Genomic DNA, 72,089 nt, shown 5'->3' on the forward strand with positions numbered 1-72,089 from the left:
ACATTTGAAAAGATGCTCAACATCACTAATCATCACCTCATACCTGTCAGAATGACTATCAGCAATAAATCAATAAACAAGTGTTGGTTAGGATGTGGAGAAAAGGGAACCCTCATGCACTGTTGGTGGGAGTGCAGATTGGTGCAACCACTGTCGAAAGCAGAACGGAGTTACCTAAAAAAGTTAAAAATGGAATTGCCTTATGACCCAGTGATCTCATTTCTGGGTATATATCTGAAGAAACCTGAAAACTAATTTGAAAGAATAAATGCACCCTTATGTTCATTGCAGCATTATGTATAATAGCCAAGGGAAGCAGCCCAAGTGCCCATCAGCAGATAAGTGTATAAAAATGTGGTGGCACATTTACATAGTAGAATACTACTCAGCCGTAAAAAAAAAAAAAAAAAAAAAAAAAAAAAAAGGAAATCTTACCATTTGGGACAGCATGGATGGACCTAGATAGCATTATGCTAAGTGAAATAAGCCAGTCAGGGAAGGACAAATACCATATGAGTTCACTTATCTGTGGAATATAATGAGCAAAATAAACTAACAAAATAGAAGCACTCATAAATACAGAGAACAGACTGACAGCTGTCAGAAGGGAAGGAGTGGGGAGGCTAGTGATAAAGTTGAATGTATTCAGCAAAAAAAAAAAAAAAAGCAAACAATCCCCCCGCCCCCAGAAAAACAGACAACAGTATAGTGATTATCAGAGGGAAAAGGGTGTGAGGAGGTAGGAGAGGGTAAAGGGGGGATAAATGGTGATGGAAGGAAACTTAACTTGGGTGGTAAACACACAATACAATCTATCTATATAAAAGCCTAAGTAACCGTTAAGATGGAACTACTGGAACGACCAGTTGCTATGATGTGCACTGACCACCAGGGGGTCAGATGCTAACACAGGAGCTGTTTTGAGCCCGCAGACCCCGATCGCCAATGGGGCCTGCTGGCCAACCTCCTGGTTCCTTCCTGCAGCCGGTAGGCCCTGATCACCTGATCAGGGCTAGGCCCCAGGCTGGGACGGGGGAACTGGGGGTGGGTGGTAGCAGACGTGGGTGGCGAGGGAAGGGGGAGGGGAGGCAGAGAGGTGGGAAACTGTGCCATGGTGGTGCATGGGCAGTGAGGGAAAGAGGAGGCAGGGAGGCAGGGAGACAGGGAACCCGATGGGCCCTGATTGCCGACCAGGCCTAGGGACCCCACCTGTGCAGGAGTTTCATGCACTGGGCCTCTAGTATACAGATAATGTGTTATAGAATTGTACCCCCTGAAATTTACATGATTTTATTAACCAATGTCACTCTAATAAATTCAATTAAAAAGATATTTTTTTTAAAGATGAGTTCTACTGAATAAGAGCTATGGATAATTATATCTGTTATTGTTTCTATTTGTTGTGACTTTCTGCGTGTTAGGGGTTGGGATACACACTTTATATACATTTTCTTTTAGTCTTACAACAAGTCTGTTTGTTAAGCATTTCCCTTTTATATATGAAAGTACTGAGAAACAGAGAGGCTTCATAATTAGTTCAAGATCACAAATTATTTTAACCTACCACAGTAAACAGATGCAAATTTAAATATGTTTTAATTTTACTTAATTTGTTTTATTTTTTGTTTTTACTTACTTTTTTACAAGTGGAAATCTATCTCTAAATAATCAATTCTTTGTTAAATTAGAGGGTTGAAATACTATAAACAGACTTACTTTCAACCAGAAGTTTATGCATTCACTTGTAGGCTCATTTTAATGGATAATTAAAAGACACAGTTTTATAATTATAGAAATCTAATTAGTGTTATTCTTTTTCTTAAATTAGTATGTCACCCAAACTTACGGTCCTTCAGTGGAAATGGAACCAGAGAATGTAATGCAAATTTCACAAGTAAGTGATTCTATTTCATTATATTGTAGGGAAGAAAAAGCTTTCCCTCTACCCTCTAAAGTTAAAACTTGGGGGACTGTGAATTAAACTGACAAAAGGACAATTAACAGGAGAAAAATGTTTATTTATGTGCATACTGGAACTAACAAAAGAAGTGGCTAGCTCAAAATGCTTGAAGTTAAAGCCTCATATACCTAATTTAGGAGAGGAAAAGCGGGGGAAGAGATGACTCCCATGGGCAAAGCTCCTTTCTTTAGGAAAGGTAAGTGTTTTTTTTAAGAAGTACAAACTGCAGAAAGTATGTGACAGTGTCTGTTAGTGCTGGTGAAATTAGTCTTTCTCTCTTCTTCATGACCATAGAACTTCCCAGAGAGTGGGCTTACTGTGGGTTTCCTCTCAGTCTTTTTCCTGAGAATAAATCACCCCAAAGACAAAATTTATGGCCCCCTCGTTTCTCAGAATTTTCTGCTTTCAGTCAGGTCAGAGTAACTCAGAGGAACATCTGCTGAATCTCAAATGTCTTTAGCTTAAAGTAATTCTTATACCAAAATGAAATATTTTTGTCTGGAGTATTCAGATACCGTTCAATATTTTGAAGATGGTTTTTTTTTTTACTTCAATCTTTCCCTCCCATTCGGCCTTCTGTAAATCTGCTCAGGTTCACTCCTTAGACTATGCTTACTGCTGACTTGCTTACCTTACTGTTGCTAAAACTTTTCTCAAATACCACTGTCTCCAATAGCCAACTTGCCCCTACTTCAAGTATGTAATCCCCTTGGCAACAAACCTACCACTGTCTATCTCTTCCCATTGTCCAAATTTTTAATTTATTTATTTGACTTTATATCCTTATGAGATTCATGCACTCGGGGTGGCTAGGGGGGTCTCTCAGCCCGGCCTGTGCCTTCTTGCATCCAGGAGCCCCCAGGGGATGTCCAACTGACAGCTTAGGGCTGCTTCCCATAAGATGTGGGCCTAAGCTGGCTGTTGGACATCATTAGTGCTGCTGTGGAGGTGGGAGAGGCTCCTGCCACTATACACGCCAGCCCTGAGCCTGGCTCAGGGATTCTGGCTGAGCGGTGCTCCCCTGGAGGGAGTGCACTGACCACCAGGGGGCAGCTTCTGCATTGAGCGTCTGCCCCCTTGTGGTCAGTGCATGTCATAGCGATGGGTAGTTCTGCCATTTGGTCGATTTGCATATTAGCCTTTTATTATATAGGATTAGATGTATACAAAATACTTATTTTACTGACAAGATGACAAGAAATTTGAGAAAAATTTTCTGCTCTCAAGAATCTCATGATCAATGTGTGGGATTGTAAGGATAGTTATATGGCACAGCACCTGCAGTTTGAACCAATACAATCTTTTCTAACAAAGGTCTACAGTAGCTTCCTGCAAGAGGCATTATTTATATGATTTAATGGAAAGTAATCTAAATAATGTATTAAATCTAGCTCACAAATACAGTAAAGGTTAGAATGTAATAGTTGCATGAAAATTTAAGATGAAATGAATTTTTCAGGATATTGTGCATAGGAATTTAAGGAACAAGTTCATTGTCTTTTATCATTAGAGATGATTTGGTGAAAAATGTGAGACACATTGGCCTACACTAGTTTTGTTGATAAGATTGCCCTTTACTTCCCAAGGACATTATACTAGTACTTAAAATGCTTATTTTTTTTCCATTAGATGGCACATCTATACTATAGTGATTACTGTTTTTGTACTTATTATTTATTTTAATATGCAATTAAGATGTTTTACGTCATTCTTTAAAAATTACAATGTCAAAAGATTTAATTGTAAGGTCTTTGGCGATCACTGCATCTCATGAAGAAGGGAGTTGCGAGGAGCTATCTGTTCATTCTCCAGGCTTCAGCTAGCAGGATCTTTCGAAAATGCAGATCAGTGGCCGGGGCGTTCCTGTTGTTAAAACTCTATAATCACTTTCCGTAGTCCTTAGAATAAAGCCGAAGCACATTAACATATTCTACAATGTCCTCTGAGTCCTCACTTCCTATACTAGCAGTCTACTTTCTCACAACACAGAGCTCTCCTTTGTACTAGTCTCCAGCAAAACAAACCTCTATGAAGTAATGAGGCAGCATACTCTCTCAACTTTGAATCATTCATGCTGATCAAGCCCATCTCTCTCTTTTTAAAATAAATCTTTATTGTTCAAAGTATTACATATGTCCCTTTTTTTTCTCCCATTGCCCTCTGCCCTCTCTCCCCCACTCCCAAACCTTCACCACCCATTGTCTGTGTCCTTGGGGTATGCCTATACCCATATAAGTTCATTGGTTGATCTCTTCCCCCCCTCCACCCTCCCCTGCCTTCCCTCTGAGGTTTGACAATCTGATGTTTCTATGTCTCTGGGTCTATTTTTGTTCATCAGTTTATGTTGGTCATTAGATTCCACATATGAGTGAGATCATGTGATACTTATCTTTCTCTGACTGACTTATTTTGCTTAGCATAATGCTCTCCAGGTTCATCCCTGCTGTTGCAAATGGTAAGAGTTCTTTCTTTTTCACAGCTGCATAATATTCCATTGTGAAGATGTATCATAGTCTTTTAACCCTCTCATCTGCTGATGGGCACTTAGGCTGTTTTCAAATCTTAGCTATTGTAAATTGTGCTACTATCAGAAAGTACATCTCTTTTGAATATTTATTTCTCCATTTCATCTTCTTACCTGCTGAAACCTTCACACACACACACACACACACAGTTTAGATTATACATGCTAATATAATATGATAAAAATCATGATAAAATCATGGTTGACTTTAGTTGCACTTCTTATATAATAGGGAAATTAAATGTAAAATCAAATGTTGGATATTTATAATTTTTATTACATAAATTGCCTATTAATCATTGTTGCTCCCTTTTTAAAAAACATTAGGGTGCTTATTTTTTTCTTATTATATGTGCTTATTGTAAAATAAAAGTTAACATTTTCTCACCTGTCCAGGTGGCTCAAGTTGGTTGGAGCATTGTCCCGTAAACCAAAAGGTTGCAGGTTCAATTTAGGTCAGGGGACATACCTAGGTTGTTGGTTCAATCCTTGGTTAGGGCACATATGGGAGACAACAGCTCTCTCTCTCTCTCTCTCTCTCTCTCTCTCTCCCTCTCTCGGTGAGGATAAAAGTTAACATTTTCTCATAAGTTACAACTAACTTTTAAGTAAAATATATACCCCAAACTATAAATGTTTGCACAGTCTAAATACAAAGAATTATACTAAAATATATTTCCAGTCCTTATGTTAAGTTTGGATAATTAACAAATGTATTATCATTAACTATCAATGGCTATAAGAGTGATAGAATACAATATACAGGCTCCAATCCTAATAGGGACTGTGCAGGAGGCAGCCAATTGATGATGTCTCTCTTCGATGTTTATGTCTTTCTATCCCATTCCCTTCCTCTCTTTCTAAAATAAGTAAAAACATATTTTAAAAACAATATAAAATTTAATATTTAAAAACAATATTAGCCGAAGCCGGTTTGGCTCAGTGGATAGAGCGTCGGCCTGCGGACTGAAAGGTCCCAGGTTCGATTCCGGTCAAGGGCATGTACCTTGGTTGCGGGCACATCCCCAGTAGGAGATGTGCAGGAGGCAGCTGATCGATGTTTCTCTCTCATCGATGTTTCTAACTCTCTATCTCTCTCCCTTCCTCTCTGTAAAAAATCAATAAAATATATTAAAAAAAAAACAAAAAAAAACAATATTAAAGTTTAATGTGCAAGTTTATGGTTGCCCTTATGACTTCTTTTTTTTTTATTTTTAGTCTTCACATCACATCTCTTTAATAGGTCAACAAAGTACTTCCTTATTATGTTAATTCTGATATTCCTCTCCATACATGTACTTTTCTAGGCTTTTCTGGACCATTTGGAGGCCTTCTCTTGATGGGGGGTGGGGGATCCCAGCATTATGGCACTCAAGAATTATTTATTGACGCCTGGCTGGTGTGTCTCAGTGGTTGAGCGTCGAACCCATGAACCAAGAGGTCACTGGTTTAATTCCTGTTCAGGGCACATGCCTGGGTTGCAGGCTAGATCCCCAGTAGTTAATTTTCAATAGTTTAACCTATTTTCTTTGTACTGTTCTGGCAGAAGCATGGACTTCTCTATTGCTGTGGTATGTGACTTTCAGGCAAGAAAAAAAAAAAGAGTGAAGTGAATAATTGATGCTTTACTGCAGAAGCTAAATGCTACCATCACAAAGGGCATATCATGGCCAATGTCTGAATAAGAGTGAGACCTTAAAGTTATTTATTTCTGTCAATAATTTATGATACTGAATATCAGCAAAATTAAAATTTTTCTCTAGCTTTGGTCTTCGGTGTCTTGTTGGATATTTTTCCCGGCCATTGCAGTTAAAGCCTAGCTTATTAATACACTATTTCAATACACTTTGTTGTTATTACTTATAAAATAAAATGCCTTGGGAAAAGGGTTGTAAAGAATCAAGATGCTTTGCTGATTCAAAACATAAACTTAGTATTAATGTTTTCCTGAAATAATATGATTTCTCATATGGTCTCCCAAAGAGCTCCCATAGTCTTTAATGGTAATAACTAACTTTTCTATACAGTATCTTATATTTTCATGGTTATCTCACTTAATATAAGAATAACAGGTAAGTTTTTATAAAAACTTGTGGATATTTTAAAAATAATATGCAATATTTAAGATATAAACATTTAAATAGAATACAACCAATACTTATGTACCTATGATTTAACTTAAAATAGAAAATGTTAGTTCAGTTGAAACCTTTTGTACTCATTTCTGAGTATAGATTTATTTTAATACCTATTCCACCTTTTCCCTTTTTACAGAGATAAGTCTGGCGGCCATTGAGGCACATAGATAGTGGGGTCATGTTGAACAATTTGTTTTACAAAGTCGCTAATACAGTGTGTTATGAAATACATTCTTCTGCAGTTAAAAAGGACTCTGAAAATGACTTTCTTTTTCCACAGTAGTTTTCTTGTGATGCCATTCAAGCTCTCTGTTTTACTTTAAATTTCCCTATGCCCACCACTTATTAGTTATATAACTTTGAGTAAGTCATTCAACCTTTAGTTTCCAAGTTTATATTTAACTTCGCTTAACTTTAACCTTTAGTATCTTTATTTACAAAATGAGGAACATGGAGTTAATCATTTCATGGATTTTGTATGTTTCTTACAGAAAAAAACATTTTATGTATTCATGTACATAAAAATTCAGAGAATTACTTGATGTAGTAATAACTCAACAAATAATAACTGAATATTTCTTGCATGTATCTCTTCTAAAGATTATTAATCAGTAGAGAAGGAATTTCTTTCTTGAAAGTGGGACAAATAGTTAACTTTAAGAAAACAGTTTATAAAATTAGTGCAAAAACTGTTTTTTTATATTCACACCTTGTTCTCATTCCTACTTTTCCTATGTTTTCATTTCAGGAAATCCTAGACTAAACTTATGCCCTAATGACTGGGTGCAGGAGAAAGGGAAATGCTATAACTTTTTTAAAACTTTTAATTCATGGACTGATAGCCAACAATTCTGCTTAAGAATGAAATCACAACTCTTGATGATCCAAGACAAGGCTGAACTGGTAAGAGCTAATTCACTATGAGTGAAAAACTATACTATGGGAGAGAAAAAAATAAATAAAATGAAAACTGGGAGAAATAGGTACATTTCATAATCCAGGAATTATAGATGAATAGTTATAGCCATTTATTGAATTCCTATCATATGGCAGGAACTATGGTAGACACATTACAAATGTTATATAACTTAGTGCTTACAATAACCTATGACATAGGTGATGATATTTTCCTCATTTTCATAAGAATCTGCAGAACTTGACAGTTTTTATAAACTTGTCTTATTTCACTTCCTAAGTAAATGACAAAGCTAGGATATCCATGCCATCTTTTTTGGAGAGAAAGGTAGGAGCTCTTTGAGGTACTCATCAAAAGCACTACAAATATTTGGCAATATCCTAATATATTGGGTAGGAAATATAGGGCTCTTGTTTCATTTGTGTGAAGCTTCACCATAAGCTTCAGTCTTCTACAAGATTGCACATTGGTAGACAGAGCAATCCATGTACAGTTCTTGCTTCTTTAAACAGACTTATTCATTCCTCGTTTTTGCTTCATATCTTCTTTTCACCCTTTCATCAGTTGCTGTTTATATCACCATCCTCATGAGTTCCATTAAGCAGTGCATGCTTTCATATAAAGTCATGTATTTTGAATTTCTTCCTACATTGATTTCCTTGCCTACATATGTAGAAAACATCTTTAACTTTCCTAAGATTTTCCTGATTAGGGAGATAAATATCAAAACCTTTAACAGATGGAAAAAAGTAGAAGAGACTGTTTTAATAGGTGTAACTCACTTAATTTTCTCTGTATCCCTTTTCACAGGATTTCATACAAAATAGTATACAAGATGGAATCTACTTTTGGATTGGATTGAACATTACATATCCACAAAAGACATGGACCTGGCTGGATGGCACCCCATTAAATCCACAGTTGTGAGTGTTTGACATTTGAATACCATTGGGATATATAAAAGCTCAGCAGCCAATCCCTACTGGGGGCTTTCAGAAACTCTAGATAGACAACTGGTTCTTATACTAGTAGGTTGCAGAATTTGATATTTGTTAATGTGTGTGTAGGAAGTTTTCCTTAGAGAAATGAAGGCTTCTAAGCTAATTTATTTTCATATTTGCATTTTCTTTTAGTTTACCTATAACACTAGAGGTATAAATAAAAATTGTAGTCAACATAAAATTGTCTAAATTTAATTCTTATGAAATGTTTCTCAAAAGTTATAGAATAATCCTCATTTTTACTAAAAGGATTCTAATAATTAAAAATTCTAAGGAATAAGATAATAGAATTCAATAATCAAATGGCATTTGGAAACCAGTCTTTCTTATTCACATTTTTATTCCACATAGTATTTCTATTTACAAGTGACCATTTTGGGTTAAAAAGCTATTTGGAGCAATTTCTTCATTAGATAAGTCTTTGTTTACTGTGCATTTCTTGTCTGAATATTACAATGTCTTAGACCTCCAGCTTGGAGAATAGTACATTCTTTCTAAGAAGAGAGAAAACACACAAAATACACACAATTGTGCTTTCAGCAGAGTGAGAACAATGTGCCTTTTCCTCTACAGATGTGAAGTCAAGAGCAAGGATGAAGACAATGCCTGTGCTGTGATAACAAAGAAGGGTGTTTTTTCTGAAACATGTCAAACTCATAGTTACCATATTTGTCAAAACGTGATTTCTTCAGGCGATGACCTCTAAATTAATCATAGGTATGCTTCCCATTAAAAAATGTCCACAGATATTCTTTATTTATGCAATTTTGTAAAAACAGTTTGTTTCTACAAAAAAATTTTGGTGATATTGATGATACTGGTGTCAATTTGTGTCATTATAAATACAGGCAATCAGCCTCAACTGAGTTCTTGGTTCTACCTGGTCACTCAAACTGTATTTCCATAGTCATCTTCCATTCATGATAGTGGCTGTTTCAGACAGAAATTATTCTTTTATCTCCTCAGTGATTCTCTCCCTGCACCTCTTAGTCACCATTAACAGAGGAGTTTATTTTTTTGCTCATTTTTTTTTAAGAGAAGACATTAGATAATATATTCCTGAACTTTCTACCATTGAGTCTACATATTTGTCTGCATCTTAATACTTTTTCCTCTTCTCCTGTCTCCATTAAAACAGTATTCCTCTTTCTGTCTAAATAAAATCTACAAGTCTACAGTCAAAATTACATCCCTTTTAATTTTTTCAAGAAAATCCCTTTGTTGATTACCTCCTCTCTAATCTCTTGCTCTTGTTTCCTTTTCTATCAGCAACTACAAGAAAACTTGCCCTCAGCCACATGTGGTTTCTAGTTTCTGCCCATGTATTTTACCACCTCTTATAAGTCAAACTTCCTAAAAATGTTGATTTTCCTTTTTCCTCTTCCTACCTTCCACTTCAAGTTCTGAAATTTGGCTTCTGCTTTTTCTACTGTTTCACCAAAGTGCTCTCACCATGTCACCAATGACTTTCTTCTGGTTAAATATAATGAGAACTTTTTAACTTTCATTTTAACTATCAAGTTTGCTCATTGTTGACCTGTGTTTTCATTCAGAAATATTCACTAACCTCAGGATCTATGACATAAGACCCTCTTGAACTTCTATCTACTTTTCCAGCTATTCTTCCTCAGTCTTTTCTGTCGTGTCTTTTCCTCTTCTGTTCCTCAGAGTTTGTGTGGATCCTCTATCACACACAATTCTTGTCTGAACTCATCCACTCCATAATTTTAATTTCCCTCAATTTATTGATAACTCCCAAGCCCTCATTTCTAGCCTAGATCTTATTACAGTGGATTACCTATCAGGTATCTCTATTTGAACATCTCAAGGCCCCTCAATCTCCACTAACTTAATGACAGGAACATTCCCACACCAGTCTAAGCCAGAGTCCTTGGAGTCAACCATGACTTCTTCCATTTTTTTTCACCCTCAATATTCAAACACTAATTTAAGTCCTTTCAATTTTACTACAGATGTATTTCTGAAATTCACCCTCATGTCTCCATATTACCCTAGATTACTGCAATAATCTTTTTGTTTGTTTCCAGTTTAGTCTGCCAGTATCCATTCTGCATATTATGACGTAGTGACTCTCTAATCCTCATATCAGGTTACATTAGTCATTACCTAATTCCGCTCAGTGGCTTTTCACTGCTTAAACCCTTCTTTGGCTTCTACCAGACCCTGCGTGTCTTGGCTCCTCTTCATTCCTCCCCCACTTCCATGTATGTAATGACGCAGACACACTAAACTGTTCAGTTCCTTAAATGTGTCATGCTTTCTTAGGCCTCTAATTTTATTGTTTGACACAGTTTAACAAACTTTGTTTTTTTCCCTTTATTACTCACCTTTTTAACTTTTTATTTTTCAGGTGCCGATTAAATGTCATTTAGAGGAATATACTTCCTTGACCATTCTCCACTCCGACTACATTATATGGAGCTGGTACATATTTTCATAGCTCCCTGTACTTATCTAATCTAATCATCTAGTACCTTCTTTTTTTGGCCATTGTTTACTAAATTGTTTCTTAATGACCTGTAAGCTATGTAAGGTCAATAATCCTTATCATTGTTTGGAATAATGATGTATAATGAATGATAAATAAGCACCTTTTATGCTATTGAGTATGTATTTGTAATATGCTCTATGAGTTCCAGAGCCCAACTTTTAGTAGTTATGCAGCTCTTTCTGTAGTGTAGATAAGCATAACCTACACATAGAGAAGTAAACCACTCTATTTTTATTTTTAAAAATATATTTTATTGATTTTTTACAGAGAGGAAGGGAGAGGGATAAAGAGTTAGAAACATCACTGAGAGAAGCATTGATCAGCTGCCTCCTGCACCTCCCCCCCTCCCCCCACTGGGGATGTGCCCGCAACCAAGGTACATGCCCTTGACTGGAATTGAACCTGGGATCCTTCAGTCTGCAGGCTGATGCTCTATCCACTGAGCAAAATCGATTAGGGTACCAGTCTATTTAAAAAATAAAAATAAAGGTCAGTGTTAGGTTTATATGCTTTAATAAATACAGTTTTCCTGGTTTGCTGTTTGTTTTTAACCTAGAACCTACATTGAAACTTGGAGCAGAGACATAGCTACATTAATGTTTGCTAATTAAATATAAGTTTACCAATGGGAAACCTACTTTAAAGCCTTAGATCCACTAAGAGTAAAACTTAAATGATATAGCAACATTTAAAAAAATATATTTATTTTAAATACATTTGTGTGAACAGAAGTAATTATAGTATATAGGAAATGAAATAGAAAACCTTCAACTCACTTTAAAAAATTAAATACAAGGAACACAGAACTATGTTTATTTAGTATATGTACTACTTTACTAAGGTGGACATTTGAGAAATGTGGAAAAATGATTGAAGAAAAGTTACAATTGAAAGAGAAGAAAAAATAATAGAAGAGTAAGAGATGTGAGGACCTCAAATATTTAAAACCAAGTTTTCAATGTTCTTTGAAACTATTTTGACTTAAGCATTTAAATAATTAAATATTAAAACATTTAAAAACAGTTTAAAAATTAGTTTGGCTTCATTTATTTCTTTTTTATTTTTATTTGAGGATTATTCATGGAAAATATTTTTCTTTGAATTTTTAAAATTGAGTTTTCACGTAAAGACATGTTTACAAGCAAATACCTGATATTAGAATTCTAAAAGCTACTGTGAATTTAATTAGCCATGACTAATAAAAATCAAAGCTCGTCTTATTATTTCCATTATATATCTACTAGAAGCCCGGTGCATGAAAATTTGTGCACTGGAGTGAGGAGGTCCCTCAACCCGGCCTGATCCCTCTCAGAGTCCAGGAGCCTTCAGGGGATGTCCTCCTCTGTGAGAGGCAACCAGGATGATCAGAGAAAGGCGCTGCCCCCATCACCCTGCTGCTGCTGCCACTGCTGGCTACCTCAGTGGCCAGCCCTCGGCTCTTGCTTCTTAGCACTGGCCCTGTTCCCAGCCCACTGGTGGGTGGGGGACAATCTGGGGCCAGGGCGGCTGTGGGAGGGGCTATGGGAGGTTGAGGCACAGCAGGTTGCACACCGTCCAGCCTCTGCTGAGTTTTGGCGCCTGGACCGGGCCCATGCTGCTGCCTCTGTGGCTGCCTCTGCAGAAAGGGCAGCACTGGGACCGGGCCACACTGCAGCCTGTCCCGCGCCACCTTTACAGAAGGGGCATGGCGCCACCTTCTCGCCGCCTCTGCAAAAGGGGCTGTGGTGCTGGACTGGCAGTGCTGGACCAGCCCACCTCTCCCATGCGGCGCCGGCCCTAGGCCCTCACAGCGGCTGTGGCTTTGTCTGGATGGACATCTGGAAGACGTCTGCTTTAATTAGCATATTACCCTTTTATTAGTATAGATATGTCTATATTTTTTGAATCAGCAGATTAACTGAATCATAACAACCAAAGTCATTCTTAGATGTCACAGTTCTCCAAATTAATATTTTTAATTATATAGTAATCCTAGTTGTTGAGAAGGAAGCATATTAAATAATGTAAATTAGAAGATTCTTAGTGGAAAAAGCTTCAGGAATAAATGAGACAATTATAATTTACGACACTTCAAAAGTTTTTATCTTTAAAGTTTAGAATTCTTTTGGAATGAATGTGTGTTTATGGGTTTATGTGCTTGTTTGCAAGTGGGGGAAATTATGGTTTCAGTAGGTAAGGGCTTCAATGAGACCACTTCCAACTTCCCACTTAGACTCCTATTATAGCTGAGTGTCATATCTGCCTCTTTCCCCAAGAAAGGAAAAACAGCTTAGATTCCTTTACTCCTGAAGTCTTTTATGTCATTTTCTGCTCCTGTTGGTCTTGGTCCTTTTACCTTCTTTGAAAAGTTTTATACTATGTTAACTATTTTTCAGCTTATCTGACACATTACCTCTAACAACCAAAAAAAAAAAAATGATCTAATGATAGGTAGGTTAAAAGTGTGAAAATAAGTAAATGACAAGTTATATGGGCACACTTACCACTCCCAACATGTTTCTCTCTGACAGTATGGTAAGGTGCATCTTATTTAAAGACACCCTTTCAACGTTGGTTGTTGATTTCCTAAGTAGCCAGTTCGGCAGAGTGGATGAACATGTTTGAACATCCCTGGCAAAGGAGCTTGAACTCTCCATACTACTTTTCTTCTTTACTGTTCTGTGAGCTCCCTTTCTGCCATTATTATTATTTTCCTACTGAATTTCTTTGTTAATTCCCAGAAAATAGTTTGATTATTTCCCCAAAGACAAGCAAATTGTGTTTAATAGTTAAAATGTACATTGAATGATATGTCAACTCAAGGGTGTAAGACTAAGGTGCATGTTGGGTATTGCTTTGACAAAACCAAAAACAGAACTTCAAAAAGATAAAAGAATCAATCAATAAGCCCTTAATAGTAAATTGTTCATAAAGATTACATTACTATTCTGGGACTATATGTCCATAGATATCTTACATCAATTGATTTAGCATTCCCATTTCCAAGTAAGCATCTCTTAAGTAAAATAAAGTATCTATATTTAATCTCACAAAATAACAAGATTATGTTCCTGATATCTTTTTTCCTCACTTATACCCAATTATTTTGAACACTTTGGCTTTCCTACTAATTACTATAAAATTAACATGATACTTTCATACTTTATTTATACTTAGTATATATGCATACACATGTATACATTTACACTTAAAACTAAGTGCACATCCTATATAATAAAAGGGTAGTATGAAAATCAACTGAATGGTGGAATGACCGGTCACTATGATGGGCACTGACCACCAGGGGGCAGATGTTCAACTCAGGAGCTGTCTCCTGGTGGTCAGTGCACTTCCACAGAAGGAGTGCCACTCAGCTACAAGCCGGGATGACAGCTGGTGAGCGCAGTGGCCCACTTCCACAGCCCGCCTTTGTGGCAGGGCTAAGGATGTCCGACTGCACCTTAAGCTTGCTTCCCCTGGAGTCCCCCAGGCAGTCATTTGGACATCCCCCCAGGGCTCCCAGACTGTGAGAGGGCATAAGGCCAAGCTAAGGGACCCCCCCCCCCCCGCGCAAAAGTGCACAATCGTCATGCACCGGGCCTCTACTATATACACTACTTAAAAGTATAACAAAAATTTTATTCAAGTATAAAAAGCTTTAAATCTTAAAGTTGTCTTTCCAGAATTTTAGAGATATGCACTTCTAGGCATAATTACCTATTACTATCCCACAAGAGAGATATGAGTATATTTGTGATTTTATTGAAAAAACACACACACACACACACACACCAAAACATCAATTGGTTTTAAACTAACAACTTTATTTTAGTATTAATTAATAAACTCAAGACAGACACTTTAAAATCTATGTTATTCATAATAATAAAAGCATAATATGCTAATTGTCTAAGCCAGACAGCAAAACGACCTTCCAGATGACCTTCTGGATGAAGCGGGGGCTATGAGGGCCAAGACCCTTGTACAAAATTCATGCAAGGGGCTTAATGTTAAATATTGAATAGCATTAGTTACAATAAAAGTAGAGTCATAACAAAAGATTCTTAACATTGTTGCTCTATTATAAAGAGGGCTAATACAATGTAATCTAATAAAAGAGAAACATGCAAATTGACCGCACCTCTGCTATGCCCAAGCCATGCCCACCAGCCAATCAGAGCGACTATATTCAAATTAACCCAACCAAGATGGTGGCCAGCAGCCACAGAGCTAGAGCAAGCAGGAGGCTTGGTTGCCCCGGCGATGGAGGAAGCCAAGCTTCCCGCCTGCCCTGGCTGGCTGTAGCCTCCACTCAAGGAAACAAAGTTTCAATTATAGAAGATAAATAAATCCCAGATACCTGCTTCCAGCCAGCCTCCACTGGGAGCTTGGGTGGCTGGGGGCCGTGGCCAGCCTGCAAACAGCCATCAGCCCCTCACCCAGGATGGCCAGGCACCCAAGCAGGACCCCCACCCTGATCCGGGACACCCTTCGGGGCAAATAAGCCGGCCCCCACCCACGCACCAGGCCTCTATCCTATATAATAAAAGGGTAATATGCAAATTGACCCTAACAGCAGAACAACTGGGGATGATTGATCACTATGACACACACTGACCACCAAGGGGCAGACGCTCAATGCAGGAGCTGCCCCCTGGTGGTCAGTGCACTCCCACAGGGGGAGCTCTGCTCAGCCACAAGACAGGCTGCTGGCTACCAGTACAGCGGTGGTGGTGGGAGCCTCTCCCGCCTCCTCAGCAGCACTAAGGATGTCTGACTGCAGCTTAGGCCTGGTCCCTGCTGGCAAGTGGACATCTCCCGAGGGCTCCCGGGCTGCCAGAGGGATGTCTGACTGTCAGCTTAGGCCCAATCCCAGCAGGTGGACATCCCCTGAGGGGTCCCAGACTGCAAGAGGGCACAGGCCGGGCTGAGGGACCCCTCAGAGTGCACAAATTTTTGTGCACCTGGCCTCTAGTGAAGATATAATTGAAAGAGCAAAGAAGTATTAATATATTTTCCTATTTGAGCTTAGAAAATATTCAGTATGAGAAGTTTTGCAGATCTTATATTTCAGAGTATTGCTACATCTCTATCTTCTGAAATGCCTATTTCTTCTTCTAGACAACCTTCTGGACAACCTTCTATATCATTTCTTGGTCCATCAGAGAGGTTTTATATTGCCATGAGAGTTATTCTAAATTTTATATTTGAAGGCAATATTATCCTGGGTATAAGTCTTCAATAACTTTAGAGCAATAACCTATGGAATCAAGAATAAACTTCCCTTAGCATGGAGTATAATTTCCCCTAAATATAACCCTCCCACCTTCTCTCAAGCCCAAATCTTGTTCTCTGCCCTCTCATACCTCTCGTTCCCATGCTTTCAGACTATTATAATTTCTCAATTATGCAATACTTGGTACCCTCACAAACATTCTTCCAGAGAACTTTCTCCTTGGAAAACTACCACTTTCTTTAATTGTCAGCTTAAAAATATTTTCTCTGTAAGAATTTTGCTAGGATCCTCTTTCTCAAGTTTTGGACATTTTCTCCATGTGTTGTCACTGAACCTTTCATATATCTTATATGCATTTATTTTTGAACGTCTTACTCTCTTTGGTAATGACATGTTGAAGGTTCATCTATTCAGTGTCTAATTTTCTAAACTAATTGTAGATGTAATACCAAGTTCCTTGTCATCCTTTTCTTACATTCTAGTTTTCAATAAAAATAATTTTATTTATTCCTGATACAGGAGAATGATGTAGTAATAATACTATACAGTCTGATAAAGACCTTAAGAATATAGTCAAAATAAAGACCTTAAAAACAAAGTCATGAGTTTTCTAAAGACTCATGAAATGGTTGATTTCAATTAGAAAGGAAATTTCCTCCCCTGTCAGGGCACATGCCTGGTTGTGGGCTCGATCTCCACTAGGGGGCGAGCAGGAGGCAGTCAGCAAATCAATGAAGTTTCTCTCTCATAGATGTTTCTATCTTTTTATCACTCTCCTTTCCTCTCTTTAAAAAATCAATATAAGGAATGAGGGAAAAGGGGAAGTACAGAGAGGAAAAGAAAGTGAAAATGAGGGTGAAGAGGGAGGGGAAAAAGACGAAAAACTTATTATGGTCTATAAAAAAAGATAAGAAACTTTACTAAGTTAGTTCCCAAATTATTACTAGTCCCATCTTCAATATGTGTTCTGTTACAATAATTCAAACTTTTATCAATGAATATACATTAAGCATCCATAGGATGCAGATCACAGATTTCACAAGAACTTTTAGAAAAGGATTGTTTTACAAAGGGAAATTGGTAATGTTGAGTAAATATAAAGACAATATCCTCTAAGAAGTATGCAGTATGATGCAGAACCTAATTTGTTTTCTCAAATAGAGAAAAAATTGAGCAGCAAAATTCAAACCCAGTCCCCCACCCATCTACCCACTGAATGCTTATTATCTATTTTCCCATTATGCAATAAGTTATTGGCATTCATAAATAGAACACACCTAGTTCAAGACTGTTTACTCAGAAGCTTGAAGGCCCCTCACATGATGTTCTGAATGTGAAACCTTATTATTGCTTTATTTTTTTGCTGTGAGGTTGGTGTGTGAAAGAGATTTTTTAATATAATAAATCAACAAATTTAAACACTGCTATTGTGTTTGGATTACACTGAATTCATGAGTGAATCTCATAAAGTAATGCAAATATTGCAAAATTAAAAGAAAACCAACCAATGGTTATTGATTATAAAAGCAGGGAGACTGCAAAAATATCATCGTTTTTTTATAAAACAAGTAATTTTAAATGACATTAGTCTGAATTCATATGATTACATCTTATAATGTCATTTAAATTGTTCATTCATATTTTAATGTATTACATATAAGAAATTTTATTCTATAAAATTTGGGAACTTTTATAGATGCTGAGGTGTATACTTCTTGAATGCCAAGAATCTAGTAAATTTATAACAAATTAATTTAGAGATTTAGAGTGAAACATTAATAAAAATGTCTAAACATTAATTTCATGTACTTTTATGTTAATATAACATATTTCTTATAAGGAGAATAAAAGCTATATTTTATGCAAAAGATCTTAGGTCTATGATGTCTTAACTTCTTGGAATACATGAGTCCTGTTTGCTGCAAATCCATTTTCTAACCAAATGGGTACTGGAACCACTAATCCCAGTTTTGTGTAGATAGGCACATTCTCCATCACTGATTTCTTCAAACCTGAAAAAAAATACCAAAGAATAAAAAGGATATAGAATGAAGGAATACTTATTGGAAGACTTAGAGAAAATAATTTCCTCTGATGTGTACTTTTACTCTAACCCCAACACCATATTATTTGAATATAAAGCAAACTGAATGCATATGCCTTGCCTGGCCTAAAATGTTTCCTGTATGATGAAATTCAGGGCTTACTGTGAAACTTGTGGCCCAGTGCACGAAATTCATGCACATTAAAAGGGAATTAATTAGAGGAAATATTTTAATATTGCTATTTGCCCTTTCTCTATAATAGAAGTGTGAGAAATGAAAGAAAATTAGTAAAATGTATATGAAAATAATATATAAATTTATTAATAAATAAACAGTAACAAAAGGATATAACAACAGAGGCATGATATAAAAACAACAAAAACATGATATGAAAACAACAAAAACATGATATGAAAACAACAAAAACATGATATAAAAACAACAGTGATGCAAACAATGACTGATAAAGTGATTAAACTTATTCTAATATCTCCCTGCACACCACATTAAGAATGAAACACTTTCAGAGTGCTTGACTAATTTCCCTTGTGATGAAGTATTTAGAACTTTAACGTCACATGCTCTTCGAACTCAAGAGAAAGCAACCTATAACTGACCATGTGTGAAAACTGGTTCAGGTAGGAATATTCCTACTCTACCTAGAATTTGTCCTGTGATTTATTAATAGTCATCACAAATGCTGGCATCACAGGAAACTGTCGTCGAATCAATTTAAATGGGAGCCCAGTGTCAGATGGGGACAAATCAGTTCTTGGAATCAGAACAACCTCTCCCTCTGCAGATCCTGTTAATACTTCAGCTTCAATAATGTTAGGTTGTAATCTTTTGATAATAAATCTGGTACCATTACAAAGACCCCATTAACTAATAAGATTTCTCAATAGCATGATGATTGCACCCACTTTCAATTTTAATTTATGACACGGCATTCTCAAAGGAGTAATACTATTAAGAAATTCGATGGCAAAATTTTCCTTTTCAGCATCTTCTGTTGAATAAATTGCCCATTTTTTTTTACAAAGAATTGCATGTTTAGATATATTTTTAATATTATCTATAGATATACTATTTCCAAAGGTAGCTTCAATAATAGATCCATTACAAATCATTTCACAGGGGATTTCAATAATATCCATTCCTAAATGAAAACTGCTATCAAGTTTGCCATCTCAAAGTTTTACTAACCATTCACTATAAGCAGAATCCTCTGATCTCATATTTGTTGTAAAAGGCAACTTTCTGAAACATCCCCAAACATTACAGTACTTTAAACTCATGTGTACTATGGCTGATCACATAGCATGCAGTACAATACTGAGACATTGTCAAAAATCCCCTCCAAGAAGAACTTTCCCACCAAATACAACATTCAAATTCATAATTTCTCTTAATAATCTGTCTATGATGTTTATAGCATGACTAGATGCCATGATGCATTCATCAATAATGAGAAGTTGGGCCTTTTGAATAGTTTTAGCAACTTCACTGTTTATATCAAGTCTAGAAATTGAAGTTTCATTTAATGGAATGGGTAATTTATATTGGGAATGAAAGGTGCTTCCACCGAGAAGTAAATTTGCAGCAATTCCTGTAGATGCTGTGGGTAAAACAGTACCACCATGACCTCTAATATAATGTATTGAAACTTTATAAAGATATGTCTCCACGTTCCAAGGGCTGTTTCCTGCCTCAAACCTCGCCTTCCCGGGAAACAGCTCTGGGAGGGCGCAGTCCTTGGCAATGTGACCCAGGACTCGTCCAAGCTCCGAAAGCTGGTTCCTGCCTCAAACCTTGCCCTCATGGGAAACAGCTCAGGAAGGGCACAGCCCTTGGCCAGACGACCCAGGACTCAGTGCATCCACGGTCCAAGGGTAGGTTCCTGCCTCAAACCTTACCCTCATGGGAAACAGCTCAGGAAGGGCACAGCCATTTCCCAGGCGACCCCTGCAGGACTGACTTCCTTCCGGTTGGTCGAGCTTTGGACGTGATGTGTTACACCCAGGGTTTTTATATAAATAGATACATTTTAAATGTGTGTTGCAAGATATTCTTTTTATTCAATATTGTTGAACATCAATTTTATAAATCTAAAATGGAAATAAATATACTCACTTCCCAGCGTTATTGTGAGGGTCAAATGATATGATTATGAAGCATTGTGTTTACAATATTATAGATGTTAAGTAACTTGTATAATACTTTATGTTACCACATTTTCTCTAGGTTCATTTTATAACCCAGATTTCTCCATGGTGGGAAAGGCTCAGAATCCCAGTGTTAGGTGTGTAAATTATATACTCAGGACATACCAATCACTGTAGGTGGTTCCATCTATCCACTTCCAGGTCTGTCCTCGTTTTCGGCTCAGTCCAATCCAATATTGAGACTGTTCAGAATATCGCTTCAGGAAAACCTTTGATAAAGAATATTTACAGAGTAAACAGAAAATGCCTTTTTCTGTTGGATTTTCTTTCACCTAATTCATTATACTCTTTATCGAAATACAGATTTCCAGATTTGGAATAATCTTGGAGGTGACATTGTCCCTATTTGATTCATGGGTTAGTTTTGGGTTGTGTTACTTCTATAACAACTTCTATAATAAATTGCATTGGGTAGATTTCTCTCTTTTCTAAAATAATTTTATATAAGAGAAAAATTATCTGTTTTGTGAAGGCTTGGTCAAATTTTGCAGTAAATCATCCTAGCCTTGGTGCCTTTTATGATGGGAGAATTTTGGTTAGTCATAAAATATATTGAATATTTATTGGTTTGTTCAGGTTTTATATAGGTTCATAATTTACTTTAATACATTATATTTTCTGACAATATTAGCACTAACCAAACTTTTTTTGTTTTATTTGGGTTTGGGTTTGGTCAATAGTTGCTTTTCATATCTTTTCCTCTCACTTTATCTCCTTCGTGTCTGTGTGTATGCGCATGCACACACATGTGTCTACATGCTTAGCTATGTCTGTGTAAGTAGCACCAACTGGACTCTGTTATTTTATTAAAATCAATCTGGTATATTTGTCTTTTAAGAGATAAATTAAAAACTTTTACATTTTATCACAATTGATGTTATATTTGAATTTATCAATTCTGTGTTTTCTGACCATTTTTCTACTCTTTTTTTTAACCTTTTCTGAATTCTTTTGGATCGATGATTTTTCTTTCATTACAAAATGAGATATTTATTTTAATTTTTATGCAATAACACTAGGAGGAAAATTCTATTTGGATTGATACTATTTCTATGTCTTTATTTGAATACTTTAGTTTACTTGAACTGTTTTTTTACTCTTTCATGCTTACTATTTAATTTTTCATACATATCATACATATCCCAATTTTAGGTTGTCTAAACAATCCTATCTAATAATAGACAAACATGGTAATTTACCATACCTCTGACACGCTTCCGATTGGCTAATCAGGGCAATATGCAAATTAACTGCCAACCAAGATGGCGGCAGGCAGCCAGGCAGCTGAAGTGAACAGGAGGCTTGCTTGCTCCAGTGATGGAGGAAGCGAAGGTTCCCCGCCTGCTGCAGACCGGCTCTGAGCTGCACTCTAAGAAACAATGTTGCAATTATAGAAGCTAAACAAAACCCAGATATCTGCTTTCAGCAGCGGAGGCCTCAGAGCTGGAGCTGTAACAGTGTTTCAATTACAGAAGGTAAATAAATCCCAGATACCTTTCAGCAGCAGAGGCCTTAGAGCTGGAGCCGGCTCTCAGCTCCAGTTACAGCCATAGAAGGTAAATAAATCCCAGAATAAAAAAAAGAAAAGAAAAAAAGGAGAGGTTGGGAGCTTCAGTCGCCCGCCAGCCTGAAAACGGCCCTCAGCCCCTCACCCAGGCTGGCCAGGCACCCATGCAGGACCCCCACCCTGATCCTGGACACCCTTCAGGGCAAACCAGCCGGCTCTCACCTGTGCACCAGGCCTCTATCCTATATAGTAAAATGGTAATATGCAAACTGACCCTAACAGCAGAATGACTGGGAATGACTGGTCACAATGACACACACTGACCACCAGGGGGCAGACGCTCAATGCAGGAGCTGCCCTCTGGTGGTCAGTGAGCTCCCACATAGGGGAGCTCTGCTCAGCCACAAGCCAGGCTGACGGCTGCTAGTACAGCGGTGGTGGTGGGAGCCTCTCCTGCCTCCTCAGCAGTGCTAAGGATGTCCGACTGCAGCTTAGGCCTGCTCCCTGCTGGCAAGTTGACATCCCCCAAGGCTGCCGGGCTGTCAGAGGGATGTCTGACTGCCAGCTTAGGCCCAATCCCCAGGGGAGCAGGCCTTAGCCAGCAAGTGGTCATCCCCCAAGGGGTCCCAGACTGCGAGAGGGCACAGGCCAGGCTGAGGGACTGCCCCCCCCCCCCCCGTGTGCACAAATTTTTGTGCACCGGGCCTCTAGTCTATGCATATAAAAGCCTAAGTGACCGTTATGGCGGAATGACCGGAATGACCGAAACAACTGGTCTCTATGATCTACACTGAGCATGCAGGCAGGTGAGCAGTTAGGGGCAAGCAGACAGGCGAGGGATTAGGGGCGAGCGGTCTTGGATTGAGAGACTGCCAGTTTAGGCGGGCCTAAACCGGCAGTCGGACATCCCCTGAGGGGTCCTGGATTGGGAGAGGGCGCAGGCCAGTCTGAGGGAACCCTCCCCCTGTGCACAAATTTTGTGCCTGGGCCTCTAGTTATTTAAATCATTGTTTAGACATTATTTGTTTCTTTAAAGTTTTAACATTTATTAGCATAAAATTATTTGTAATATTATATGCTTTTAAATCTCAGTTGTTTGTATTAGCATGGGTATATCTTTTCTCCTTTTCTGTGATCAGTCCTGTCTATTCAGAGAAATAGTTTTGCCTTTGTGTATCCTCACTGATTATTTTCTTGTGCTCTTTTTCTGTATTTTCTCTTATGCTTTTTAGTTAAACTATTTATTTCCTTTGTTCTATTTTTATACCGGCCTGATACTTTCCCATATTTCCTGCTTTATTTTCATAATTTTCTATTTTAATGAATGAAATGTATAATTTCATTTTTATTTCTCAGCTGCCTTCATATCTTCATTTTAAAATCTTCACCAAAGTGTTCTTCAAAATTGATTTCATATTGGGTCAATCCCTCATGTGTCTATTCTTCATAGAGTAGGTGTTCAACAAATGTTAAATATATCCCCATGCTCTGTAAGATCTTAACTTTTCTGTCTCTTACCACCTGACATTCTACATCTCTATTATTTCTGGTTTAGGGGCAGTTTGTATTGCATGCTTTTACGTTTCTTCATTTACCCATTCTGTGCCCTAATGTTCCCAGATATTAATTATATTACTCATTTTATAATTCTTTCCAGTATTTTTGACAAATGGTTTGTTATGACTCTTCACTTACTATTTTTAAATATAGTTCCACAAAAGGCAACTTTCATTTGGTATAAAATAGATAGGTGAACAAAAACAAACAGGTGAACAAAAACAAGTAGGTGAACAAAATAGGTAGGTGAGCCTGCTGTGAGCTGCTTCTTATGGCCTGAGTTGATGTGGAAAATAGGGCTTCCCCTATGCTGGGTAAGAAGGTCTGTTCTGGAACATTCCCACTTCCAGTAGCACTCTTCAGACCAGCTCTAATCTTGGAAAGATAATTATAGTTCAAAAGTATTGCCTTACCAGTTCTTTTGTGGTGCTGAACACAGCAAGAGTTGCTGCATGAGAGACACAGAAGTTTTGGCTTGCTGCCCAGGTGGTTGTATTTTCAGAAAAATAGAAGCACTTTCCTAGGTAACCAATCCAGTCATCCAGGCATGATTTGTGTTCAGTGGAAGATTCGTGTCTTTCTACAAAAAAAAAAAATTATTTTAAAACATATTAAGTAGTTAGGGGGTAAAAAGTCCTGAATTTAAAACAATTATCCATGTGAATGAAATCCACCAGGATCACTTTGATTCTTCAATCTGAAACACTTCATTATTCATGCTTTACATTGTTCCCTAAGAGAGAACAACTCCTAATTTTATATATTTATTTTATTGCTAGGTTGAAAGAAATTCTTGGTGAATGCTACTCAGGTAGTACTTATGGCTCATATTTAAGGCTTGGTGCTCTTATCAAGTGACATACTATTCCTAGGCAATCAGACTCATTCCCATACATTACATGTACTTATATATTTATACACACATACATAAATATGTGTGTATATATATATGCACACAGCATATGTACATATATACATCTAGGTACATATATAATTATGCATATACATATAGTTATATATCTTAATGCCTTCTTCATAGAATGAGGTTAATTAATAATCTACATTCTATATAAACATATTTAGACGTGCATATGTGCACATGTATGTATACATGTATATAGAATATGTTTCAGTGTATTAGTTTATAAATGTATACATTAAATGCACATGAATAATACAAACATTCATGTATAAATGATATGCACATTTATATATATACACCTATATTATAATATACTTATGCATATATTTTCAAACATCTCAAAATATTCTGAGTTATTTATAGGAGATATGTCCATAGTTCACTGTCATAAAGGAGAGATCTGTCTTGCTGCTTTTATAGTTTAAAAGTAACTTATATTTTGTGTAAAAATGTGCTTATTAGGAGAGCAACAATTTTTCTCCTGACCAATTCTTTATACCCATATGCTTGGTTGTGAATTATGAATAGGACTTAGAAATCTGACCCATTATTTTAAACTTCATAACCAGAGAGAAAGATTACATTTTGTATCTTGAACTCAGTTTTCATCCTTATAGACATAGAGCTCAACTAGAAACAGCTTAGGAAAAAAATTAGTCACATTTATATATTTGGGCAAAGTAGTCCACAACTAATCTTCCACAAACTTCTTACTATGAGTCTACAGTGAGATAAGGATCCTGTGACACATTATTAACTAAATCACTAAATATACTGCTTAGTCTTTTGACATTTCTTCAACCCGCGGGCCAGATCCGCCCGTTTAAAATGAATAAAACTAAAAAAAAAAAAAAAAAAAAGACCGTACCCTTTTATGTAATGATGTTTACTTTGAATTTATATTAGTTCACACAAACACTCCATCCATGCTTTTGTTCCGGCCCTCCGGTCCAGTTTAAGAACCGATTGTGGCCCTCGAGTCAAAAAGTTTGCCCACCCCTGATTTGATATTTTTTCAAAATGATACTTTCTTAATGAAGGAAGCTGTGTGGTGACTTACATTTTATCACAAGCTCCATACACTATAAAGACTAAATAATACTTGTTTCAAAGGAAATTTCATATGCATTAAGTTAATTTTATCCTCACAATATTTAATATAGCCATTATTCTCATGTTATAGAAGAAAAAACATATGCTTATTCTGTATACATAAAGATGTCTGAAATGACCTTTAATTCTGAACTTAAGTATGAAAGGTACACATATGATGAAATTTTTATAGGAGAGTTAACATGAACATGTTTGGGACATGGAAAACTCACCTGTTAAAATTGTGGTCAATGTAATTATTAGAATAATCAGAGAGAAGGTGATGATGGTGATGATTTTAGAGGTACTAAGTCTCATATTATTCCTTTTTAGGTGTTCTTGTGACTTTACAGTAAGGTTGGAAGAGGTATCATAACCTATAGAAAAATAATCAGTTCTTCATTACTAATAAGTGAGTGTAGAATGTTTTGGAATTAGATCAATATACATAAACTAATCATATTACTATATACTATCAATTATCAATAGGAAATTGAAATATAACATACCATTTACAGTGGCATAAAATATTAAGTACTCATAGATAAATATGACAAAAGACACATAAACTGTACACTGAAGATTATAAAACATTGCTGAAAAAATTGCAAGCATAAATAAATTGAGGGAGATACTATTTCCATAAATTGAGGGAGATACAGTATTGTTAAGATGTCAATTCTACTCAAATTAATTCATAGATTCATCACAACCCCAAACAAAATTCTGAACATTCTATTTTCTTTTGTAAAAATTTATAAAGTTTATATAAAAATGGAAAAGACTAGAATGGCTAGAACTGAAAACTAAGTTGAAGGATAAACATTACCTGATTTAAAGACTTATTATAAAGCTACAGGTGTCAATACAGCATGGCATTGTTGTAAAAATAGACAAATGGCTAGGATAGACCCAGATTTTTGTCGGACACAAAAAAGGATAGTCATTTTAATAAATGTTTCCTGAATAATTGGATATCCATATACAAAATGAATATATCACATTTCATATACAAAAATTAATTCCAAATGGGCCATAGGAGTGAATGTAATACCTAAAACTATAAAATTGTAAAACAAAGATTTCCTGAATCAAATCCAAAAAGCACAATCTATAAAAAGTAACAAGTTGGACTTCCTAAAAACTAAGAATATCTGCTTTTCAGAAGACAGTGTTAACAAAAAATAAAAAGATGAAACAGAGATTTGGAGAAAATATTTGTGAAGCAAATGTCTGATACAGAACTTGTGTCAAGAATATATAAAGAACTCTTAATACTTAATAAGGAAACACACAATATATTGTAAAAAAAAATCTGAGCAAGAGTTCAACAGACACTTCACGAACTAAGACATATAGATGGCAAATTGAACATAAAAAGATGTTCATCATCACTAGTCATTAAAAAAGGCAAACTAAGCCAAATGTTGAAATCACTACAAATCTTTTAAAATGACTAAAAAAGTGGCTGACCACACTGAGTATTGGGGAAAATATGAAAGAACTGGAAATCCCATCCAGTGTTGGTAGAAATGTAAAATGGTAGAACATTTTGGGAAGCAGTATAGAAGTGTCTTTAAAAAAACAAATATGCACCTATTCTATGATTCATCCATTCTACTCATAGGTGTTTCCCCCAAAAATGGAAGCTTATGTCCATACAAATACTGGTACACAAATTTCTATAACAGCTTATTTGTAATAACCCCAAACTGGAAACAATCCAAATGTTCCTTAATGGGTGAATGCATAAATAGGTTAAGGTACAGCTATATGAGTGAAAACTAGTCAGAAAAATAACAAGAGGAATGAACTATTGAGATCTACAAAGCATGGATCAATATTAAAATAATTATGCTGGATAGTAAAAGCAGAACCGAAATGAGTACACACTGTGTGATTCCATCTATGTAAAACTTCAGAAAATGGAAGTCTGTTATAGTGACACAAAACTGATTTGTGGCTGTCATGGAGGGCAGGCTGAAAGTGGCAGTAAAAAAAGATTAGATTACAGTGGTGTATGGAGAAACTTTTAGTGTTGATGGATGTGTTCATTATCTTGACCGTATTTGTGGATTCATGGATGTGTCATATATGTCAACATTTATAAATTGTACACTTTAAATATGTGTATTTTCATGTATGTCACTTTATCTAAATAAAGCTGTTAAATAGTACAACAATCAGTTATCTTTTATTCACACAGTGTGTACTGTTTACCTGGGGTAACTGAAAAGAATTTGATCGAGGTAGAAGAGATGAAGAGCATAGAGACAGTAATTTCTCAGGTGGATAAGGATTCAGAGTGGAAGGCAGGGACTGGCAAAATATAAATGTGCTTCCATCACAAGCCACATCTAGAGCCTGTCACAGATGTGCTTCTTACCTGAAGACTGGGACTCTCCTATACTTGTCAGGTTTAGGTCATTATTCATGTCTCCTCTGAGTAAAAAAAAAAAATACAGACTGGTCACAGTAAACACACTGGATTCAAGATCCCTGCTCACTCCCTGGGTTTAGCTTCGATAATATAAAGGAAGACAATTAAAAATAGAATACAATGTTAAGACAATCTAAAATGAAAATGCAACATTAATATAAAATATTATATTAATATTTTAATATTAAAATAATAAAATATTATTTTTTATTAATATAAAGATATTGGAGGTAATAGAAAAATTAAGAAGAGAGGGAGTAATAGAAAAATAGTAAGAGAGGTAATAGAAAAATTAAAAATTAAGGGAGTCTCAGAACTCGAGGGCGCACCACCACCACCACCACCACCACCACCACCACAAGAAAAAAAAAATATGTCAGAGGTTCCTCGGAAATCACATAATTTCTTCCCTCTTGGCATGTTGCCATTCAAAGTTCATTCTACCTCATTGCAGTTTGAGAAGTCACTGGAGGTAGTTTGGACTCTGAAATGATTCTTCTGACAGTTGGATTCAGTGCAAAGAAAGTGAGAGTCCGTGGTTTATGAAGCCACCAGTTTGATTTTTCACAGCAGCATCCTGACCTACCAAAATGTTTAGTTAATTTTGACCACTAGGGATTCCCAGCCACGGAATCAATTCTAAAAAAACTGAGCATGAAATGGCAAGTTAGACTTCAGTGAAAGAAATATGAATTTGTTTTAATGATAATAATAGGAAAAATTATACCTAATATTTAATGTGTTTTTACTCTATGGTAGGCCTATTCCTGAGCTCTTAAATTTTATGATTTAATTTAAACTCAATAACATTACCAAACAGGAGCTTAAATGTTTCATTAATTTACAGATGAGGCAATTTCCTTAAAGTAACAGAGATGTTAAAAACTTTCTTAAAGGAACGCAGCCAATATGTGGCAGAGCTTAGATACTAACAGGCTCTGTTCATTAAACCACTATTATACTCTACAGCTTCTCTCTATTCGGGACTTTGCCACGAATGTTCTTATATGCTGAACGTCTACTTCCAGATGTAGAAAGCAGACCTCAAGTTAAACAACAACAAAAAATGTTCTATTTGCATTATGCTAAGATGATTGTAATCATTTAATATCATTTGACAGAGGTGAGGATGAAATACAAGGATGGCAGCCTATATTTCAAAGTCATCTCCTTGAGAGACAAACAGAGAGTAATGGGTTGGTATTTTTCAAAAAGCTGGGCTATAAGGAATAGAGTTCTCTCTAATTTTGTGATCATGGTATCTCCCCTGCCAGGTAAGTATAAGTTCTCTCTAATTTTGTATTTTGAAGTTTTTAATGTATGAATATTATTTCACATCTCCAAAATAATTATTTTAGGAGGCAAGCAGGTGTGTGTGTGTGTGTGTATGTGTGTGTATGTGATGAGAGAAAGAGAGAAAGAGAGAGAGAGAGAGAGAGAGAGAGAGAGAGAGAGAGAGAGAGGAGAGATTGGGGAAACCTGTGGATAGATTCTTTCCATCAAGCCTTTATCTCTAGTACAAACTAATCCAAAAGTCTAAATGCCATTTTAAAACCATAAACTTTGTTACCAGGTAGCCATGGCCACATTAACGCTAATTACAAACCATACCCCAAACCCTGGCTCACTCACTTGTCTGTGCTGCATTGGCTGAGAGCGGTTTGCTAGAAGCTGGCAACCACACGGCTGTCTTAGGCTGCCGGTCTGGCCGTACTTGTTATTCTGAGATCCAGGCTGAAGAGGCAGCTTTTCCAGCTCTTCTCAAGGAGATAGCAGACGTCTAAGACAGTAAACCCAACTGCTCAGTTATATAAGCGTCTGAGCTGAAATTTATTCAATGTCCCTGCTGACTCAGTCAGGGGTGTACACTTCACTTCCAGTAAGAGGAACTTCACTCTCTTGCAAGGACTTCCATAATTACAGTACTTTTCCTATTTCTCCTGTGTGTTATCACTTTTATTTTTTTCTTGACTTCTAGTTCTTTTCTATGCCCACTTCACGCTATTCCTGCCATGTCTTTCAAAAGGAAATGCTAGAGTAGAACAACCTACCTTTGGAGAAATAAAATTATATAACAACTAGAGGCCCAGTGCACAAAATTTGTGTACTGGGGGGAGGGCCTCAGCCCAGCCTGCCCCCTCTCACACTCTGGGAGCCCTCAGGAGATGTCCTACTGACTGCTTAGGCCTGCTCCTGCTGGGCACACCCTTGCCTTCACTCAGGGGCTGCTGGGGCCCAGTGGCAGCGGCAGCTTGGGCACAACCCCGTGCCTCCACTCTGGGGCTGCTGGGGTCGGGCCTCCCCACTGTGTGTAGTTCTTTCAGGCTCCGGGCCACGCCTGCATGTTGTTCTCTTAGGCTTGGGGCAGCACCCTGCCCCTCCTCCTGAACTGGTCGTGACCATTACGGCGTCCTGGCCTAATTTGCATATTACTTATTTTTATAGATATATATCTAATAAAAGAGAAACATGCACATTGACCACACCTTCACTATGCCCAAGCCACACCCACCAGCCAATCAGAGTGACTATATGCAAATTAACCCAGCAAAGATGGCGGCTGGCAGCCACAGAGCTGGAGCAAGCAGGAGGCTTGGTTGCCCTGCCGATGGAGGAAGCCAAGCTTCTCACCTGCTGGGGCCGGCTGTGGCCTCCACTCAAGGCAACAAAGTTTCAATTATAGAAGATAAAAAAATCCCAGATACCTGCTTCCAGACAGCCTCCACTGGGAGCTTGGGTGGCTGAAGGCCATGGCCAGCCTGAAAAAAGCCATCAGCCCCTCACCCAGGATGGCCACACCCTCATGGGGGGAGGGTCCCTGCTGGGGGGCTTGGCCAGCCTGCAAACAGCCATCAGCCCCTCACCCAGACTGGCCAGGCACCCCAGCAGGACCCCCTACCCTGAAGGGGGTGTGGCCAGCCTGCAAATAGCCATCAGCACCTCACCCAGGCTGTCCAGGCACTCCAGCGGGGACCCCCACCCTGAAGAGGGTGTTGCCAGCCTGAAAACGGCCCTCATACCCTCACCCAGGCTGGTCAGGCACCTCAGCGAAACCCCCACCCTGATCCAGGACACCCTTCAGGGCAAATCAGCCGGCCCCTGCCCATGCACCAGGCCTCTATCCTATATAATAAAAGGGTAATATGCAAATTGTCCCTAACAGCAAAATGACTGGGAATGACTGGTCACTATGACACACACTGACCACCAGGGGGCAGACGCTCAATGCAGGAGCTGCCCCCTGGTGGTCAGTGCACTCCCACAGCAGGAGCTCTGCTCAGCCACAAGACAGGCTGCTGGCTGCCAGTTCAGTGGTGGTGGAGGGAGCCTCTTCCACCTCCTCAGCAGCGCTAAGGATATCCGACTGCAGCTTAGGCCTGCTCCCTGATGGCAAGTGGACATCCCCCGAGGGCTCCCAGGCTGCCAGAGGGATGTCTGACTGCCAGCTTAGGCCCAATCCCCCGGGGATCGGGCCTAAGCCAGCAGGTGGTCATTTCCCAAGAGGTCCCAGACTACAAGAGAGCACAGGCCGGGCTGAGGGACCTCCCGAGTGCACAAATTTTTGTGCACCGGCCCTCTAGTATATATATACAAAGTTGCTACATATAAGTAAACAGAGCCATGATATTAGAGGTGGAAGGCCCTTTTTCAACCATTGTATTTTATAAATGAGGAAAATAAATTGAGCATAAATGAGTTAATTATTTAATGTTGCTCAGCGACTAGTACAAAGTTCTGATTCTTCATTTGCTGATTTATTTTTTCTCCACCCATGTCTAACTTTATAGATAAATTTGAGTTTTGAAAGCCTGTTCTGTTCTCAACTGTTATAAGACATTCAAATCAGAAACTGGGATCTCATATTCAACTTGTTCCAAGTTTTTACCCTTAAATAAGATTTATCAGAATTATACATAAATAGCTCTTCAATGGGTATCCTTTTATCCCATTGTAATTTTACTGAATATTATAATCCCTTACTATTTTTTAACCAGGCATTTATGCTAGCTTCTTAGCAATTACTTTACCTCCATTCCAATCTCTACCATCTCTTTCAATCCAACTTTCACATTACTGTCAGAATTGTTTCCTTCTAGAATACAAATCTATTTATAAGCATCATTGCCTAATTTTTAAAAATTCTATTACCTCCAAATCAAAATTAAGCTTCTTAGAATGACCCTTGGCAATTCAAATGTAAAAATACATTATCCTGTTTATCTCTCTTCTTCCTTTTCCACACTGTATTTTGCATTTTTTTTTAAATGTTCACATTCTTTCGCTTTTCTATGCCCTATTCAATGGTCGGCAAACTCATTAGTCAACAGAGCTAAATATCAACAGTACAAAGATTGAAATTTCTTTTGAGAGCCAATTTTTTTAAACTTAAACTATATAGGTAGGTCCATTGTTATTAACTTAATTAGGGTACTCCTAAGGCTTAGGAAGAGCCACACTCAAGGGGCCAAAGAGCCGCATGTGGCTCGAGAGCCGCAGTTTACTGACTATATGCTATTATTTCTACTTAAATTACTGGTGGCTGGCGGAGGTCAACAGCTATACCTAGATGCCTTATCAGGGTCATATTCTTTCTTTACCTTTTTTTGCGACGACCAGTTTTCATACAGATCTAAAGGACCACTTCTTCCTGAAACTGGCTTCAGTATCACTGTCACTGAAGTGGGCCCTCATGTAGTGCTGCATTTCCTTTTCTATCTCATTTTCTTGAAGGAGAAAGTACTTCTACCACCTGTTCATGGGTCACAATTTCTCACCTTCTTTGAAACAACTACTCTTCTAATCCAGACTGAGGCAAAGACCACAACCCCTTCCTTTTGGAATAATTATGCCTCTATCTCTTTTTAATTAACAGAAAAGTGAGTGTCTAGTTTACATAGAGGATAATGGTGAATCATTTGAAAGAGTTAAGATGGTCCAGGCAATGGTAGGCCTTGAAGAAGAGAGAAGGTTTTGGGAACAGGGTTTTTCTTTCATCTTCCTCTTTTCCAAAAGAAAAAAAGTTTGAGGTCAAGAATGTGGTATTTAATCCAAAACCTAAAAAAAAAAAATTGTCAAAGTTTTGAAATACATTGAGCATGAAATTATTTTTTCTCCAAATCCCACATTATACTCTTTCAGCTATTTTTTTTCTTTCTTTCTCAGTGGACATAGACTAATGTAATTCTTTGCTGCATAGTAATTTATTTTTGTTACATGTGGCATTTTATTTTTAAAAAATCTTTATTGTTGAGAGTATTACAGATGTCCCTCTTTTTTCTCCCCATTGCCCCCCTCCACCTGGTTCCTGCCTGCCCCAGGCCTTCACCACCCTATTGTTTGTGTCCATAGGTAATGCATATATGCACATAAAATCTTTGGTTAATCTCTTCCTGCCCCTCCCAATCCCCTTCCCTCTAAGATTTGTCAATCTGTTACATGTTTCCATGCCTCTGATTCTATTTTATTCATCAATTTATTTTGTTCATTAGATTTCTTGTTCATTTATTTTGATTTTTAGATTCAATTGCTATAGATATGTATTTATTGACATTTTATTGTTCATAATTTTCTTCTTCTCCTCCTCTTCCTCCCTCTCCTCCTCCTCCTCCTCTTCTTCTTCTTCTTCTTCTTCTTCTTCTTCTTCTTCTTCTTCTTCCTCTTCTTTTTTTAAACTTTTTTTTATTGCTTAAAATATTACAATGAGTAGTACATTTGTCTCCTTTTTTCCCCCCTTGACTTTCTCCCAGCCTTCCTTAACCCCCAAACATTTCTTATATTACTGGTTTGGTGGTGGTGAACTCCTTTAGCTTTTTCTTGTCTGCGAAGCTCTTTATCTGTCCCTCAATTCTAAATGAGAGCTTTGCTGGGTAGACTAATCTTGGTGTAGATCCTTGCTATTCATCACTTTGAATATTTCTTGCCACTTCCTTCTGGCCTGCAAAGTTTCTGTTGAGAGTCGAATAGGTGCTCCCTTGTAGGTAACTAACTGCTCTTCTCTTGCTGCTTTTAAGATTCTCTCTTTGTCTTTAACCCTTGGCATTTTAATTATGATGTGTCTTGTTTTTCACTTGTGACCAATTCCATCATAATCTCTGAATGGATATTAAGTCATAGTAAATTCTATGTGCAACCACTGGTAAGGGATATACGTTCTTCAGTTTGTTACTACATCTTCTTTGCTCACATGACCTCCTGACCTTTGTGAAAGCTTGAATTTGTCAATTCTGTTTAATCACATTCTAAACTCAAACTCAAATGACAGTTTGGATTTCTGTGTTCCACAATTTAAAACTCATTCGTTTTAATTTTACCTGTACTCAGAAAACTGTTAACCTTTTAAATGTGGGATCCAAAGTTGGAAATAATCAATGAATAACCTGGAAATGATATAACCTCTCTTATTATAGTTCTCTTTGTGCTAGGAGCTGGGGAGAAGTGTTTTTTTCTTTTTATTTGTTTTTGTGGATGAATGCATTTTACAGTAAAAACATAAGCCTGCTAACAAAATAAATGTAACCTAGTAATATCTTGTTTCCAGAATGTAACAATTCCATGGAAGGCTCAGGAGAATGCTCACATTTTTGTGATATTCTTTATTCATTTTATGTTTTCCTCCTTCCATGAAGTTCTTCCAGAACACCCAGTCTGTACTATATGGTCACTACATCCTTAGCCTTCTCCATTCCCATTTTGAAAATTGGGTTTTATTTCATGTTGATGTCAGGAAAGCAAATAATTGTGAAGATAACTAGTTTTACCCCATGTTAGTATTTCAGAATATTGATTGGCTTGGCAGGGTACAGTCCTCTGATATTAATTCTACAGTGTAACTTATATTCAACCATTCTCTGAATTAAAGACTGGGTAGTATTATGAAAATGTATAGATGTGAGGGGAGAACTTGTCTGACTGAGGATTCGTCTGAGAACGTGTTCCTATTGAGTGACAGGCACCTGTGAAAGGAGAAGCAGCCGCGCTTGGTGTTTCCCCTCCTGTCCTAGTAAGAAGAGGGATTTTCAAGAGTGGCCATGGCATTTGTTAATCTTCGTTACAAGAAGTGACACCACACATTCCTGTCTTCATTACTGAACTGTCTTCCCGTAAAGATCCCACCCATGCCACCCCCTAATCCCCACTCATTATGAGTCAACCCTCTGGTTTAATAGAAATAAACCGTATCCTTCTGCAATTCCCATATTTCTTCTATTATATCCTGTTCCAGGATTAGATAAAAGGGCATCATTTTATTTCTTGAATAAAACCAGAAGTGGATATTCTTTTGTCCAGTGCACACTGGGTATAATGACTATGCGGTGCAAGGACACACGGTACACTGTGCCCTTATGTGGTTATAATTTGTAAAACTTGGTGGGAGATTCCTCACTTTATCGCACATAAGACGGATACAGAGTTCTGTTTCTCAACTGTGTGCTATGGTCTGAATGTACACGTGCCCCCAAACTTATGTGAAAATCCTAATACCCAATGTGATAATACCAGGAGGTGGGATTTGGGGGAGGCGACTCAGTCATGAGGGTGGAGCCCTCATAAATGGAATTAGTGTCTTATAGAAGAGACTGCACAGAGCTCCCTCACTCCTTCCACCATGTTAAGGACAAAAGCAGAATTCTGCGACCTGGAAGAGGGCCTCTGCTGACCATGCTGGCAGCCTGATCTCAGACTTCCTCTGGAACTGTGTGAAATGAGTTTCTGTCTTTTATAAGGCACTCAGCATGGGTATTTTGTATGGCAGCCCTAACCAACTAAGACTGTGTCCCGAGACCCTTTTGTGTTCCAGAGAGGTGTTTCAAGACCACCTTGGGAGGAAAGAGGGAGTGACGGATGAGAAGGAGCTATACATGGTCATCTCTCGATCTGCCCCTCTTAAATCAAAATACCTCTTCTTTTTTAGTGTTATACCTATTGGTATCCCACAGGAGACTTGTGTCCAAATAGGATTCCACTACTTAGAAAGTTTATGAGTCACAGGGGGATTCTAGTGGCATTAGAGATGAGAACAATAGATTCAGTAACATTCCAGTTGATTTTACTCTATTCCTCTATCAATCGGGGTCTAATCAGGAGACTAAAACCCACAATAATTTGAACTGGGAAGTCTTAATACAAAAATTATTAATGGAGGGTTGGAGTAATGGGGGCATTGGTTAAAAGGAAGTGAAGAAAACTCTAAAAAATACGGGGATATCAGACACAGGAGTAGCCACTACCCCTCAAGCTGAGAAAAACACTGAAGAGAGAGGCCTCCCAGTACTAAACTCTGGACTGAAATCCTGACCTTAGGATAGAGGACACAAGCATGGCTCAGAAGATAATGGAGATGTGAGCTGAGGTGCCAGGTCAACAAGTCTTCCCTCGAGTGCCGGGGAAGGTGTCCACAGGAAGGTGCTGCAGTTGGGAAGGCACTAGACTTACATGGGAACCACACCAGGGTCCCAGGATGGTCAAGGCCAAAGGAAGCACAGAGGCCTTGTTACCAATGCACCAGAATGGTCAAGGCCGCCCTGGCATAATCCTAATCGTGATGTCCACGGACTCTGAGCCTGGGAATCGTAATCAGGCTAAGATACCAAGCGGGTGCAAGGACACACGGTACACTGTGCCCTTAGGTAGCCAAAATATGATGGCTGTCACCGGAATCAGGAAGAGAAACTCCTTTCTTTCTGAGAGTTTTTCTAGTCCCCTCAACTGACAGAACTTAATGTTGTGTCAGAGCAGGCAATGAAGGGTAGATTTGAACCTAAGAAACAATAAATTGATGATTGGCCCAATTCTTAGACCAATTATTTATATGAACTCCCAGAATTCTTGTGATAGAAAACATGACATAAAACTGAATTCTCTTAACTCATAGAATTATCATCTGGATCCTAAATAAAGGACAGTTTTAGAGGTTTGACTGGTGTTTCCAAGCACCTTGATAATGAGGATATTAACTTCACTCACTTACTTATTAATTTATCCAGTTGAATGCCTACTGTGTTCATGACATTGTGCTTAGTGCTACAGGAGACACAAAATATACAATTCCTCAGGAGAGCAATAAGTGTAAAACAAGGCTCTTCACATTCAGCAAACTGACCCCAGAAACATTCTAAAAGATACTTTTGTATGACTCCAAATCCAGAGAGCTGCCAATAGAACAGATATTTGGCAGGGGCCTTAAAAACAAAACCAAACCAACAAAAACCACATTTGTTTCTACTAAAACCTATTTTAAAAGTTTTTGAGTCGACTTATAAAAACATACACTTAGAGAAATGCTTAATTCGAGACATATTTATTATCAGGAACAAAGAGAAGGAGGCAGCTTCATATAGTGCCATAAAGCTAAAGAGATGTGCGATGATTACACATTGAGTTCGACCTTGAGATTTCTGGTAGCCAGAACCGAAAGGAAAACATGGTTACTTACATAGCCCCCACTATCAAAATCATGAAGCATATCAATTCCGTAGGGTGTGTGTAGTTTATTTTCCTAACACCCAAAAGTGTATTTCTCACATGACTTTTTCTGCTTTGAAATATATTAGGTCACAGACAAATTTTTATTTGATTGACACATAGTCAATCAAAACACAATGGTTCCTTCAGAACTAAAATAATTGTTAATGATTGCTATCATTAATATCGTGGGCTAAGACACCTCGGTGATACACGTGATGAAGTTGCTATAATGCTGGTCCAAGGAAGACTCTGCACTATGTTCAACCAGGGCATTTGATATATGATTATGAGTTTTTGCCACACAGTAGCTTCCAACAGAAAGCAACAATGCTGATTCTGAATGTCTGCCCAAGTTCACCATCGTATCTAGAACTCTAATCTTCACTCAACTAACTTTATTATCTGGCTCTTAGGTGCAATTTAACTGAACATTAAGCATGGGCTCTGAAACCACATTGCCAGAGTTCAAATCCAGCTCTGCCACTTACTAGATGTGAGAACTTGTAAAATTTACCCAAATTCTCCAGAAGAATAATGTTCTTTATCTTTAAAATGGTAATAATAACAGTGTCCCATAGTTTTTTGATGAGGTCCAAATATATTCATTATTTTTAAAGCAGTTAGAACTATGCTCAACTAATAGTAAGTGCTTATTTAAATGCTGATTTATTTTTTTTTTTAGTATTTGAGTTTGGGACCCCACAGAATGAGTTGTTTAAAGCAAATGTGTGACTATTTTGCACTGTTATTTTCTATTTGTTCAATTTCCATCTGAGATATACTATTGACTTAAACTTTTCCAACCATCCCGATAAAATGAATTTCTAATTTATATCTCTGTAGCCAATTATTTTCCACAAAAGTATCCAACCTTTAGTGTCCAAGTGAACCTTGTAGTGCCTTGATCATTTGTCCCGCACTTCCCCCTACCCCCCTCCAGCTAGTGTAGCTCAGTTCTCAGACCTGGTTCTGTCACCGCTGTTCCTACTACAAAGCCTCATTACCACAGCCTGTGTGTGAGTTTTATAATTTACTTTTATATTTAGAGTGGCGATGTATGATTCTATGCTTAATGAAAACAGTGAAAAATGAGATGTATTAAGACTAGATACACATTTTCAATGCTTATCTTTTTTTTTTCCTTCAAAACTTTAGGCTAATTTAACTTTAATTGGGCTAGTTAGAAATCAGAGGAATTATAAGGATGAACAAATGGCGATCTGACTAGGGACAAATGAGCTGTGTTTTTGCAACACATCCATACTTTGGAAACCCAGAATCACCTCTCTCTAAATCTCAGTAAATCCTCAATTTGGATTTTGAAACTATTGTAAATTGTGTTAAACTTACTAAGGGACTGATATATTTGCATGTCTTTTGGAGGGATTATATACTCAAGGTATTACATAGAATTGACAATGAGTATTTCTGATTAGTACCAAAATTGAGACAAAGACTTTCTTAAAATCCAATTGAATAAAAAAATCCCTTCAAAACCCTACATTTTGTACTTATTATTTTTCCCATTAGATATTTGATAGTTAAGTTTCTTCGATAATTTTCTAACATAAAAATCACACTACGGGAGAGAGGATCTGTCCCCGAGCCCCCTTGCTCCAGATTTGTTGCAGGTGCGGGAACAGCACCAGGTGTCTGACGGGTGGGCTCAGACCAAACCTGGGTTCAGCATCCTCGGTACTTGGGTTCTGGCAAGGAAAGAATCTGCAGCCAAGGCCTCAACCTGAATTTCACAAAGATTTGAGACTCAACTGGAGTCAGAGAAGTGAGACTTCTGTACCATCTTGAGGAAACAACTGTTTTTCTGACCAAGAAAGCTGCTTAGTTGGCCTCGTTTTCTCTGATTGTCCAAATCTGGAGGAGCGGTTGTCCAGCAGGGCTGTGACTGGCTGCAGGTTGGGGCAAGGGCTTCTCTTGGCAGCTGAAATGAAAAGGTCAGGGATTCCCAGGACTCATAGGCCATCAGCAAAGTGAGGACGGAGGTTTCCGGTGCATCCACTCCTCACCGCAGAGCCCAGCTTCCCGAAGAAACCCACCTCAGTCCAGGCCTTCATCCAGGGCCCAGTGGCGGTTGAAGCAGCTCTGGCAGGACTCCCGGCAGAAATCATCTATCCCATCTGTCTGGATGCCCTGAGAGACCCTGTCACCATCGAAGATGGGCACCTCTTCTGTCGCTCCTGCATCCGGTAGTCCTGGGCTGATCTACAGGACAGGTTCCCTTCCTTTGTGCCGTCACTCATGCCAAGAGAGGTGTTTGAAATCACATGATCTCACTCATTTATGGAATATAATGAACAACATAAACTGATGAACAAAAATAGATCCAGAGAAGCATTGATCAGACCATCAAACCTCAGAGGGAAGGTAGGGGAGGGTGGGGGTAAGGAGAGATATCAACCAAAGGACTTGTATGCATGCATATAAGCCTAACCAATGGACACAGACAACAGGGGGGTGAGGGCATGAGTGGGGGCGGGGGTTGGGCGGGGGTAATGGGGGGATAAGGACACATATGTAATACCTTAATCAATAAAGAAATTTAAAAAAAGAGAGGTGCTTGAGGAGCAACACCCAGGGATGGTTGACATGGCCAAGCTCCTCCAGACCACCAGGGGCAAGAAAAAGAGGCAGGAAGAGGCGCTTGTGCGAGAAGCACAGCCAGGTCCTAACCCTCTTCTGTGAGGTGGACCTAGAGCCCTTGTGTCCCCGGTGCACTCAGCCTCCTGACTACCAGGGCCACCAGGTGAGGCCCATGGAGGAGGCTGCCTCTCATCACAGGCAAAGGCTCAGCGCTTACAATGAGCTCCTGAAGAAGCAGGTGGCAGACGTTCAGAAATTGATAAGCATTTAAAGCAAAAAACCCTTCGAACTGAGAGAGAAGGCAGAAAACCAAAGGCTGGAATTACTCTCTGAAGCTGAACACCTGAGGCAGTTTTTAGAACGTGATCAAGAAGCAGTTCTTTCAAGATCAGCTGATGAAGAAAAGGCTGTTGCAAAGGAACTCAGCGCTAATATAACTGCATCTTCAAAGCACTTAGTAGGACACTCAAAGTCCTACTAAGTCAGGTAGTAGAGTGCACTGTGTTGACGGAAGTGGAATTGCTGTTACAAATCAAAAGTTTCTACCAGAACTCTGAGGGGTTCAGCCCGTCAATGTTTTCAGTCCTGTTACGGAGGGAAAGCTGCCATTTTCCTTTCCAGTATTCTGCTTTGCGGAAAATTACAAAGATGTTTAGAGTAGATTTAATTCTAGACCCTGAAACGACACACCCTAACCTGACTGTCTCTGAGGATAAAAAATGTGCGCGATGTACAAAGAGAAGGCAAGACATTTCTGATTTTCCAAAAAGATTTACAGTCAACACAGTTGTCCTGGGTTTTCCATACTTTCACTCCGGCAGGCATTTCTGGGAGGTAGAAGTGAGAGACAAACCCCAATGGGCTGTCGGGGTTTGCAAAGATTCTCTGCCCACGACGTGGAGGAGGAGCCTGTGGCCCTGTCAAGGATGCTGGCGGATTAGGCGGCAGGGGGATGGCTACAATGCCCTGGGAGCTGGCACCATCCCTCTCTGGTCAGAAGTGAAGCCCTGAGGCATCGGCATTTTCCTGGACTATGGGCTGGGGGAGATCTCATTTTATAACATGATTGACAAATCTCACATCTATACCTTCCCTGACATTTTTAATTGAACTCTCAGGCCTTATTCCTATGTAGGATTTCATTCAAAACCTCTTAGAATCTCTATAGAAACAGACTGTGAATGAAAACTTTCTAAGAGGCTGGACCAGTTTAATATATTTTTTTTAAAGGAAGGTGTGTGTGAATTAATACAACAGTGGGTATCATATTAATATGAGAGTAACTCTAATCCCCCCTCACTGGAAGGTGAAAGGAAGAAATGTTTGGTAAACACGGGTGGTCCTGTTAAACACATGAGTCAGGAAGAGAGTTTCATTTGTTTCAGCAACACAGGACAAGGTATGAGGATGGTCCACCTCTTCTCCCAGGTCCCGCTGCTCTCTTTGGTTCCAGCTCTACCCAGTGCTTGGGATCTATTATAGCTGTTTCCTTAGCTTCTTTACTCCTGAATTTGCCTGGAGTTCCTAAAGCCCTTCCCCTGCAGGGAATTCTCTGACCTGGTACCTTTGGGATCCCTGCCCTTATTTCACTGAGCCCAGAGGGCAGAAATCCTAGTCCTCTGTAAATTACAAACCAGGGTCTGTCTTAGTAGTTTTTGTATAGATGGTGCTAGCCCAGTGTTTGCCTGATGAATAGCTTGCTTAACATTTAAATTGCTTTTGTGGTTCTTCAGCTTGGTTAGTTCCAGTACTTGTTTGCATTTTCTTTTATAGTTTGCAATGTTCATTATTGTGTTTAAAAAGAGTGTTGGTGGTCACCTAGCTGACACATTAGAGCCTGAGCATCCTAACATCCACTACACCTTTTCCTCTGTAAACTGAAGTTCATCCCATAAACCTTATAAACTGACTGACTAGATCCAAATTGAACTTTAAAATACATAAGAATTAATCCATCTAAAAAAAACACTTTACAACTGAGTGGTCGTCACTCAGAGGATCCTATAAGACTCAGACTCCTTCTCCATTAGTAAGCTATAGTGGATAAAGTCAGTTATTGATGTTAATAGTTGCCTCTCAGTATCTCAGAAGAGCCTAGAGCAGTGGTCAGCAAACTGCTGCTCGCCAAACTGCGGCTTGCAAGCCACATGCGGCTCTTTGGCCCCTTGAATGTGGCTCTTCCACAAAATACTGACTTCTGCGCATGGGCCACGAAGTTTCAATCACACTGTTTGTGTGCGCGCCCGCACATGGTATTTTGTGGAAGAGCCACACTCAAGGGGCCAAAGAGCCGCATGTGGCTCTCGAGCCGCGGTTTGCCGACCACTGGCTAGACCGCTAGAGCAATGGTTCTCAACCTTGGCTGCACATTAGAATCACCTGGGAATTTTTTTTAATATCCTGATTTCTGGGCCTCATCCTCCAGAAATTTCCCTTTAGGTCTATCAATTGAGGTTTATTTTCAGACCCAGAATTCCTTACTAGGGTGCTGTTCTGAGAATGACCACAAGAGGGCACCATTGCAACTAATCCCTTGCTAGGTTGCTGTTCTCAGAATGTCCACAAGAATGTACTATTGTCCTGGCTGGTTTGGCTCAGTGGAGAGAGCAGTGGCCTGGGAACTGAAGGATTTTGTGTTCAATTCTAGTCAAGGGGACATACCTGGGTTGCAGGCTTTATCCCCAGTAGGGGCGTGCAGGAGGCAGTCGATCAATGATTTTCATCATGGATGTTTCAATCTCCCTCTCCCTCTCCCTTTTTCTCTGAAATCAATAAAAGTATATTAAAAACAAACAAACAACAACAACAATAACAACAACAACAAAAAGAGTGTACTATTGCAACACCACCCTACAGGGCGAGAACCCTCTAGGACTGTCAATTGGGTTTTCTTTTCAGAATCACAGAATTCCTTACAAGAGTGTTATTTTCAGAATGTCCAGGAGAGGGGGCTACTTCAACTAATCCATTACTAGGGTGCTGTTCTCAGAATGTCCAAAAGAGGGCATTATTTCAACACCTCTCTGCAAGGGCGAAAGCTCTCTAGGTCTATCAATTGGGTGTTCTTTTCAGACTCATTACACTACTTATTTTTGTTAGTGTGTTTACAGACAAGCTAGGCAAGTCCCTAGAAATATCTAGAACATTTCCAGAGAATTGGGTCTAGAGATAAAACCCCTGTTAGTTGTGTTGTGAGGGGCTGAGAAGAGGGATGTCCTGGATTCCCCACATTACAGGATGTCTGTTGTTAAAGTGAGGGCCTGACTGAGAAGGAATGAGATCTTAAAAACTAGAATAGAGAATATGGGAATATTCCAATCAAGCTGTGGTCATAGAACCCTACATTCTAATGAGCCCTTTTTGCCAGGAGAAGTAGCCCTTCTGTTTCTGTCTAAGGAGGTTAACTTTTTTTTTTTAAGAATCTTGTAATGCCCTCCCTTAGGAGAGTTTTAGGGCAAGTTAACAGAAGTCTAACTCAAATCCTAAAAGCAGAGGGCCATGTCCCCTCAATCAATTCCAGACTTGAGCCAGTTTACAAACCAGGAATCGCTTTAATTAAGAGTTGTGGCAGAGGGCAAGCCCATTACAGAAGGACTCTACTAAAGTGTAAAAGTTTGTGTAGTTAATTTTTCCCACTTTTCTTCAAAGAGACCTATAACCATTTGCCTGGGTAGCTGTGTACTGAGGAAAGGGAAATAATCAGACTTTGGTGGAGTTATTGGGCACTGGCTCTGAACTGACGCTAATTTAAGAGACGGAGAATATTATTGTGCTCCCGCGATGGGGTTCTGGCTTAGGTAGGCCTCAGTGGGTCCAGTGGGTTCTTGAACCAATCACGTATGTGATCAGTGCCCCAGTTCTGAAATGTATACTTGGAATAGATATACTCAACAACTGGCAGAATCCCTACATTGGTTCCATGACCTGTGGAGTGAGAGCTTGTTTGATGGGAAAGAACAGGTGGAAGCTACTAGAATGCCTCTTCCAATGGCAACAGTTAGCCAAGAGCTTTCCACATTCTTGCAGAGATTAGTGCCACCCTCAATAACTTGAAAGAAACTGGGGTGGTGATTTCTAACAAATACCCATCCAACTCACCTACGTATTTGACTTGTACAGAAAAAAGATGAATCTTGGAGAATGACAGTAAATTATTGTAAACGTAGCCAGGTAGTGACGCCTATTGCAGCTGCTGTTTCAGTCATGGTTTTGTTGCTGGAGGGAATTAACACATTGCTTGCTATCTGGTATGCACCTGTTGATCTGACAAATTATCCCTACCCCCCCTCAGTCCCTGCTAGCAAAAACTACCAGAAGCAGTTTGCTTTCAGCTGGCAAGGACAGCAATATACTTTCACTGTCCTACCTTGGGGATATATCAACTTTCCTATATAATAATTTGGTCCATCTTTATAAAAATATAACTATTAAGAGGTAAAAGGGAATTTTTATGAAAATATAAAGAATATATAAGAAAAATCAAAGAAGCCTTCTTAGCAGAAGTAACCAAAATGCATTGTTATACATAACAATGCTGTTCTTGTAAAATATTGGATTACACTGAGTGGCCAGATTATTATGACCACCCCATCGGTACTTCATTGACACTTCCAAAAATACTGAATATTGAAAACTTCCTAAGCAAATACTCTCAAGGTTTTTATTATTATTATTATTATTATTATTATTATTATTATTTGCATAACTAATTCACTTCATTGTACTGATGGGGTGGTCATAATAACTGGCCGGTCATAATAGTCTGGTCACTCAAGTGTATATGAGTGAGGGTTCCCACTTACTCCCAAACTGTGATGAATTTGTGAGCTCGAGTTGGGATAAGGACTGGGGAGAGGTGGATTTCTCTGCAAAATAAATGAGAAGAATATAACATGTTGGGGAAGATCTGAGGACCCGAGAAAGAAAGGGACCGGAAATGTGAGGAATTGTATGGATGAAGATTAGAAAGTTGAGGCCCTAGAGAGCAGATAATCCAAAAGAGATTTTGGGGGAAATGATTAAGAATTGATTTTTAATTTGTTTGCACTGGGGTGTGATGTGCATTTCTTTCCCCATGTGTCACTCTGAAAGCAATGTCAGTTTTTGCTAATATTTGTGAAAGACAACAATTTGGTAAGAAAATTTTAGGCCCAGACGCTACCAGAAATTGATTCTATTTTGTTCCTGTATTCTTCCCTCTTTTATAACATCAATTATGTAAACACAGAGACACATCAAAATGGAAACTCTTAGAAAATGATAGAATGTTATCCTTCTTGGGGGATAGATTGGGCAAGGCAGGGGCTAGGGTGGATAAAAGTTCTTAGCCCCTTGGGCTCCACAGTAAAATTCCAAGCACAGTGCTGTAAGGGGCAGGGTGTATTACAGGAGTTCAGGTTGTCTGCAGAACGGGAGTCCCTTACCGAGGTGAAGCAGTCATCCTCTCCCATCTCAAGTGTCATTGGAAGCAAAACTTGACTTGGATTTTGAATAAGTGGTTTAAATTTTTTTATGTCTTTGATTCCTTATTGAGAAAAACAAACAAAAACTGAATTCCTTACCACAAAATTGTTGTGAGTTTCCTGTAGAATAATGTATTTAAAATCACTATGCAAACGATAAAGCAACACACGCGCGCACACACACACACACACACACACACACACGCACACACACACACACACCCCTTACCATTATCCTCGGTGACCATGTAACCTCGTATACTAATGGTTGGGACTATCAACGTCTAATCCCCCACGAGTCTTCCTCCAAGGCCAGTTCTACTCAGCCTCATACAAGAAGCCTCTGGTCTCGGGCACTCGTGATATAATCTCTTGGTTTCCAAGCTCGGAGAGCTTGCCCTAAAATAGCAGAGATGGCCCAAGACTGGGCGTTCTCTTTGGAAAAAGTGGCGAATTTCTTTCCGTGCTTTCCTGTATCTTTCCATCGAGCATGACCTATGAAGTTCCAAGGCCCCGGTGCAGCTGGGGTTGACACTGAGTAGGAGAAACCATAGAAAAGGCAACATGAGGATAAAGGGGATTTGGTAACGTCAGGAACATGGAAAAACGTGACGACTGCCAGGGCCTGTGCTGTTCCAGCTGGAGCGTGTGTCTTCCATCTCCTACAGCACAAGCTCTTGCCTAAGGGCAACTCTCAGTCACTCTTTTCTAAAATTTTTAAAATATATATATTTTTTCTGTATTGATTAAGGTATTACATATGTGTCCTTATCTACCCATTGCCCCCCACCCCACTCCCATTCATGCCCTCACCCCCCTGGTGTCTGTGTCCATTCGTTATGCTTATATGCGTGCATACAAGTCCTTTGGTTGATCTCCCCCCACCACCACCACCCTCCTCTGCCTTCCCTCAGAGGTTTGAGCATCTGATGGATGCTTCTCTGTCTCAGTAACTCTTACAGCAAGATCACTGCGATAGCAAGGGTGGAGGTTGAGCTGCCGTGGGGGCTGTCTTCTTGTCTGTTTCTGACATCCACTCTTTCAGCAAACACTCCGTAGGTCCAGTTTCTAACCACCCTTTGCTTAGCCCTCTTAGTTCCGGTCTTTTTGTCACCTTCTTGTCCTGAGGACTCTGGAGACCCTTCTCTCCTCAGTGATTGCTCTCTCAGCTCTCATCTCCCTCTACTTCCATCCTTCTCTTGTCATAACCTCTCACTGGGATCTGCTCCCTCAGATATTCTTTTACTCACATTATTGGCCTTCTCTCTGCCACGGGTACCAGCTACTTAGTTATTAGCCAGCACCATTCTCACTGACCAGTTTCCTTCTGTCCCACCAATGATCTTATAGCCTCTGCCTTCAGAGTCTTCTTGGACATTGGATTTGACTAGTTCTTCATGTTTTCCTTGTTCACCTTTGTAATTGACTTTCTTACCTCATGCCTGTCAAAAATGGCTAGTCAGCAGTGAATCCTATCCATTAACAACAAGTGCTGGGGAGGATGTGGAGGAAAGGGAACCGTTGTGCACTGCTGGTGGGAATGCAGACTGGTGTAGCCACTGTGGAACACAGTATGGAATTTCCTCAAAAAATTAAAAATGGAACTGCCTTCTGACCCACAATTCCACTTCTGGGAATATATCCAAAGAAACATGAAACACTAATTCGAAAGAATATATGCACCCCTATGATCATTGCAGCGTTATTTACAATAGCCAAGCTTTGGAAATAGCCCAAGTATCCACCAATAAAGGCATAGATGAAAAAGCTGTGGGACATTTACACAATGGAATATTAGTTGGCCATAAAAAAGGAAATCTAACCTTTTGGGACAGCCTGAGCTTTTGGTGTACTATTCAAAAAATCATTGCAAAGACCAATATCTAGAAGTTTTTTGCTATCTTTCCTTTTAGAACTTTCATGGTTTCAGATCTTGTGCTCAATTTTTTAATCTATTTTGAGTTAATTTTTGTGTGTGGGAAATGAAGATCCAATTTCATTATTTTGGAGGCTGACCTCCAGTTTTTCCCAACATTTAAGAGATTATCCTTTCTCCATTGTGTATTCTTGACACCTTTGTCAAAGACCAGTTGTGTGGGTTTATTATGTAGTTGTCTATTCAGTTCAATTGGTCTACATGTTTATTTTTATTCCAATGCCATACTCCTTTGATTATTGTACCTTTGTAATATATTCTGAAATAAGGAAGTGTAAACATTACATCTTTGTTCTTCTCACTCAAGATTGTTCTGCCTATTTGGGGTCTTTTGTCATTCCATATAAATTTTAGTTCTTTTTGAAATACATTTCTGCAAAAAATGTCTTAGGAATTTTGATAGGAATTGCACTATTTATAGTGCACTTTGGTTAATATGAGGATTTTAATATTAATTCTTTTAATTCATGAACACAGAATACCTTCACATTTGCTTATGTCTGCTCTAATTAGTTTCATCAATGTTTTAAAGTTTTCAATGAATGTCATTCTTCTCTTTGATTAGGTTTATTTCTAAATATATTATTCTTTTTGATCCTATTGCAAGTGAGATTGCTTTCTTAATTTCTTTTTCAAATAGTGCATTGTGGGTGTATAGCAATGCACCTGACTTTCATATATTGATTTTGTATATTGCAACTTTACTGAATTCATTAAGAGGTTAGTTTTCATGTTGTTTCTTACCACAGCACCTACGCAAACCCACACAGGAACCAAAGTAACCTTTTGGAGGTGGTGAGTATGTGTATTACTTGAATTGTGGTGATGGTGACACATTTGTCCAAAGTCACCAAATTGTATACATTAATTAGGTATAATTTTTGGTATAATGATTCTTCTTCAATAAAGCTGAAAAACAAAACAAAACAAAACAGAATAAAAGTGCATTTTAGATACTACTATTTTTTTATTTCTATTGTGGGACAGAAGCTAGATAAAATGTCTCTATAATTAAACACAAAAACTGATTACAGTATCTATAACATTGTGCTTATAAATAAAAGTCACAATTGTTCCCAGGTTAAATACATCTTCTGGCCCAAGAGAGGACAAAACAAAAAGTGCAACAATTTATCCAACCACTAGATGGCACTGCTGCTTGTGGGTGCCCACAATGCGGGGTGGGGGTCATGGGGGCGGAGCCAAAAGACAAGTTAGTACAGCACAGGGAAGAGTCATGAAGCAAACTTGTAATTACTAGAAAGTAATTATTTCTAATTAGTTACTAGAAAGTAAAGTTGTACTTTAAATCATAAAATTATTTCCTTTAATGATCTTGTATTTGGGTTTATTTAAAATAGAAGTTTTTCTTACAAGAGTAAAAAACTATTCATTATAAAAGACTTTGAATCTATAGAGAAGCATAGGGAAGAACATAAATATTTCCTATATCCCTACTACTCAGGGAAAACCATTTTGTTTACCTTTGAAATTTTTCTTTCTTTCTGCTTATAGAAAAGCAAACATATAATTAATATTTTTTGATATTTTAACAATTTTTATTGTGGTATATTTGTACCCAATAAAATGTGGAACTAAGGTATCTATTCGTTATGTTTTGACAGATGTGTATGCTTATGAACACCACTCTAATAAGATGTAGACCAGAAAGTACCTCATGCCCCTTACACTTCTTCCTCCCGCCTCACTTACAGAGGCAACCACAGATTTCTGTCACTGTCCCTTAGTGTTTCCTGTTCTTGAATTTCATATAAATGGAATCATACATCAGGTCCTATTTTATGCCTAAATTTTTTTTTTTAGCTCAACATAATGCTTAATAATGGCATGGAATCTTACTGTATATATATATATATATATGATTTTAACTGGTTTAGCAATAACAGTTTGAGTATTCGCCCATATAATTAAACATTCTTCATTATTATTTTTTAATGTTGGCATATTTTTCATCATGTGGTAGAAATACTTAATTAAATCTTTAGTTTTGGACAATTAAGTGGTTCTGACTTATTGCTAGTAAAAAAAAAGCCATTTGACAAATATTTTTGTGATTATGTTTTACATATCCGAGATTATTCCTTTAAAATCCACTCCCCCCAAAAGAAATTGACATATGAAAGAAAAGGATGAATCTTTTTAAGATTATTGATAAGCATTTTTAACCTGTTTTTCAAAGATTAAACTAACTCAGTTTATATTATCCCCAGCAGTCTCTCTGGTCATATATTTTTTAACATTTGTCCAGAATTTTTTAGCAATTTAATTTTCGTTATTATACATTTCCATGTGTAAAAATTTTGTCAAATTTATAAAAATTGAGAACAAGCTTAGGAAAAGCATTGCCATATTCATATTATAAAATTTTGAGTCAATTGAAGACTGACTATAGTATCTAACATTTTAATGGCACCTTATCATTTTTAAAATACTTTTAACTTTATTGAATTTCTAAAATTATGTAAAATAAGCCAGTTAAGAATTCTTTCCCTTTTCAGAGGAAGAAATTGAAATTATCTTGGGAAAGCAAAATAAAACACTGATCACAATATTTATCTCCAGCCAGGTATGTTTTCAGTCATTTTTCATGTATTAACTAATTCAGTTTCCAGCTACGTTTAACTACATTTCTAACTAATTCTAACTTAAACAGCTATTCCACTAGTTAATGGCAGAGATGAACTCAGGCAATCTTTCTCCTGGATCTGGCTCTTAACAGCAACACTTTCCACTTACACATTTCATGGAACACAAATCACAAGACATTTTTTCGAACATGACTCAGAAGAGTAAATGACTAAAATATGTATAGCATTTTGGAATTGAACAAGATGCTTTTAGAGCATCGGTTATTAGGACCAATTATTCTCTTATTGAAGAGAGAATCTATACTAATAAAAGGGGAATATGCTAATTAGACCAGGTGACTGGACATCTTCCAGATGTCCAACTTCCTTCCGGACAAAGCCATGGTGGTGGGGGCCAAGGCAGAGGCAGTTAGGGGCAATCAGGCTGGCAGGGCAGTGGTTAGGTGATCAGGTCAGCAGGCAGGCAAGCAGTTAGGAGCCAGCAGTCCCGGATTGCGAGAGGGATGTCCAGCTGCGGTTAGGGGCGATCAAGCCAGCAGAGGAGGGCAGTTGGGGGCGATCAGGCTGGCAGGGCAAGGCAGTTGGACATCCCCCAAGGGGTTCCGGATTGGAGAGGGCGCAGGAGCCGGGCTGAGGGACCCCCACCTCCTGCACGAATTTTGTGCACCGGGCCTCTAGTGAGGTTATAAATAGGTCCCCACAAAATGACATTAGGTATCTCCTACTATCTCTATGCTTCTTTTTGTTTAAATTTGTTTATTAGTTCTAACCATCTTTAAAAAAATTTTTTAAATTGATTTTTGAAAGAGGGAAACATCTGATGAGAAAGATTGATCAACTGCCTCCTGCATACCCTCTACTGGGGATCAAGCCTGCAATCCAGGCATGTGCCCTGATCAGAAATTTAACCAGTGACCTCTTGGTATAAGGGAAAACGTTCAATCAACTCATTCACACTGATCAGGCTTATGCTTCTTTAGTATGAGGGTGATAAACAATAAAGAATAAGAAAATAATAGGGACAAAACATTTTAAATGGCATAGATTCTTTTCAAGTCAATTATAATATTTACTGAGCATCTGCTTTTATACAGAAAGACGCATAAGGCCTTTGTAGGAACAGACATGTAAAAACAATTCAAAAAGTAGAAACCACATTATAAAGCTAAGGTATTACAGTAGATAACTTTTTGAAAAAATGTTTTTCTTATTTCTAGTATGACATAATTTTTAGTGTATTTTAAGGGAGCAAACACTTCTTAGAAATAATTTTGTTTCCATTTTTATTTTAACATACATAAAAGCAGCTTATAATTGCACCAAATACAAAAGACAAACAAACAAATAGTTTATTGCACTGCAAACACCTCACATGAAGTACTGCATGTGATAACATTGATTAGGAAAAGCACAAATTTATAATCAGATATTGTATTATTCTAGGTTTGAACAATACAGAATTTTTTCTAATAGGGATTTGCCACATCATATATTGCACACTTTCCAACACTTATCTGTTTTACAAATATTTCTCATGTTCTTTGGTTTTGTTTTTATCTTTATAAAACATGGTGTATAAAGTTTTAAAGGCAAAGAATTAAGTACCATTAAAAAAGACATTGAAGAAATAAAAACAAACAAACAACATAAATATGTGGTCATCCCAGTTTTGGGGAGAAAAAAGTGACAAAGTAGCCTGGCAAACTTCTCCAAAAAGAGAGAAATATTACAAAGCTTAGTTTCATAAGCATTTGTCCACCTATAAATGTTCTCTGAGCTTAACAAATGCATTTAGACTAAATAACTGTGTTACCAGTTAACATTTCTTTTGTTTACATTCAGTTTTTAATACTGCCATCTAATTCCTTCTAATAGTGCAAATGCGTGAAGGACACTCATCGTTGGTAGTCATTCGGCAATAAATAAAAACTCTAAACCTAGCTGTTTTATTATTTTTGGATTTGAAAAAGTATAAAGTGCATTCAAAAGGTTTAAAGTCATTTTTCTCAATCTTGGACATAAATATCCATCAACCTGTGATGTTTTCAGGTCACGGCGAGGGTATTCTGCAATGCAGCTCCCCTGCCTTTTGTTCCACAGTCTTGTTTGGAAGAAAGTTTCCAAAATCATACCAAGTTTCTTCACAAAGTCCTTACGGCAAACATCTGACCATAGAGCAGCATCCACGACACGGATTGCCTTGAGTTCCATGACATGATAGTCTATAAGCCAATATGGCTCCTCACTGTTTGAAGGGTTTGTTACATATCCAATGTAAATTCCTTCCACAGTCTGTGCTGCTGACCTCTGTGCTATTCAGAAATGCACAGTTCTCTGACCCTGTGAGGCTGAACCTGTCAAACAATAAAGAAACTGAGAATTACTTTCAGTGCATCGTTTCCGTTCAGTTACATGGAACATAAAAACTTTGTGGTAGTAGAGGTCTCTGCTTTATTTATTTATTTATTTATTTATTTATTTATTTATTTATCATAAACTAATCTAGAGAGAGAGGAGACAGGGATTGAGAGGAAGAGTAGGCGGAAGGAAGGTACAAAGCTAAGAGTAAAGTGTATCCATTTGGGCCAGCCAGCATGGCTCAGTGGTTGAGCATCGAGCTATGAGCCAGGAGGTCAAGGTTCAATTTCTGGTCAGGGCACATGCCTGAGTTGCAGGCTTGATCCCCAGTAGGGGGCGTGCACAAGGCAGCTGATCAGTGATTCTCTCTCATCATTGATATTTTTATCTCTCTCTCACTCTCCCTTCCTCTCTGAAATCAATAAAAATATGTATTTAAAAAATAAAATAAATGATAATAAAATAACGTAAGAATCTTTAATTCTGGGGCAATTTTTCTTTCAGGTCCATAGAAGCTGCTAATTAAGCATGAAAATATTGTTCTTTATCCCTGTGGAGATGAGAACAGGGAAAGAGTACGAGGGAATTGTTTTTCAAAAACTAGTTCATCAGTAAAATATTAATATGAGATTGGAAATGTTAGATTTTATCATCACAATTATTTCTGGAATATTTCTGAGTCTTCTAGTCACACTAATTTTATTTTTCTGAGATCAAATTACTAGAAGCATTTGTTGTATGAATTCCAAGTAAGGGAAAAGAGCAAAATGATCATATGACAGCTTTTCTTTAAAGAATTCCAAAGAGTATAAGCATACAAAAGAGAACAGTGGAAACAGGGAAAATGGTTTCCCTGAGCTACCAGTCTGGGAAAGATAAAGAAACATCTTGAAACTTACCCGTTGTTAAATTCTTTGCCATTTGACCATTTCCATGTCTGTCCAGCATCATTTTTTAGCCCAATCCAGTGTTCAGCTCTACCCACATATCTTTTTAAAAAGATCTTGAAGAAATGACAAAGGGGGTGCTTGTTAAACAGCTGTTATGGGTAAGTAGATGTAATACATTCTCAAAATCAGTTTCTCAAAAGCTGCATCTGAGGTAAAGTAGCTGATCATTCATTAGCTCTGTATAGAATTGACTCATTCGGATTTCTAGCCTTTGAGGCTAGGCATCCAAACCAGATTTACAAGACTAAATAGAACCCTCGTCTGACCTCAGACTAAATGTTCCTACATGGACACAGATACAATGTCTTCTTCATTTATAAGGAAACAGAAGGACATCACAGATTAGCTCTATAAAAGAAAACAGCAATATTTTATGAAATTGTGTTTGAATATTATCTTACCATGTCCTTTTCAGAATCAATGACAGCAAGAGTAGCACCGTGTTTGAAGCAAGAGTTTTGGGCCAAGGTCCAATTCCTTGTTGTATTGGAAATAAAGTAGCATTTCCTCTGGTATCCAATCCAATCGTCCGAGCATGAAGAAACATGGTTGTTTGATGGTTCCGAAAACATATATCGCGCTGGACAATTGTACTGGCCCACTGTGGACAGGAAAATTGTTTTAGTCACAAAATAAGTTAAATACCCACAGCATGCAAACCTAGTTCTTGGGGTAGGTGATAAAGTGAAGGCTGAAAGGCAAAAAGGCAAATTCGGAGAAGCATGCGAAGGCAGGTCCTCACCTTATCAGATCTCCCATTGTGCCTAATCATCATTGGACAGGGTATATTAGTAGGAGAAAAGAAGGTGGCTCTTTGGCCATAATGTCCGAAAGTGGTAACAAAAAAAAAAGAAAAGAAAGAAAAAAAAGAAAAGGAAAACCTTAAAAACGGTCTTGGATTAGAAAGGGTAAAGTGTTTTATAAATTTCAAGAAGGGTTTTGAATCTGAATGCAGAGGTGGAGGGATTTAAACTTTCAGGAGATAAAACACTCTATTTGAAGATGAAAGAGAGAATTATTTGCAGGAAGTAATTCAGAACACAAAAAGACCTATGACTGAAAAAGTTTCATAAAATTATAAATATAATGTTTGTAAAAGACACAAACGTATCTTGGTATAGTGGTATACTTTGAATATCTTATGGCGCTTCACTCTGGGAGTTTCTAGATACAGTCATAATTATTCATAGCCACAGTTTGGCGGTCTTTGAGTTGAAAGACAAAAGACTGACCAAATCTTGATTAATCTATGGCTTAGATATTACTTTTTTCTGTCAATATGAATGTGAAGCCCACAATTTTCCTAACTGTTGATTTATTTAGAATCTAAATCAGCTCCTTTCATTCCACATTTAAACCCATAGTAATGTAATTTTCTTCCACAATAATGCATAAATCATAGACACTTTTCATACTTATGGAAAGGCCCCAGAGTTGTGGAGACAAAGGAAGGATATAAAACTGGAACTCATAGACACAGACACAGCATGGTGGTTATCAGAGGGAAGGGGGTTGGAGGGCAGTAAACGGTAAAGGAGGCTAAATATATGGTGATGGAAGATGATCTGACTGTGGGTGGTGGGCACACAATGCAATGTACAGATAATGTATCATGAAAATGTACACTTGAAACCTATATGATCTTATTAATCAATGTCACCCCAATACATTTGATAAAAAAGAAAATCTCTAGAAAACTCTAAATGGTATTATATTAATCGCCCAAGGAACGTGGAATTGTATTAGTATTTTTTAGGAAATCCACCACGTATGATATATGGATGCTGCTAAATTGCTCAGAATTGCTGATTAATTGGACCAAGGACTCCCACTGATTTCAGCTGAGATTACAACAGAGACAGCAAAGAGACTCGATGGATTCATGAAGTGCAGACCCACCTGATAAAGCGATGAGAGCTATGATCAAGACGGTGATGATGACCACGTTCAGGACAGCACATGGGATAGGAACTTGAAGGGACCCTTCATGATGTGAGGCAAAGTGAAGGCTGGCAGCGTTATCTGAAGAGAGAAGGTGGATGTGAGTTCAGGCAGACTACAGAAGTAAGATGGGGACATTTGATATTTTCTTGCAGTAAAAAGTAATGTGTCTCCCTATCTTCTATAAAATTTATGCCAATTTCCCCCAAATTTTGGATGAATTTGGATAATTTTTGGAGGGGTTAGAAATGAAACAATATAGGCATAATGATGAGAACATAAAATATCTTCCCAAAATATGTACTTAGTAGCAATGAAAATTCTGTCATCATAGTTTTATTGCTTTACTCACAATAAGAACATTTATTAAACACCTGATTACCCTAGATGACATATTAAAAAAATCATAATCATAATTCCTTAACCTCTCTGTATTTACAATTTACTGTTTAAGAGTAATGGTGTAAATGAGGATAAATGGGGAATGTATAATAAAAAATATTGAATTGATATATTAATATCTATAACTAGCATGACAGAAAATAAAAACAATTGATAATAATTTTTGGTAAAGTTGGTACAGATGTGAAACAATCGAAATTTTTTATAAGTTTCATTTTACTGTTGGAAGAGTAAAATGAAAAAAAAAACTTTAGAAAACTGTTTCTTACACAATTAAGCACACATCTACCATGTGATCCAGCAATTCTACTCCTATGTATTTTCTCAAAAGGAATGAAAATATGTCTCAAAAATGCTTTGTATAAAAATGTTTATAGCAGTTTTATTCTTAAGAGCTAAATTCTAGAAATAACCTAAATACACATCAACAGGAAAACTGATAAACAAATTATGCTATTATCCATGAAAGGACATATAAAAAAAGAGAGCAACTGATACATGCAACAAAATGGAAAAGTTAAAAAAAAGTTGAGTGAAAAAATCCACATACTGTTACATACTGCATATTTTATTTAATGTAACATTTAAGAATTGCTGAACTAAGCTATGGTGACAGAATTCAGAAAAGTGAAAGCTGTTATGTGTGTAGAAAAGGTAATCTGAGCAGAAAGGAATACAGGGGAACTTTCTAGAGTGATGGCAATTTCAAATGTTGATTGGAGTTGTAATTATACCTCATTAAACTGCACATTTATGATCTATGCATCCATTGTATATAAACTATACCACAATTAAAATATGAGAATGAACAGTAAAATATTTGAATTTTCAAGATAATTTAAAATAATAAAAGAAATCTAACAGTATTAAAGACCAAACATTGGGAAGAAGTTATTTTTTCCCATTTATCCTTTGTTTAATGCTAAAAAAAAGTAAAATTTTGATTTCACCAATAAAAATATTTTGTGGAAGGATTTAGAATATAAGTATGATGTCAATGATGATTCTTAGTTACACAGACACACACACCAAAGGAAATCTAGAAGGATATCTGTTCCGAAATGTAAATAAATTAATTGAGAAAGGAGACAATGGGATCCTGTGGCTCAGAGTTTGAATTTGATTTTTGCTAGGAAGAGCTGTCATTTTTAAAAACTTTGGCCTCACAAGAAATACATAGTTCCCTATTATGTTCTGAGAAACTGAAATATAAAATTGCTATGTGAATGATATCAAAATTTACCATAAAAACAGTCTCAAAATGAGAAAATATCATGTTTTTGAATATAGATGACTTGTATAATTAAGAGCACATATCTTGAAATGCACATATTTTTCCTTAAGACATTTCTCTAAAGTTAAAGTGGGCTAAGAGATGTTGCTTTCTTTACGAGGAATTTACCATGTACTGAATGTCAGCATCAGCTTCTGCTTCTGGGGTGGTTTTTCCCAGCGTAGATCTGCATTCAGATTTTTCAAGAGATGCCTTTACTTCTCTCCTATCTAGTTCTATTTCTCTCAGCTTCTCAAAGCCAATCTGCATTCAGATTTTTCAAGAGATGCCTTTACTTCTCTCCTATCTAGTTCTATTTGTCTCAGCTTCTCAAAGCCAATCTTCTTTTTTTTCGCCAGAATCCAGCTGTTACCGGAAGGAGCCCAGGGTAGGTAGATAGCAAGTTCAGAGCTCTCTGTCTAGTTTCACTTCTCATCATGCTTCTTAGCCTCAACGCAGCAGCACAGCTCTGTTCCTGAGCCAGTATTAACTCAGCCAGATAGCTCAGGGCCTCCAAAGTCTACTTCAGTCTATTGGCTTAGCCAGTGGGTAAACTGTGCTGATGATTTTCAGATTGTACTTTACATCCATTAGTGAGGGCGGTGGTTGCTCAGTTTGGTTCATCACCTAGGTGACCAAACACTGCCCCCAAGAGTGTACTTCCGCTCTGATTACGGTCCTGCCCATTAACGGAGAAATTGAAAATAAATCCACCATTACATATTGAGTCACCTAAGGGTTGTGCCCAGTGTTTTTTCATACTAATAATGTATGTAGAAGACAGCATCAACTAAACATTCAACAGAAAATGGGGATGATCTCAGGAAAAGTTAAGAATCCCTGAATTAGGACCTTTTTGCAACTATGCCCTCTATTTATTGAGTAGTTTAATTATTACAATTATTTTTCCTTTTGGTAGTTCAATGAGTCCATAAAGTTATGGTTATGTGGTTACCAGAAATTTTGTATAGTTTGCATTTGTTATCCACAGTTGATTTTGTGTTCTAAAGTGAAAGATGGGTTTATGGGAGGTAATGGAAGCTTTTCTAATGCAAAACAGTTTAGTGGACACACACTCTAAAAACAATCCTTCCTCTCAATTTTTTCAGCTCTGCTATCCACAACGCATTCCTTAATTACTGCTGACAAACTGTATTTCTTACATATTAGGTTTTGGGGTACCTCAGTAATTCAAAAAGGAAGAGGTATAAATGAAAATACACACATAAAAAAAACCTCATAGAAGTGAGTTATAGAAAAAAATGGGAAAATTCTGGTATCATAAATAGAATAGGTCTCTGGACAGAACAGACAAATAGAAGAGAGGAAATAGTATACAGCAAAGATAATCATATTTTGATGAAAAAAGAAAGAAAGAAAAATGTCTGATTCATTTGGAATTTTGAGCCAGTGACTGGATGTGTGAAACTGAAGGATGAAATGTAGAAAAAGAGTCCCATAAAGATTATAGAAGCAGAAGACGTCATTTTCAAGATTTCATGACATTCTCTGAATAAATTATCATTAGACACTGTAAGTGTAAAGATGCCTATATGGCCATTCTCTCAAAGATTGGAAACCTTTATTTTCAGCAACTAGAAGATGCTGCATGAGAATACAAGACGAGGCACACAGAAAGCACACAAAGATACAAAGTAAAGGCAGTCAAGAGCGTAATTGCTTATGTGCTGCACAGAATTTTTGTAAAGAAAGTCAATGCTTCCTGGAATATGTGCAGATGGATATGGAAAAATGATAGAGAGTGCACTGGGCTAGAGCAGGGAGTTTTATAATTTCATCTAAAAATGAAATAATATAATTTGAAACAAAGAAACACATCTTTGAATAGCTTCTCCAATTCACCTTTGTGTTTCCTCTCATCTCCGTAATCTTATCTTTAATAGATAAAGAAATATTTACTTCTTCCCATTTTTCTCTTTTATCTGGACTGAAATAGAATGTAATCAAGTTCTTCAAATGACAGAAGTTTATTTTCTTCCCTAAGTCCTGTTATAGGGGGCAGGGGGAAAGTAGGTTTACAGTTGTTTGTATGGAAAAATAATACAGTAATTAATCAAATAACAATATCAGAATAAATTCTGTGTTTCATGTACTTGCAACTGTAAACCTATCTTTGGCCCTCCTGGTATATATCATCTATATAGATAGTTATAACCAGTATATGAAAACAAGATCTGACTTACTTTGTCGTCCTCTCTCCAAGGAGCTGTTCTCTGTTAGGGAACAATCTTCAGAGTTCATCTTTATTCCAGTCAATACCCTCTGGTTAATCTCAGGTCAAGCCAATCTACAGTGAATGCCCTTGCTGGAGCTCTAGCTCAGTCTCTGAGAGAGCTCATCATTTATAGTCACATATGCGCTGTCTCCGCCCCCTTCCTCTTGACTTCTAATCACTCCACCACTCCAGTTCCCTTTAATTTATGCCCCAGTGGCCCAGACAATTTACAGTGTGTTGTTGTGGTGAGCTATGGGTTTTCCCTACTGTCTGAAATGTGCTTTCTCACAACTGTAGGTGTAGCATGAAAAGACACGTGGGATTTCCCAGAACGTGTGACATCCTTCCTTAAATTTATAGAAAACAAAAGTAGTTTGGGAAACGGTGTATCTAAATAAAAAACTCAAAGTTCGAGATTCCTATTTGTGAGATGGAAATAATAAATAAGAGTAATATTTCTCTGGAATTCCATTCATTCATTCATTTAACTAATATTTATTGGACATCCACTAGGAACCTGACACTGTTTAGAGCTAGAGGATTTATTGTTTAAGAATTTAAAAGTCTCCATCCTCCTGCATCTCTCTTCAGTGTGGGAGAGTTTCTTAGGAAGCTACAAGTCGGCTTTCAGAAGTTTGTCATTCACTTCTTTCCTGGGGACTAGCTTTTTTTTTCTTTTTTCTTTTTTTTTTAAAGGTATCATTTAGTAAGTAGTGCTTTAATGCAGGAAACAGAAACTCTGTGGTCTGGAACTTCCTTTCTATGTTCTAAAATTGTTTATCTTGAATTATCTGTTTCACTTATCCCCTGTTAATGTTTTTTTAAAATCAAATTTTACTGTCATTTAAACCACTCTGGTTTTCCCTCAGTAGCATCTTATCCTCTTATTTTTCCCTATGTACTAGATTGTTTTTTCATATATCTCTGAGGTTTAAGACATTTTAAGGATGATTACTATAAAAATATATTGCCATAGTATGAATATCATACAGATAACTTATTAAGATCAACATAAAATAAACGCAGAATGTCCATGTATGGTGACTTAAGGAGGGGATCAAAATACCATTCTGGTTAACAATGGTGCCAAGAATTGTATCATTAATATCACTTCTTCAGAGTGGGGACATTCTGTTTGTACAATTAGGCCTTTGAGAAAATGTTTTGCTCAGGTGGGTTGGAAGCTATCATCTACTGTAGGTTAGTTAGGCCATCATATTTATTTGTTTACCTAAGACATGAAGAGGTACATATTGGTCCTAAAGTCTCTCTTTGCTTTCATTCTGTTTTTTAGTCAATTTCCTAGTATGTTTTCCAAATAGCAGCTCAAGGGTTTGTTTTGTAATTACTAGTAAATGATATAATTTTGGTGAGTTGTTCAACTCTTCTCCTCTTTCTACCCTCAATGGCTTCTTATCTGCCTTACCATAAAATTCAACCTTCTTATATTTAAGTAGGTCCATGATCTGGTCCCTGGCTACCTCTCCACTATTTTTTCCTATTAGCCACTGCTTTCTCTCACAGGAACCTCTTTGCTGTTCCACAAAAATGTCAAACATACTTCCACTATAAGGTCTCTGCCTTTTGTCTAAATGGGTCTTCCTCCACCTACTTGCATGGCCTGCTCTCCCTTTAATTCAGTTCTCTCACTGTTAAACTTTCCTCAGCCCAGAGAGGTCTTCACTTGCCTTTCATATGTAGTAAAATAAAAATGTCACACTCTAATCTTCCATAAAGCTTTATCTTTCTCTACATCATTTGTCAATATCTGATATATTATTCTATATCCTATATAATAAAAGCCCAGCGACCGAAACGATGGAACGACCAGAATGACCAGAGACCAGGACACCACGGCCCCTTGCCCTGGCTGGCCCCCCACACCAGGGAATGGTTAGGGGTGAACAGGCAGTCAGGCGAGTAGTTAGGGGTGATCAGGTAGGCAGGTGAGTGGTTAGGGGCGATCAGGCAGGCAGGTGAATGGTTAGGAGCCAACAGTCCCAGATTGTTAGAGAGATGTCTGACTGCCAGTTTAAGCCCAATCCACAGGGATCCCTGCGGGATCAGGCCTAAACAGGCAGTCGGACATCCCCTGAAAGTCCTGGCTTGCGAGAGGGTGCAGGCCAGGCTGAGGGCCTCCCCACCCCCATACATGAATTTCGTGCACTGGGCCTCTAGTATTGTTTATAATCTACTTTCCTTACTAGACTGTAAGCTACTTGTGGCAAAAACTTTTCCTATCTTGTCCCTTCTGCCTTTAATACCTGACATAGTAACTGGAACCTAGTGTGTATGCTCAGTATATACTTGTTGAAAAAGTGAATAAATAAATCAATAAATGTGAATTTAAAGAAGAATATGTATAAAAACATATGACTTGCAAAATGTTGAGTGTTACCCTGGGAGACTTGTGGGACTGTAGGGTTAAGAAATATGTAATTTTAGACTGCCATTAGATAGCAAGCGCACATTTGAATACTGTTGATGAATGTTGGAGCTGTTAAATTTGGTACTTAAGGGAATAGCTAGTGCATTTGCTAATTTCTTTGGGTAAAAACAACTTAGATCTTTTATTTATTTATTTATTTATTTATTTTTAATTTATCTTTATTGTTGAAAGTATTACAGATGTCCCCTTTTTGGCCCTGATTGAGCCCTCTAGCCTGCTCCCGCCCACTCCACGGGCTATGAATATATGCATATAAGTTCTTTAGTTAATCTCTTCCTGACCCTCCCCCCCCCCTCTCTAAAATATGCCAGTGCTTTGCGTGCTTCAATGTCTCTGCATTTATTTTGCTCGCTACTTTATTTTGTTCATTAGATTCCATGTATAAGTGAAATTATGTAATACTTGTCTTTCTCTTACTGGCTTATTTCGCTTAACGTAATATTCTCCAGATATTTTAAATGTGTATCTGACACTAGCTATACATAGCATGTTGTGGTTGTGATGATTCATGAGAAAATAGTAGTCCTATAAATCTGCAACATGATTTGATCTCCTCCAAGTCTGGGGTATAGAGAAAGAAAACATCCTTACACACACAATAATCCTTACTGTAAGTGTTTTCCACATGCAAAGCAGGACTTTTCAACAGCTGATTAGGCTAATATAAAAATCATGGTCCAGTTACACCATTTACTAATGTACCTTTTCTCCTCTAGTAATTCTCATAGAAGTATGAAAATACAATTTTCTTAGCTGGACACCAACTATCTTTGAAGTTTGAATATTCTAGAATAGTTAGGCTGGTTACCATAATGAACATAGTGTATGTTTTATAGATAGATAACCGTTTCCCACAATTTTCCCTTTACTCCCTATAAGCCCAATACGTTGACCTTCAGTCTATTCTTTGCAAAAGCTAAATTTATTTTTACTTTACAGGGTATATTCTTGCTTTTGTTCTCTCTGCCCTCAGATTTTTTTCGTAGCAAACTCTTTCTTCTCATTAATGCTTACCCCACTTGTCCCTTCTCACCAGACCATCCCTGACCAACCGTACAAATTAACTTCCATTAGTTACAATTTATTACCTCACTCTCTTCTTTTAGTTTAAAGAACATTTCCAATGATAATATATTCTATAAACAAAGAGAGAGAGGTAATAAACGATGACGTATGAGAAGTAAAAATCATCATCATCATCATCATTATTTATTCCCTAACTAGAAAGTAAAAGGAACATTAAGAGCAGAAACATTTCTGTCTTACTTAACAACAAATTTCTAATACTTGTAATAGGGCCTAGAACATAGAAGTTCAACAAGTGTTTATTGGGTAAATTCATGAAAGAATGTATGTGAATTTCAACCAAAGCATTTGTTCACTGTGCACCTCTTGGAAACGTACACAGCTCCAGTGATTTTGGCTTTATCTATAAAATAAAAATATTAGCATCCAGTCTGGCTGGCGTGGATCAGTGGTTGAGCATCAACCTATGAACCAGGAGGACATGGTTCGATTCCCCGTCGGGGCATGTTGCGGGCTCAATTACCAGTGTGGGGAGTTCAGGAGGCAATTGATCAATGATTCTCTCTCACCATTGATATTGCTACCTCTCTCTTCCTCTCTGAAAAAAATGTATATTTTTTAAAAATATTAGCATCCAACTTATAAGTTTTTCTGTGAAAAAACACACATTAAAATTAGAAAATTAGTTTTCTACCACAGTGTTTGGTATATAATATACATTTAATGATATATAAATGAGTAACACTTTAATAGAAGTCATGAAAAGGGAAAGTTCCTCATTGGATGTAAGGTACCAAGAAATAAAACTGAGAAGTTATAGCATAATTGCTGATGTAATGCAACTTAGCTCTTGTCTGTCTAGAATACAGACAGACAGGAAGCTGTGATGTCCTACAGTCACCTCTAACAGCTTTCATGACACTTAGGTACTTGCTTATGTGCTCAAACAGTCTTTCTTCTTCACCCCCAATCAGGTGGAAAAATATTATATATGTGTATATATATATACATATGTATGTATATATGTGTGTGTTTATATTTATAAACCTATACATATATTATTTATGTTATGTATGATATATATGCCATTGGGCACAGAAAAATGATAACTAGTGATCTTATTGTGTTTTTTTTAAATATATTTTTATTATTGATTTCAGAGAGGAAGGGAGAGGGAGAGAGAGATAGAAACATCAATGATGAGAAAGAGTCACTGATCGACTGCCTCCTGGTAGGGCCACTGGGGATTGAACATGCAACCAGGGCATGTGCCCTGACTGGCAATTGAACCCTGTCCCCTTGGTTCATAGGTGGACGCTCAACCACTGACCCACGCTGGCCAGGCTATATAGTGATCTTATTGTAAGAAAACAAATATCCTTGAACATGATCACATTGAGTACAATCTGTTACCTTTGTTCTTAAATCATTTCTGTGTCTTCGGGAGCAGCCACTGTATTTTGTTGAAATCAGCACGTGCGCAGGTGGGAGTAGGCAGTCATTGCAAAGGTAAAATCCAGCCAAGGTACTAAGCACATGTTATCAGTAGCCCTCCAAGGCCAATATGCTTTGGCCCTCATGCTATTTACATCCTCTACAATAGTCTAAACTTTATTGTAAAAGAATAAGTTGTTTATTACTTCTTCCTTCCCTCCTACAGTAATTTTTTTAAGTGTAAGAACTCTTCCTTAGATTTGAGAAAGCAATCTTCAATTCCTGTAAAGAAGTGAACACTGAATAGGGGTTGCCCAGCACAGCTCTTGTTGACACCTGCTCCCCTGACGTCATTAGTAAAAGCATGTCATTTCTCATTTCGCTTGCAACAGTGTCTTCCTGTGTACAATCATTTATTTACTCAGATCATCCACCGTTATTTGTTAAATGAAAGGAAGGTATCTGTACATGTGAAATTACAGCAAGTAGGACAAAAGAAGGTACAGAGGGTCAGGATACAGTGTGGGAGAAATTTGGGGGTCAGAAGGTTTTTCAGTTGTCCCTTATTCATCTATATATGGAAGCAAACTTCCTGTGTGGTCAGCTCTGAAGGATTCAATTCTCCAAAGCAAAGAAACACATAATGAAAACTGATGAAATAAAACTAGTGCAAATAAACTCTTTTCAATCTCCCTATAAAACACACATGACAAGAATATGTCACTTTCAGAGATACTTTATGTCTTATTTCATAAATAATATATCAAAAATTTAAGGATATCCACCAGGCAGAGATTATCATGGACATTTTATAGTTCTGTTGAGGAAACTGAGGCTTAGAAAAATTAGTGCCTGGGCAAAGTTGGAAGAAGCCACTCAGGACACCAGAACTCAATGTAGCTCTCCTTATGACCTTATATGAAGAATCCGGGGGAAGGTCTCAGGAAGGAAATGAAGTAATGTGAGCTAAATGCAAAGCGATGCAGAGAAGACAGGATATACAGTCCTTATCAGGCAGCAGCTCAGCAGAAGGCTTTTAGTGGCACCTGTTCACAGGGACCGCAAACTTCCGACCAAAGACAGTTTCCGAAGACAACCTGTTCATCTTTTTTTTTTCTTTTTTCAATTTCCTTTCTGTTTCAATGAGTGATTTAGGTTTCTGAGTGGCTTTTAATCTTCTTGGGAACCAAAACTTCAATTGATATTGTTTTATCTTCTATTAAATTAATACAGATTATGCAAATTGGTAAAAATTAGTTTTAAATCACAGATGTGTTCATGCTTTCAATTGGTTACCATGAAAGGCCAATCAAGGTAACCATGAGTAAGCGGGGGAATTTCCAACCTTCTCTCCTCTTTGAATTGATTCTTTGAACTTTCTAATTTTCCTCTTTGGTGGAAAAATCTCCTTAAAAAACAACAGAAATAAGTTGGTTTGGAAAGTATGAGCTAGTATATTTCTCCTGTCTGACTTGAAATAGCGTCCACATCTAAAAGATCTGACAATTTTTGAAAGTAAAAGGTATAAAAGAACTATATAAAAAATGAGATACAATGTTTAACCACACCATAGGACTTTACATAAATTAATTCTAGGCTTCTTACATGTATAAAATATTTGGGAGGGTTATTTCCAAACACAATGGTGTGGAAATGGCAAATGTAACATATAGAAATTTTAGGTAGGCCAGGGCCCATGCCAGTAAGTGAATTAAAATGTATACATTTGTATTTGAATCTTGACAGATGTACAATGAACTTGAAAGAACTGTTTATCCCACCTCCTATAGGTTTATTAGTACCTACTTACATAAAAAGCCTCCAAGTAAAATATATTCAAGGATTGTTATTCTTCTTCTTTCCAACCAACTTCAAGTTTAAATGTATTAAAATATTTCTGATGGATCAGATTGGCCTTTTCTGAGGCAAGATGCTAGGAGCCCACAAAAAGGAATTTTTCAGAAAGCAGCAGAGGTCAAGTAGTCATTAAAATTCATAATAGTGTATTATGAATAATTTTAAGCTAGCATACTTGACAATTTAAGTAAAATGAACACATTTTTAACTAAAATGAACAATTCCCAGAAAAAAATCTCTTCCAAAAATAAATTTTAAAAATATTGACTAGTTCTGTAACTGTTAAAGAAAGTGAATCCATAATTAAATACATCCTCTTGGAGAAATAAGAAAACATGGAAAATAAAACCATGCCCAGATCATTTTATGTTCTAATGTACCAAACATTTAAGGAACAAGTAAAAAATTACAAATTCTTCCAGAGACTATAAAGAAATCAGGTCAGAAAAACACTGCAACCAAAACCTGACCAGCCAATCTTACTCATGAAAATAGATGGACAATTTCTAAAAGTAAGTTTAGAAAAATGAACTCAGCAATATGTAAAAAATTAATATACCACACAATATTGGGTTTACTCTAGGAATATAATATTGTTTTTTGATTCAAAATGCAATCAATCCAATTGAGAAATAGGCAGAGGACCTGAACAGACACTTCTCCCAAAAAGACATACCAGTGGCCAACAGATATATGAAAATATACTCAACTTCACTAGCTATCAAAGAAATACAAATCAAAACTATAATGAAATACCACTAGACAAGTAACAATAAGTGTTGGAGAGGTTGTGAAGAAAAAGGAACCCTCGTCCACTGCTGGTGGGAAAGTAAACTGATACAACCACTATGAAAAACAATTACGGGGTTCCTAAAAAAGTTAAGAATAGAGATATCATATGACCTAGCAACCCCTCTTTTGGTATCTATCAAATAAATTTGAATAAATTTATTTGTAAAGTTATGTGTGTCCCTATGTTCATTGTAGCGTTATTCATGGTGGCCAAGACATGGAAACAACCAAAGTGTCCTTTGATAGATGATTGGATAAAAAAGACATGGTACATATATACAAAGGAATATTACGCAGCCATAAGAAAAGATGAAATACTGCTATTTGCAACGACATGGATGGATCTTGAGAATATCATGCTAAGCAAAATGTCAGACAGAAAAAGTTAACCATAGAATTTCACTCATATGTGGAATATAGAACAAATAAGACAGACAGACAAACAAATAAAAACTCATAAACACAGATAACAGTATAGCAATTGCTATAGGGGAAATGGGGTGGGTGGTGATAATAAAAAGTAAGGGGGGTAAAATATATGGTGATGGAAGATGATATGACTTTGGGTGACAAACACACAATGCAATATACAGATGATGTATTATAGAATTATACACTTGAAACCTAAATAACTTTATTAACCAATCCTATATAATAAAGAGGTAATATGCAAATTAACCCTCAGGCTCTCACAAGATGGTTGCCTACAACCAGGCCAGCAGGGGGGTTAGTGAGGGATGACCAAAAGACTGAATAGCAGGCTGTGTGGGGCAACCAGGCCGGCAGAGGGACTGTGAGAGGTGACCAGGCTGGTGGGGGGTGCAGGTAGGGGTGACCAGGCTGGCAGGGGGCAGTGAGGGGTGACTAGGCTGGCGGGGGGGGGCAGTTAGGGGCAACCAAGCCAGCAGTGGGGATAGTTGGGTGCAACCAGGCTGGCAGGGGGGATCAGTTAGGGGCAACCAGGCCAGCAGAAGGGAGCAGTTGGGGGTGACCAGGCCAGCAGGGGGGCAGTTGGGAGTGATCAGGTTGGCAGGGGAGGAAGTTAGGGACAACCATGCAGGCAGACAGGTGAGCGATTAGGAGCCAGCAGTCCAGGAATGTGAGAGGGATGTCAGACTGCCAGTCAAATAGAGTGTCATGACACTCTATTTGACCCATGGATGATTTAGAAATGTGTTGGTGGAGCTTCAAGTATTTGGAGATTTTCATATGAAATAATATTCTCCATTAATATATACATGTTTTTTAAACTCGTTGGTTGTTGGTGTTGTTGAGTTTTTCTATATTAGTGTTTACTTTATGTCTAGTTATTCTACCACTTGTTGAGAGAGGATGTTAACATGGTTTACTGTAGTTGTGGCTAGGCTTTCATCTCCCTTCATTTCTATAAATTTTGCTTCACATATTTTACAGCTCTGTTTTTGTTGTTTTTGTATTTAAGATGGCTGTGTCTTATTTTTATCATCATACAATTTCTCTCTGTCTCTAGTAATATTTTTGTTTTGTTTTTTACTTATAAGTCTATTTCATTTAATATTAATATAGCCACTCAAGTTCTCATTTCATTAAGGTTTTCATGATACATCTCTGTCTACATTTTTATTTTAAACCTGTGTATAACCTTATAACTAAAATTATTTTTTCATAGAGTATTTTGATCATGCTTGTCTTATACACTAATATGCCACTAATTAATCAAGAAATCAACTCACTGAACATGTTATTTACTTTATCATATCAATATTTGTTTTTTAAATCTCATATTTAGGCCATTTACATTCATGTAATTGTTTATATGTGTTAAGGCTTAATTTTGCCACATTATTTTTTTAATACTTGTTTGTTCTGTGTTTTATGTTTCTTTGTTTTCTTTTTCCTGTGGACTACTTGAACATTTTCTTTAAAATTGCCTTTTGACTTATCTATAGTGTGTTTTTAAAAATGTATGTATTTGTATTGCTTTTGTAGGGATTGCTCTACATATTGCATTATATGCACATAACAACACAGTCTATCTACTGTTTAATATTTTACCAGTTTGAGAGAAGAAACCTTTTCTATCTTTATATCTTTGTCCTCCCTTACTTAAATATAATATTAAAAATATTTCTTTTATACATTTAGTACCACAGCAACTCTCAAATGATTTGAAAATTTCAAGAGAAGTGAAGTCAAATTAGGTAAGGGTTGTAAATATAAACTTTAAGGTAGATTTAGAAACCAAGGCTCTTTTTAAGATCAAGAATTATTTAAAAAACTATAATATTTTAAGTTGATAGTCTATAAACTGTAATTGCCAAAAGATCTGTTATAAACACAATGGATTATTTAGAATAGAAGTGAACTCTGCTTACAAGGAGAGTTTAATTATATGAACTCAAAATGTCTAATAATTTCTGCTATTGTATTAAGACAAATACAACAAACACAAGTAAAAGAGGCAAAGCAAATGTAAATTGTGTCAGTGCTGGTGAAATATCTTTATTATGGACTGTTTTTCAAGATTAAAGCTCTTCTGGAATGAAAACTCTATGACAAAGATGTATGGTACTTTGGGAAAGCTTAAGAGAAAGACACATTTGCTTTTATAGGTAAAATAATTGTCCAGTGCTAATAGAACTAATATAACAGAAATCAACTTAAAAAAATTAGTCTTTATAGCTATTTTTCTTTTCTGTATAAACCCATGGTGGTTGGAAATTTATTATGAAAAATAGAACTATAGTGAAATTTTCCCTACCTATAAAGAACAATGCTTGTCTTATACACTAATATGCCACTAATTAATCAAGAAATCAACCCACTGAACAAGGCTGCAAGCGCTGCAGAGGTTGTACTGTAGAGTCAACAGGGAAACTTTAACCTGGTATAGTGCTTGGAATTACCCTATCCTTTGAAATAACCTTTTTCCCCCCCAGTCTTCCTGCTTCTAACTCTTCTTACCTGGAGATAATTCACAGTCTAGTTATTAGAGTGTTTCCTTTCAGGTTCTTCACACATGAGCCAGAACCTGTTAGTAACTTCCATGTTTTAGCTTGCATGCAGCCTATCTCTGAAAAAGTCTATTCCAGATCATCTATCCAACTCCTCTGTAGAAGGGGCTGTCAAGGATAGAATAATTAAGTTCAAGTTATTTTAATTGTCCCTCAATATTTTTAGCCTTAAAATGAAAATAATATGTGTACTTGTCATATAAGAGAGGTGTAAAAGTTTAGTGAGTTCATACACGTAAAACACTTAAAATAGTGCATGGCTAAAAGTTGGTAATAAACAAATGTTAGCTATCATACCTGACTGGTGTTTCATAACCCAATTGCTGGCAAAAAAATTGAAATCACCATTGTCATCAAGATCAATTAGGACTTATCAACTGAGTTCAAGAGTGACATTTGAAACACCATGGCCACATGGAAGAGATTGAATGCCTGAATATGCTCTAATTTCTCTTAGGAAGAATTAAAGCAGAGATTGCCTACTAGACAGGAAATCATAACAACCTGCAACCATTATTTAAAAAAGATTCGCTAGAAATATTTGTTACTGATCTGTACTTCAAGTTCTGGAACTTTATGTCCCAAGCTTACATTTATCTTAGTCTCCTAACAGGAAATTTTAAAACCACATGAGTAACTTGAAGACATTTTTAAAGTGCTCTTGTCCAAACACAGATTTTCTATGATATAGAATTTAAAGGAGTGGGTGGGGAGTAGCAAGATCAGATAAAAAGAAAACAAAATAGAGCTAGTTCACATCAGTAGTAAAAGCTTAAAATGCAATGACTATAACCATGTAACACAAGTGGTAGAATGCTAGGTTGGAAATCACAAATGGATGCAATTTAAAGATTGACTGCAATCATAAACTTAGAGAAGCTGGTGTATATCACTGAGTTACACTCATTCATTTATATTTAGTGCTTTGTGCTAAACACTGGACATACAGAACTGGACATACAGAACTGGACATACAGAACTGGACAAAACAACCATGATGTCTGTGCTTTTAAAGAGTGTGCAGTCTAACAAATATGCCAGGCAACTACGAATTTAATCTCCTCTCTTTTTCTCTTAGTCATTCTAGCTAAAATTTTAATATTTTGTTGATTAAAAAAACTTGTGGTATCACTGATTTTCTTTTTCTAAAATTTTTATTGATTTATTTGGGAGAGAGCGGGAGAAAGAGAGGGAGAGAGAGAGAGAGAGAGAGAGAGAGAGAGAGAGATTTGTTGTTCCACTCACTCATGCCTTCTTTGTTTGCTCCTTGTATGTGCCCTGACCAGAGAAAGAACCTGAAACCTTGGAGTGTGGGGATGACTCTCTAACCAGCTGAGCTACCTGGCCAGAATCTATCACTGATTTTACGTACTGTTTTTCTATCCTTTATTTTCTCTCACATTTCATTTCCTTCCATCTTCTTGTTTAGGTTTAATTTACTCTTCTATTTCTAGTTTCTTAAAATAGAAGGTTGAGTCATTGATTTAGTATCTATCATTTTTAAAATAGGTATTTAATGGCAATATAGCTCTTCTACTGCTTTTACTGCATCTCATAAACTTCTTTGGTATATTGTGTGTTTATTTTCATACATCTCAAAGTATTTTCTAACTTATGTGATTTCTTTTTTTTTACTCATTGCTATTTAGATATATATTGCTTAATTTCTACAACTTTATAAATTTCCAAAATTTTCTTCTGTTCATATTTCTAATTTTATCCCATTATGGTCAGAGAGCATACCTTATATAATACTAGTCATTTTAAATTGATTAAGATTTGTTTTAACTTGTTTTGACCTAACATATGGTCAATTTGGAGAATGTTCCATGTTCACTTGGAAAAAATTCTTCTGTTATTCTGTATTCTATAGATGTCTTTTAAGTCTAGTTAGTTTATTGTTGTTTTCAAAGTCTTTTGTTTCCTTGTTGTACTTTTTATTAGTTTTATTCTTTATTGAAAGTGGGGTACTGAAGTCTGCAACTGTTATTGTTTTATTGATATTTTTCTCCCTTCAATTCTGTCATTTTTTACTTCATGCTTTTTAGGCTATATTTTTGATGCATTTATGTTTAAAATTGCTGTGTCTTTTTGATGGATTGATCTTACATCATTAAAAAATGTCCTTGTATGTTTTTAATAATTTTTTAAAATTTATTTTACCTGATATTAGTGTACGATCCCAGTTCTCTTTTGGTTACTATTTGTATTGCATACTTTTTTCCATTTTTAATTTTTTTAATCTAAAATATGT

At 37.3% G+C, this 72,089-nt stretch overlaps 3 protein-coding genes across 3 annotated transcripts; 1 reads left to right on the forward strand and 2 right to left on the reverse strand.

Moving 5' to 3' along the window:
* Nucleotides 1–1,846: 1,846 nt before the first annotated feature.
* LOC106696266 (killer cell lectin-like receptor subfamily F member 1) lies at nt 1,847–9,252 on the forward strand. The gene is made up of 4 exons (XM_023749808.1): nt 1,847–1,894; nt 7,371–7,525; nt 8,349–8,461; nt 9,113–9,252. Exons 2-4 carry the CDS (start codon nt 7,484–7,486, stop codon nt 9,243–9,245), a joined length of 288 nt encoding a protein of 95 aa, XP_023605576.1. The 5' UTR covers nt 1,847–1,894; nt 7,371–7,483; the 3' UTR covers nt 9,246–9,252.
* Nucleotides 9,253–18,154: 8,902 nt separating this feature from the next.
* On the reverse strand, nt 18,155–29,801 carry LOC102431528 (C-type lectin domain family 2 member A-like). The gene is made up of 6 exons (XM_006084330.3): nt 29,687–29,801; nt 28,001–28,056; nt 25,848–25,991; nt 24,014–24,180; nt 20,642–20,745; nt 18,155–18,278 (listed from the first exon to the last, which is right to left on the reverse strand). The coding sequence occupies exons 2-6, from the start codon at nt 28,047–28,049 to the stop codon at nt 18,155–18,157; spliced, it is 588 nt and encodes a 195-aa protein (XP_006084392.1). The 5' UTR covers nt 28,050–28,056; nt 29,687–29,801.
* Nucleotides 29,802–51,169: 21,368 nt separating this feature from the next.
* On the reverse strand, nt 51,170–59,376 carry CD69 (CD69 molecule). Its single transcript, XM_014451668.2, has 5 exons — nt 59,253–59,376; nt 55,332–55,454; nt 53,834–54,033; nt 53,382–53,485; nt 51,170–52,478 (listed from the first exon to the last, which is right to left on the reverse strand). The coding sequence occupies exons 1-5, from the start codon at nt 59,308–59,310 to the stop codon at nt 52,367–52,369; spliced, it is 597 nt and encodes a 198-aa protein (XP_014307154.1). The 5' UTR covers nt 59,311–59,376; the 3' UTR covers nt 51,170–52,366.
* Between the last annotated feature and the right edge of the window lie 12,713 nt (nt 59,377–72,089).

The sequence above is a fragment of the Myotis lucifugus genome, unplaced genomic scaffold, assembly GCF_000147115.1.
Source record: "Myotis lucifugus unplaced genomic scaffold, Myoluc2.0 scaffold_10, whole genome shotgun sequence".
NCBI classification, from domain to species: Eukaryota; Metazoa; Chordata; class Mammalia; order Chiroptera; family Vespertilionidae; genus Myotis; species Myotis lucifugus.

Excerpts from the sequence above, each read along its gene's own strand:
- CD69 (XM_014451668.2), bottom strand. The coding sequence starts at position 59,310 with ATGAACTCTGAAGATTGTTCCCTAACAGAGAACAGCTCCTTGGAGAGA. Across the intron at positions 55,455-59,252 it reads CTTGGAGAGAGGACGACAAA|ATAACGCTGCCAGCCTTCAC; the intron begins GTAAGTCAGATC and ends TTCTCTCTTCAG. Across the intron at positions 52,479-53,381 it reads GGCAAAGAATTTAACAACGG|GTTCAGCCTCACAGGGTCAG; the intron begins GTAAGTTTCAAG and ends ATTGTTTGACAG.
- LOC106696266 (XM_023749808.1), top strand. The coding sequence starts at position 7,484 with ATGAAATCACAACTCTTGATGATCCAAGACAAGGCTGAACTG. Across the intron at positions 7,526-8,348 it reads TCCAAGACAAGGCTGAACTG|GATTTCATACAAAATAGTAT; the intron begins GTAAGAGCTAAT and ends CCCTTTTCACAG. Across the intron at positions 8,462-9,112 it reads ACCCCATTAAATCCACAGTT|ATGTGAAGTCAAGAGCAAGG; the intron begins GTGAGTGTTTGA and ends TTTCCTCTACAG.
- LOC102431528 (XM_006084330.3), bottom strand. The coding sequence starts at position 28,049 with ATGAATAATGACCTAAACCTGACAAGTATAGGAGAGTCCCAGTCTTCA. Across the intron at positions 25,992-28,000 it reads AGGAGAGTCCCAGTCTTCAG|GTTATGATACCTCTTCCAAC; the intron begins GTAAGAAGCACA and ends ATTTTTCTATAG. Across the intron at positions 18,279-20,641 it reads GGAACCACCTACAGTGATTG|GTTTGAAGAAATCAGTGATG; the intron begins GTATGTCCTGAG and ends ATTTTTTTTCAG.